This window comes from Oryza glaberrima, chromosome 11 (assembly GCF_000147395.1).
Source record: "Oryza glaberrima chromosome 11, OglaRS2, whole genome shotgun sequence".
Taxonomy (NCBI): Eukaryota; Viridiplantae; Streptophyta; class Magnoliopsida; order Poales; family Poaceae; genus Oryza; species Oryza glaberrima.
The window spans coordinates 5,834,481-5,894,095 of record NC_068336.1 but is presented as its reverse complement, the minus strand read 5'-3'; the positions used below and the strand labels follow the sequence as shown (position 1 = coordinate 5,894,095).

At 39.7% G+C, this 59,615-nt stretch overlaps 4 protein-coding genes and 2 long non-coding RNA genes across 9 annotated transcripts; 5 read left to right on the top strand and 1 right to left on the bottom strand.

Annotated features, from left to right (window-relative positions):
* Positions 1–3,500: 3,500 nt before the first annotated feature.
* On the top strand, positions 3,501–11,760 carry LOC127754389 (serine/threonine-protein kinase-like protein At1g28390). Its single transcript, XM_052279898.1, has 15 exons — positions 3,501–3,580; positions 4,559–4,699; positions 4,960–5,215; positions 5,748–5,976; positions 6,072–6,222; positions 6,392–6,577; positions 7,462–7,629; positions 7,751–7,806; positions 8,310–8,364; positions 9,900–9,939; positions 10,036–10,358; positions 10,480–10,611; positions 10,704–10,852; positions 10,965–11,033; positions 11,423–11,760. The coding sequence occupies exons 2-15, from the start codon at positions 4,598–4,600 to the stop codon at positions 11,496–11,498; spliced, it is 1,992 nt and encodes a 663-aa protein (XP_052135858.1). The 5' UTR covers positions 3,501–3,580; positions 4,559–4,597; the 3' UTR covers positions 11,499–11,760.
* A 13,391-nt stretch (positions 11,761–25,151) lies between these two features.
* LOC127754388 (cysteine-rich receptor-like protein kinase 26) lies at positions 25,152–33,775 on the top strand. Of its 2 annotated transcripts, XM_052279896.1 has the most exons (15): positions 25,152–25,305; positions 25,986–26,128; positions 26,422–26,680; positions 27,213–27,441; positions 27,537–27,693; positions 27,892–28,077; positions 28,654–28,827; positions 28,949–29,004; positions 29,563–29,617; positions 31,739–31,778; positions 31,866–32,194; positions 32,307–32,438; positions 32,532–32,680; positions 32,798–32,866; positions 33,281–33,774. In XM_052279896.1, the coding sequence occupies exons 2-15, from the start codon at positions 26,027–26,029 to the stop codon at positions 33,354–33,356; spliced, it is 2,013 nt and encodes a 670-aa protein (XP_052135856.1). In that variant the 5' UTR covers positions 25,152–25,305; positions 25,986–26,026; the 3' UTR covers positions 33,357–33,774. The 2 variants fall into 2 exon arrangements, with proteins under 2 accessions (XP_052135856.1, XP_052135857.1); XM_052279897.1 differs by lacking the exon at positions 28,654–28,827 and having other exon boundaries at positions 33,281–33,775.
* A 5,157-nt stretch (positions 33,776–38,932) lies between these two features.
* LOC127754701 (uncharacterized) lies at positions 38,933–40,612 on the top strand. Its single transcript, XM_052280272.1, has 4 exons — positions 38,933–39,122; positions 39,887–40,092; positions 40,212–40,358; positions 40,475–40,612. Exons 1-4 carry the CDS (start codon positions 38,933–38,935, stop codon positions 40,577–40,579), a joined length of 648 nt encoding a protein of 215 aa, XP_052136232.1. The 3' UTR covers positions 40,580–40,612.
* A 114-nt stretch (positions 40,613–40,726) lies between these two features.
* LOC127754700 (uncharacterized) lies at positions 40,727–41,260 on the top strand. The gene is made up of 2 exons (XM_052280270.1): positions 40,727–40,960; positions 41,062–41,260. Exons 1-2 carry the CDS (start codon positions 40,812–40,814, stop codon positions 41,258–41,260), a joined length of 348 nt encoding a protein of 115 aa, XP_052136230.1. The 5' UTR covers positions 40,727–40,811.
* Positions 41,261–45,300: 4,040 nt separating this feature from the next.
* Positions 45,301–48,240, bottom strand: LOC127754390 (uncharacterized). Of its 3 annotated transcripts, none has more exons than XR_008012814.1 (4): positions 47,870–48,240; positions 45,968–47,694; positions 45,425–45,585; positions 45,301–45,358 (listed from the first exon to the last, which is right to left on the bottom strand). It is a non-coding gene; the product is annotated as an uncharacterized LOC127754390 (long non-coding RNA). The 3 variants fall into 3 exon arrangements; XR_008012815.1 differs by having other exon boundaries at positions 45,301–45,585; positions 45,968–46,052; positions 47,611–47,694; XR_008012813.1 differs by having other exon boundaries at positions 45,301–45,585.
* A 3,397-nt stretch (positions 48,241–51,637) lies between these two features.
* LOC127754391 (uncharacterized) lies at positions 51,638–54,123 on the top strand. Its single transcript, XR_008012816.1, has 6 exons — positions 51,638–51,710; positions 51,952–52,022; positions 52,112–52,193; positions 53,093–53,215; positions 53,360–53,420; positions 53,765–54,123. It is a non-coding gene; the product is annotated as an uncharacterized LOC127754391 (long non-coding RNA).
* Positions 54,124–59,615: the final 5,492 nt, after the last annotated feature.

Genomic DNA, 59,615 nt, shown 5'->3' with positions numbered 1-59,615 from the left:
AATAAAGGTTTTTTGAATTTGTATACCTTTTCATTACGAGAAAAAGGATCTTAGAGTGTCTATCTAAGACTATCCAGGCGGCTGTAACAGCCCTCCCTCCAGAACCATGTAGCCAGCCCATTCGACGGACGGGCCCACTTACACATACCACTCCACTTACATTTTCGTCCTCGCTTCGTGTAAAATGGTTAACCCGAGAGTGGCATGGTTGGAGAGACAAGGCCTTATAAGTCGGTTCCACCCTTGCTAAACTAGCAATGTGGTACTAAACATGCGCACAAGCTCACAAGGGCCTCATCCTAATTGGGTCAGGATGTCACAGCCGCACAGGCGGCGGCGAGCGGGCGGTGGCCAGGCGCAGCTCCTCCCACCGGTGAGCAAGGAGCGCTCTACGCAGGCTAGGCAGTGGGGAGAGGGTAGGCCGCAGCGCGCGGGCATCGGCTAGGCGGTGGCGAGCGGGCGGTGGCCAGGCGCAGCTCCTCCCACCGGTGAGCAGGGAGTGCTCTACGCAGGCTAGGCAGCGGGGAGAGGGTAGGCCGCAGCGCGCGGGCATCGGCTAGGCGGTGGCGAGCGGGCGGTGGCCAGGCGCAGCTCCTCCCACCGGTGAGCAGGGAGTGCTCTACACAGGCTAGGCAGCGGGGAGAGGATAGGCCGCAGCGCGCGGGCATCGGCTAGGCGGTGGCGGCGAGCAAGTGGCGGCCAGGCGCAGCTCCTCCCGCCGGGGAGCAGGGAGCGCTGTATACGGGCTAGGCGGCGGGGAGAGGGGTAGGCGGCAGCGCGCGGGCATCGGCTAGGCGGCGGCGGCGAGCAGGTGGCGGCCAGGCGCAACTTCTCCCGCCGGGGAGCAGGGAGCGCTGTATGCGGGCTAGGCGGCGGGGAGAGGGGTAGGCGGCAGTACGTGGGCATCGGCTAGGCGGCAGCGGCGAGCAGGTGGCGGCCAGGCGCAGCTCCTCCCATCGGCGAGCAGAGCGCGCTTTGCGTGGGCTAGGTGGCGAGGAGAGGGATAGGCGGCGGTGAGCGGGAGTCGGCAAGCGGGCGCCGACCAGTGGCAACCCCTTCCGTCGGCGAGCAGGCCGTGACCAGGTGCAGCCCCTCCCGCTGGCGAGCAGGAGGCGTGCGCTAGGCGGCGGCGAGGAGAGGGGTAGGCGACGGCGTTGAGGGCAGGGGGCTTGGAGGAGGTGGCCGAGATTGTGTAAAATGTTCTTGAAATTTTTTCAAAGTTTGTTCAATTTCTGTCAAAATGCTGCTGAAATTTTGTCAAAATTCCATCAAATTTAGAATCTGTCCAAATTGTTATTTTAGTCAATATAGGTCATTTAATTTTAAACATATTCACAAAAATAAATTTTCAAAGCCATGCATAAAATAGAGAAAAACACAATTCATGAATAGGGATAGGAGAGGGTATAAATATCTTTTTGCCATGTAGTTAATACCGTGAACTTCTCTATTCAAAACAGGGGTAAAAATATTGTTCGGTTAAAAAAAGTATGGGCAAAAAGGAAAACCCTAAAAAGTAAGGGTAAAATCAATATTGGACATTAAAGTGGGGTAGAAAAAAATTGCCCTAATTTAATTCGTATTAGTACAACTACCTAAGATATTTAAAATTTGATGCAACCCATGAGATACGAAGCAACATGTTACTTTAACCGATGAGAATTAATTACGGAATGATGAATTTTTAGTTGTCCTTGTCCCTGAGCTCTTTGTCTAGGTGATGACAAAAATAGAATGAAGGTAGTACATATGTACGATGCTCAAATACAAAAAGTGATCAAAGATTACAACTATTTTTTTTTTCTGAGAATCATATTTACAAGCTGGAAGTCAACTGTGATGCTTCCAACTAAGTTAGATCCATCCAATTAATACAGTGTGCATGCTTGCTCGCCATGCTATATGTTTGGTCAGCCGTCTTCTTGGACCGTCCAGTGGAGAATTGTGATTTTCTATACACATGCTAGAATTGTCGGTGGCACCAAATAATGGATCCTTAGAGGGTCAAGAGTGCATGCGGCGTGTATAATCCTAAACAATGTATAGGCTTATTTAGATCTAAAAAAATTTGGCCAAAAACATCACATTAAATGTTTGAATGTATGCATGGGGTATTAAATGTGGGAAAAAAACCAATTGCACAGTTTGTATGTAAATTGCGAGACGAATATTTTGAGCCTAATTACGCCATGATTTAACAATGTGATGCTACATTAAACATTTGTTAATGACGGATTAATTAGGCTTAATAAATTCGTCTCACAGTTTACAGGTGGAATCTGTAATTTATTTTATTATTAATTTATGTTTAATATTTCAAATGTGCATACGTATACTTTTCAGTTTCAACAACTAGTACCTTAGTTCAAGGATATGAGCTGTTTTACCCGTATGCTATATCGACTTGCTTTCTATAACATAGGGACGTACATTGGAAAAAAAAAGGTGTATAGATACAACCATAAACTTTCAATAATAATAAATTTATCGTCTAAAAGTTATTAATAACCAAAGTTGAAACATTGATGGTTAAAAATTTATGGTTAAAAGTGATAATAAATAAATTAAAGAGAACTGGGGAGTATATGTTTTTTCTTAAAATTGGTGGATATATATCAGGATAAATCTAGGATTTCAACCGTAATGAACATGGTTATCATATATAAATGCACCTAGCCATCTGGTCACACATGCCTACTGTATCCCCTTCGGCACTTCGGATTTTCTTGATCAGTACTACTATTCCGTAGCAAGCAGGCCCTTAGTAAGCAAAACGGTATATTTATAAACGAAAAATAATTTACGAATAAACATACATGTTCTTAATGATATAAAAACAAAGGTTAAAAAATAAACTTCAATGAAAACCCTCCAAAATCAACTTCAAATTTAAGGTTTAAAATTTAAATTTTGGCTAATAAGTATAAGTGAAAAGATGAGACTATATGCATATTTAGACAAGCTAACTGCACTGTATACACGTGCCATAAATGTGTCAACTTGATCACAAGGTACTTTCAGTCAGTCATGCCTGGTTTAGTTTTCCAAAATTTTTTTTCCTAAAAACATCGTATCGAATCTTTGAACATATGCATGAAGTATTGAATATAGCTAAAAATAAAAACTAATTGCACATTTTACATGGAAATCGCGAGGAGAATCTTCTGGGCTGAGCCTAATTAGTTCATGATTAGCCATAAATGCTACCATAACCCATATATACTAATGATGGCTTAATTAGGCTCAAAAGATTCGTCTAGTGGTTTTCAGTGATTTATGAAATTAGTTTTTTTATTTGTGTCTAAAATCCCTTTCAACATCTAATCAAACATCCGATGTCCGATATGACACCTAAAAATTTTTCTTTTCGCGAACTGAACACACCCTCAGTCAAGCAATCCTGCAGCAAATCTGCGTTACAGCTGGCTCCTCCTCGTCGTCTACGGCGCCGGCCTGAGTGCGGTTTATATAATCATCTCATCCTCCTCTCGTCTCCTGCGATAGATTGAGCCTGATCTCTCCTCCTCTCTAGCCTCTCGAGAAGCTAGGCGATCGTCAAATATATCTCCAGGTGGACCAGGTTAGTGCTAATTAATCATCAATTGATTAGTTACTGCTTCCAGTGAAAGGCATGCAATTTGTTCAATTGCTCCTAGCTTGGGTTTTTTTTATCTAGATTTAGGAGCCTAATTAAGTTAAGTCGTATGCTTCACGATCGATGAACTTGGCCATTAATTCTCATGGTTACTGATGGTATTCTCAATTGATGGATAGACAAGCTTGATCTATTGGTCTTTTCTTTTTCTTTTTGAGTCTTTATATACGGTGCTCTCTACTATAGTAGTAGAAACGATCTACACCGTTAATTTGTGAGGGTATGATAGTACTTCCCATATCATCGTTCATTAGTTATTTTTCTCCTTTCTAAAACAGAGTCCATCACAACCGAATCGATCTCACATTTGCAAGCCTCGTATGATACGTCCATCATTGCTCCATTGGCACATTCACATACAACCCTTCCGTTGGCCCATAGAGAGCACTGTAGAGACTGTTTTTTTTCCCTTTCATTTTGCCTTTTAATACAAAGCCTAAGATTTTCTCCACTAGTATACTCACTCGAATTTTCACACACGGCCTTGGCTATGAGTTCAGATGAAAGTTGTTGGGGTAACAAAACTAGGTAAAAACTCATTCAATTTTTCTCCAAATGATGCACATCTGAGGGCTTGTTTTGAATTCTCTCTGTATTATTTTCATTCACATTTAGTCTATACCCTAATCCAGGATTTGAGAAATTTCAGTTAAGATTTAATGTGCTACTATTAACTCCAGTCTTTCTTATAGAACGAGTAAATTATTAGGGAAATTTTATAGCACTTGACAAACTATCTGTAAGTACCAAAGTTTTGTTATTTTGAGATACCTCATAGGTGTAGGTATCAAGTTTTATACTATAAAATGTGGCACCTCCTGATACCTTCTCAAGGATGCTAAACTTGTCTAATTATTAGTCTTTATTCTAAAAAACTTATTACTATTTATTCTCATCATACAGAAGAGAGATTGGTAACACGGACAAGTTACAAATTCACCTATGAATCCAACTAATGTACCATACCAATTGTTAAAAGAAATTACAGATGGATTCTCTGAGGAGCGAAAGCTTGGTAAAGGTGGATATGGAACAGTTTATAAGGTAAGTTAAAGTCAACTTTGGTATGTAAACCAACTTATTGTAATAATTGGAGAAACCAATGTAGTGGGTTCTAATTTCTAAATAAGAATAAGCCTGCACTGCATGTTTTGCACATATAACACTGAGGTGAGCAATCAACCATGCACCACTTTTTATTGTTGCAAATAAAACTTACTTCTAGTAAAAGTCTAACGACAAAGCAAACAGAACCCTGCACCACTTTTATGATGTTTTGAGTACTGACCCTAGATACTTAACAGGGAGAGCATAAAAATGGAGATAAAATTGCGGTGAAGATTCTTCACACGGAAGGGTTTGACGATAATAAATTCAATAATGAGTTTGGGAACCTTATGATGGCCAACCATACAAACATTATACGGTTAGTTGGATACTGCTATGAAATAAAATATACAACTGGACTGGCTAAAGGAAGACTAGCTTTGATTGCAACCATAGATAGAGCACTTTGCTTTGAGTATATGCCTCGGGGGAGCCTTGAAAACTATCTTTCTGGTAAGACATTGCTCTCAGTCCTAGTACTCCCCCAATTCCATAATATTTGTTGTTTTGGATAAGGCTAAGTTTAAATTATTTGAACTTTGACTATGAATGAATTTTAAAATGTTTATTTTAGAAGCCTGGAAACTAAATGTATAAATTAATGTTGAAAGACACTGTAATGAAATCATATATTTATTGTACTTTCTCCGTTCCATATTATAAGTCACTTTGACTAAGTCAAAATTTTCTGAGTTTGATAAAGTTTATAGAATAATATAACAACATTTACAATATCAAATTAGTTTCATTAAATCTAACATTGAATATATATTTTATAGTATGTTTTATGTTGTAGATATTGCTATATTTTTTCTATAAACTTGATCAAACTTAAAAACTTTGGTTTAGAAAAAAAATGTGTTTCTAAGACTATGTTATTATCCAAAACGACATGTACTATGGAACTGGAGGGAGTACATCTTCAGCTTGGAAGAAAATTAGTCATATGCATTTGCATTCTGTTGATATATCTTTACCTTTGCAGATGAAGATGATGGTCTTGACTGGCCCATACGGTACAAAATTATTAAAGGGACATGCGAGGGTTTAAAACATCTCCATGTGGAAATGAACCCACCTATTTACCATTTGGACCTAAAGCCTGCCAATATTTTGCTAGACAACAATATGGTGCCAAAAATTGCAGATTTTGGTTTGTCTAGGTTCATCACTGAAGAAAAAACAATGATCACAAAAAATCTTGTTGGGACTCTGTAAGCTGAATATATAACTCATTTGAATGAATCTTTTTCTAACAATAAGAAATGTGATTTATATGAAATTCATTGTATTATTTGTCCCTTTGCAGCCCATACATGCCACGAGAATACATAGAGAGGAAAGAAATATCAAACAAGTTAGACATATTCAGCTTGGGCGCTGTAATGCTAGATATAATTGCAGGACCTACAGGACGCTTCAGAAGCACGAAAATGCCTTCCCTAGAATTTACCAATCAAGTAATCAGGAGTTCAGAACCAACGTTTATTTCTAACTAAACAACTCTGTTTTTTTTGTGACGCTAGTTAGTTAAAAATGAACTATCCAATGCCAAACATTTCAAAACGAAGGGAGTATTCTATTTCGTTTGAATAGTTCTTCATCTTTATATATATTCTAATCTCACAGGTACAAGGGAAATGGAAAAACAGGTTACAGACAAGAAGGAATGGTCCCTTACTGGAAGCATATTGCCAGCAAGTAAAGACATGCACTGAGATAGCACTGAAATGCCTGGAAATTGATAGGGAAAATAGGCCTAATATATTGGAAATCATCAATCAAATTAATGAGAAAGAAGATATAATTGGTGAGGTAATTAATCATTACTAGCATGTGTTTTGTTTATAAATAGGTAACAGTGCAATGTCCTTCATAAACGAATACAGTGGAATAATTTTACTTGCGTCGATGCGGCAGTATCGTATTCATCATCTATTTGATAATATAATGATTTACTCAAAAAAAATTATGATGTATCAAGGGATGAGTTTACACTCATTTTCATAGTATATTCCTTGTTTATTAGGGATTGCCACAAATCAACATCCTCTGTTTCACTATTTCCCCTGCATCTTGGAATTACATTTTTATCACAGTAATCAATCTAGGGGACCAAACGTGTAATGACCAGTTCCAGTTTTCTACCATCAAACCTGCTTCATATCATGCTGAGTGCACAATTTCATAGCTAGGTATCGCAAAAACATGTATTTGCATTTTTTTTCTGAAAGGAAAACATGCATATATATGTTGAACTCATATTTATTCACCGACTGTAGCATTTCTATTAGAGTAAATTTCATCAAACTCTATCTAATATGGTCTAAATTTCACAAAACCACATAAAATTTGACACGTGGCATATAACCACAGGAATTATGGTCCTAAAGTTTCACAAAACCATACCGTTTATCATTTTGATATATTGCTACATCAAAATAGTAAAGGCGGTTGTAACATTTATATGATGGATAAAATGCTCATAATTTTGAGATGTGATTGTAGAATTCAAAAGTGTGGTAGATCAAAGTCAAAATGGTTAGTAATGTGGTTTTGTGAAACGTTAAGACCATAACACCTGAGGTTATGTGCCATGTGCCAAAGTTCATCTGGTTTTGTGAAACTTGGACCATAATAGGTAGGGTTTTATGAAATTTACTCTTTATATTAACTTCATTAATTTTGACCTTATTTAGCTGCCGATAGACCATGCCTTGGAGAAGCTACCCTCATACAACAACGAGTCTATCAACCTTGAGAGCAAATTGGCAAGCCATTTGAACTTAAATGAGACCAGAGAAAACCAAGATCACCATAACGAATCATGTTCCAAAGAGAAAGAGGAGGACCAGGAGGAAGATCAGGTGAAATTAATTTTAGCTGTTTTTTTACACTGAAACCATGCCGGTTGCATACTTTTATCATATTTGAAAAACCATTCATTTTATTATTTCGTTAACTTCAGTTGTTGTTTCATTTGATCAGATCATCCCAATGGAACATCCTGATTTTCCAAGAGATGTGCATCCATCAGAGCCATGGTATGTGAATAGTCTTTCTTTTTTGGGGTCTGAGAGGAGATAAACTGCATATGTTCTAGTCTTTCTCCATAATAACAAACGAAACCAAGATTTGTGTGTATATCCAAAAGAAAAGGAAAAAATGTTTGTGTATTAGTTCACTACTTTGATGGTAAATACACTTGACAACTGGCATGATCCCTTATTATTTTAGAGCTAAAAACAAAAATAAAAATTATGGGGAAATATACTGATGTGTAAATTTTCATTTAACAATTGTTATGTTTTTTTTATTTGAAAAAGTGAAGTAGAGGACAAATGACTTAAACAATGGTTATGTTTCTCATTATATTCCTTATGAAAGTTCTTTTACTCGGTTATGCGCTTATGCTACAATAATAGTTAGGGTACACAAAATCAGGTTAGACCTGTTTCTCTTTTACTATCTTTGAACACTACTATATTTCCTTCTTGAAGCAGCTGTAAAACATCTGCTATAAGTAAAGTTCTTCTTATGTACACAGGATCTTGACGAGCAATATGTTTGGCTCAGTTGACATCTTGAACTGTAATACGCAGGTATAAGTTTAGTCTCGGTAAGCTGCATATGCTACTTTAGTGTTAATTTGTGCTACCGCTATACTAGGAAAATACCAAGTAGTACATGTTAAAACAAAATGGCTGGTGTGGTATCTCACAGAATATCCTTAAGGATCAGAAAAAAGACCTCATTTCATTCACTACTAAAAAACTACTTTTGTGGGTGCCATCCTCGTTATTTCATATTAAGTCAGACAAACTTTATATGAAAATTATAGCTCTATACGAAATCTACATTGTAGTTGATTTTTTTTTCATTCGAGATCATATAGGGACTCAAAGATTCATTACAATATAAGGTCTCATACTTATTTATTAACCGCATATAAAAATGGAAACAACCCTATCCCAACGAAAAAAAATCATAACTTTTTATATGAAGTCGGATGACAACAACATTCTTTTTATGAAAAGTTTATCTATAAACGATATAGTTGAATGTTTTTTCATTCCATATCGTTTAGGGGCTCAAACACTTGTTACAATGTCTCAAATCTATTTATTTAATCACATGTAAAAAGTGGAAACGACCCTATTCCAAAAAAAAAAATCACAACTTTTTCATATGAAGTTGGATTAGAACAAACTTTATATGAAAATTATGACTCTCGGTGAGATAGCTATGTACTTTAATGTTTTTATTTTCATTTGAGGTCTTTTAAGGGCTCAAACATTTGTAACAAGCCTCCATATCCTTTTTTTATTATTTGTTTACTTATTCTTTGAAAATGCTTGATCTTTACAAATTCTTAGAAAAATCATTTTAATTCTGATTGAGGTCAACCAAAGTTATTTGGGATTCCTACAATATTTCCTTTAATGTTATGAGGTCAATATTTCCTTTAATATAGTTATTCACTAATATCTAGTTGCATAATATGTCAACTCACATAGAGGTAACTTGACAAAACTGAATAACCATACTAATAGAAATATTGTAAGCAAAACGAGGTGATTCATAGTACATGGGATAGTAAGGTGGCTATGTATGGAGTGTGAGGTCCTAGGTTTCTCAATAACTTGTTTTTTTATTCAAATATTTAGATACATGTTTTCTCGAGGGACTGATATTTGGTTATATTTCTGATAAAGAAGCCAGGGATGTAAAAAAGAAACATCTTTTGTTATTTAAAAATATACTTTCTCCGTTTCATACTATAAGTCATTTGACTTTTTTCTTAATCAAAGTTTTTAAGGTTTGATCATGTTTATAGAAAAAAATAGCAACATCCACAACACCAAATTAGTTTCATTAAATTTAACATTGAATATATTTTGATACAATGTTTGTTTTGTATTGAAAATACTACTATATTTTTCTATAAATTTGATCAAACTTAAAGAAGTTTGACTAAGAAAAAAGTGAAACAACTAATATGAAACGGAGGGAGTATATACTACACACTGTAAATAGAATTCATCATAAGTTACCTCATGCTTAAAATTTTAGCAAGTTGAAATATGCTTTTGTATGTTCAAGAACTAAGATTTTTTTCCCATATATTTGTCCACAGGAAACAGTGAACCTGATTCAAGGCTCATATGGACCACTAGGCATGCTTCATGACTTGCTACTAATCATGCATAGTCTTTAACCTAGTGTCACAAATCACAACAATGCTAACTTATTTACAAACTCCATCTCTACAGTTACCGCGGCCAAGTTTATCGCACGAAAGCAATGGTTTGTGGTTGGACATCATGATGGTTTCATAAGAGTTTACACATATGAGTCCCCAGTAAAGCAAGTGAAGAGATTCAAAGCACATGTATGGAACATCACAACTTTGGATGTCCATCCAACTGAGCCTTACCTACTGTCAGTAGGCTCACAAGACCAGATCAAGCTGTGGGACTGGAACAAGGGCTGGGAGTGCATTAAGACATTTGACCTCCATGGCCTAGCATATCAAATAAAATTTAACCCAAAAGATACACATAAATTTGCTATTGCGAGCTTGAAGGATGCACAGGTACAATGAATTTTTATTTCTTATTTTGGTTTAGCTCCAGTCAATTTGATAAGCACAATTTTAGAGTGTAGGTTATTAACACGAACATATGTATACTTTTGCTAATGAAAAAAAAATACAGGTTTGGAATATCCGTTCTTCCCGTCATGAATTCACATTGTCTGGGCACGGATATATAGTGAGTTGCTTGGATTACTTTACTCGAGGCAATCAACTGTACATGATAACTGGTTCCTGGGACAAAACAGCCAAGGTAAGGCATCTTCACTAAAGAAGAATATTTTCATAGGAGTTGATCATTTTTTTGGAAATATCATTGCAATGCAATTCATCTTGTTATGTCAGATCTGGGATTGCCAGAGAAGGACTTGTGTTCAAACACTTGAAGGACATACGGATTGTATTACCTGTGTTTGTTCCCATCCAGATCTTCCAATACTACTTACAGGTTCAAATGATGAGACAGTTCGTCTGTGGAACTCCATAACCTTTAAGTAAGTACATCTACTGCTCCCAACACATAACTTCTAGGATTTAGATGTAATCTTGCCATGTTTTTTCTGTCCGAAAGTTTCAGAGATGACATTGTTTTTCATAATCTTCTAGGCTTGAGGGTGTACTGGACTTTGAGCTCGGACAAGTTACTGCTATAGTTTGTTTGAAGGGCTCAAAACGGTGAGTAATTAAAAGGGTATTCATCTTGATGTTAGATTGTTGGGAATATTACTGCTTCCCTGATAATACTTCTGCAAGTTTAATTGTGTAAATCAAAATAAACTTGACTGAAAACATCAATTTTGATAGAAATTAAAATTTATCTTTTCCTCAAATTTGTTAACTCAGTTCTTGAGTTTTAAAGTAGAAGATCTGCCTTTGCTGCAATTGTCTATTTGTGTAAAACTGTCATCACACCTTACCATATGAACTCTTTTTAACATTTGTAGCTGGCATGTTTTTGTCTTCTTCTGTGACTACAAAGATGTATGATGCACTATGCATTAAGGATGTGCTCTGCATTCTTTATTTAATTCAGAGTTCTTTTTGAAACGATCTTACTGTTGCAGAGTTGTGATTGGACATGATGCTGGATTAGTGATTACTGAAATTCGTCATGAAAAGCCTGGTCCCAGCAACAGATAAGGATATTCAAACTGTTGTAGTGTTGGTGTCAAGCTAGGCAAACTGGATTGGAGACAGATAATGGTACTGCGCTTAATTAACTCATTCATAAGACTAAATGAGCAACGTGGAGAGAAGACTTGGATAACCAAAGTTTTGTAATCTGATGTAGTGGATATTACCTGTATTAAGAAAACAAACTTTGTTTTTTCTCATTCCTTTTGCATTCCAGTGCTTTTTTTTTCTTTTTTGAATGAATTAACAGTCCCAGCATATTCTGAAAATATTTCGGTCGAGCAAAAATAAAACAGAGTTTATAGTTTCAAAACTTATATAATCAGATCTAGCCAATACAAGATCACGTAAATTCTAATTCTTATGCGGAATTTTGTCGTAAAACTAACCGGATATTGAAATCTCACAATTGGACCACACAACCCGCTCGCTCTAGCAGTTAACTGTAAATTTCCTTTAGATTGTACAAGGCATATTTGTTCTCTATGGTCCTTTTTGTGTATTGGACCTACTGTATCTTATGGATCGCGTCGAGACATACATTAATTTCAGTTGAGAGTATTAGAGTAGGCCACACCACCAATGGAGCCAAAGGCCCATCTTTAATGCCCTTGGTATCTTAGTCGGTACAACTTCAATTCAGCATGGGCCCATAAAAGCCGAGGACCAACTGACTTTAATTTCTTGCCAGCCATGGCAGCGAAAAGTTTGGGCTTATGTTGATTCTTGTTATCCCAACTCCATATAAATTGTGGGTATTGTGCGGATAAAGCTAGGTAGACACCACGGAGTTATCTGGTATTCAAATATGCTGTTCTCTCAGTTAAAGGGATATGTCTATGGGTGAATTCAGATTACCAGCATAAGTAGAATCTTGATGGAATGTTGTCATCAATTAGCCAAAATCCAATATGGGGCCTAGAAACTTCCAATTTCCATCATTTTTACGGTGTTTGTTGATGACAACACGATTAAAGTTTACAAACAAATTGATAATAATTGACTTTGAATCCAAAAAGGTTAGTTTGAGCTCCTAAATGTGATTACAGACATGTGAAGTGAAACTCATATGCACGTATTTATGAGAAATGTCAGAGCTCCTCCTATCTCTTTGCATTCGTGAGGTGTGTTGTGTGTAACATGATATACCAATTGGAAACCAACACACACAACTTTATATTCTTTATGCTAATGAAAAAATTATCAAATTAAATCTTGATACCAGTTAAAAAAACTCAAATCTGATACCAATTCAGAAAACCAAATTGTCGATACCAAATGAAAATATCAAATGAAAAGACAAGGCACGTGGTCTATTCATGCATTGGTTGTGCACACAATACGAGAAGGAGAGGACGGATGTGCTACGCGGGCGGTGGGAGAAGGGATGAAAGAAAGATTGGAATTATAGGGTTTTGTTTTTTTAATCTAGTTTTTTTTGTTGATTTTCGTGTGCAAATATGGTTGCTTTTTTGGATGAGGTGGTTTTTTTAGATGGTTTTTTTATTTGGGGAACTACGATGATTGGGAAGGATGAAAACGACTCCACTTTTTAATAGTATAGAAAACATTGTCATTTTCTTTATGAGGTGGTTTCTTTGAGATGGTTTTTTATTCAGGGAAGTACGATTGTGGGGAAGGAAGAAGACAACTCTATTTTTGAAGTTGTAGTTTTTGGATGAGGTGGTTTTTTGAGATGGTTTTTTATTTGGGAAACTAAGATGGTTGGGAAGGAGGACAACGACTCCGTTTTTAAAGGAGTAGAGAAAATACTTTTTTTTTAAGATGCGATGTTTTTTAGCAAGTTTTTTATTTGCAAAAGTACGATGTTGGGGAAGGAGGAAGACGACTCCGCATAGTATACTATCAACATGCCCCTACGTTGTAACGGGCCAGGTCCATATAAGTGTGGTTGTGAATAAAACATTAGATCTAATGGCTATGTATATACACACGCGTGCATGCGCGCGGTGGAAGGATATGACGGAAGGATGATGACTCCATTTTTAAGTAGATATATAGAGAGATATATATTTTCCATCAGATTGGTGATGAAGGATAATTTCCATCATCGGTATGTACAATGATGTTTATTGACAATCACTCTCCGTTGCCATGCAAATAAATTTGGTAACATAGAAGAGAGAAGAAAACAAAGAGAAATATCATTGCTATGTATAATCATGGCTTCCAATTGACTCTTAGCATATATTAAATGAAACATTGTTAGGGTGGAGAAAAGGAGAAGAGTAATAAAAGATTATATTGGTGCATTAATGGTTATAAAAGGTTTTGTTGTCTCAACTATTGTAGAATGATATTCTCTACATGAGCATTAACTAAAAGTCCATATCATTTGTACATACCCTAAAGCAAAATAAGCATTGATGTGATTGCGCATGGAAAAATGAAACAAACGGTGCTTTGATTTCCATAGTCGATCGGGAGAGAGAGAAAGAAAAAACCTGGCGCTTATTGGGCCTTGTGTGTCTCGCCACTCCAGTGAGCCGTACCGTCCCGGCCCAGAGAGAGATATATATATATATAGAGAGAGAGAGAGCGTCCCTTGCTTTTGCTCGGCATCTCCCACCCACTCTCCCGCGTCAAGATTTCGAAAACTCTCTTTCCCTAACCCCCTCACCGTCCTTCATCCCCATCCACGAAACCCTAGAATGAAAGAGGAGATCGGTGGCGCAGATGCGAGTAGCGACAGAGAGACCAAGTCAGAGGAGGTGCTCACTGCCACCTACATCCCCCGTGATCTGGAAGACTTGCACAAAGCCATGGCGTTGGAGTGGGTCATGGACAAGGAGGAGGATGAGGAGATCACCGATGATCTGCTCGACGCACTGCCGGTGTTCTTCATCTAGTATCAAGGTAGTACTAGTTTCCTTGATTTTATATATCATCAGGTTCCTCTCTACGGTTTTATTTTATTTGTTTTAGAACTTCTTTTTTACAGAGATATGGTGTATTTCTGGGTGCCCGTGCGTTGCAACGGAAAAATAATGTATCTATCAACAGCGCGTCCATTGGCCCTCCTGTTAGTTAGCTCATATGTGTATGTAAAAATTGTACTTCAGTAGAGCATTGTTTCTGTATCTATCAACAGAATTGATTTTTGTGGACGAGGCCCACTACAGGTTCAAACAAAATATGTGACTTGTAGAATTTTACAAAACTCTACCGAAATGGACAAAATATGTCATCTATTAAAATAGGCGTAACTTTCTCATACGGACTCGGAATCAGTCAAATAATATATACACGGACATCTACAGAAAAAGTTACATCCGATTTTCCCCGCTTTGCCGGGTTCGGCAATATTAAAACCTCCAAATTCCGCTTGCAAGATTGTGTTTTCGAGGAGAGAAGTTTTTCGGTAGAGCTTTGGAAAATTCCACATGCCACATATTTCGTCCGTTTGAGTTTATTTTTTATATGGTTGGTTCCTGTGAGTTCCTAAGTGTGAAAAAAATATCAAAAAATAAAATAAAAATAAAAAAGTTGCACATCTCTCTCCTCTGCACTAGTTCGGAGAGAGAGGAGAGGAGAGGAGAGGAAAAATTTTACAGGTCATATATTACGTCTATTTGAGTTCAATTTTTCTATGGTTGGTTCTTGTGTGTCCCTAAGCGTGAAAAAAATATCAAACAAATAAAACAAAAATAAAAAATTTCGGGGGAGGGGGCCAGCCACTCTGGCGCACTCCCCCTAGCCACCTCAGCATCGCCCCGCCACGTCGGCAGGGGACCATTTTTGGGATAAGTTTTTCTAGGGGTCTATTTGTGAAATAAGTTTTTCAAAAGGACCAAAATGTGAAAAATCCAGCTGTAATGGTTGTCCACATGCAATAATCAGTTACCCGGGGTGGGTCAAGGCACGCTTACTAAAATGTGGTCATCTTATGAGACCATACGTAAAAATAAAGCTATTTTCGCAAGTGGGCCTCATAAGGAGCCATATGTAAGAATCTGATTTTTGCAAGCGCCTCCTTAAGGGGCCCGCTGGATCCGATGGGGAGCTCAACGGCGGTGGATCAGGCATTGGGACCTCAATGATGTGGACGACCTCGACGACGATAGATCCGATGCGGGGAGCTGCGGTGACAACGGTGGCGCCTGCGACAACGACGTCAACTTTGGGAGCTAGGGTTTCCACCGCCCCTGGCTCTGGGAGGGGCATTGACTGCTGCGGTGATGACGAGGATCCGAGAAAAATATTCAACCATTGGATTGTTCAGGACTCACCACCACCATTGCAGTTTTTTTTAGTAGCAGAGATTCTGATATACATCCGTATGATAGTCAAATATAAAAATGATCACAGATTACAGCAAAATTTCTTCCTCAAAATCATAATATTTAAGGAAAAGGCATGGGAAAATGAACCTGGGGTCGAGTTCTTTGATTTGGGTTACGAATGGTATTCGGACATTCCACTTTCTTAACTTTTTTTATTGGGATAAGTCCATTTTACCCCCCCTCAACTCTTCGCTTTGTATAAAATACACCCTCAAACTTCAAAACCGTATATTTAACACCCTTAAACTTTCAATACCGTTCATTTTTCATCCCTAAATGGTTTGTAGGGCAGTATTGGTACAGTAGGATGCCACGGGGTTGGCGGCGAGCTCGACGCGGTCTAGATCTAGGGGCTAGAGGCATCAATGGCGTGGGAGAGGTTGAAAGAATGGGAGCTGGGCTGCAGTGGAAGACGAGCGGATGGTAGTGGAGGTCCGCGTGTCCGTCGAGGCGGAGTTCGAGCTTACCTGACCTGCCCCATGTTGAGCATGCGATGGAACTCGAGGAGACAACGGCGACGGTCGAATTTTTTCCTTGCTGCTACCATGGATCAATCTTTCCTCCATTGGACAAAGTTGTTTTTTCTTTCTGCGAGCTAGTAGAATGGATCAATTGGTTCAGAATCGATTTTTCCCTTTGTGCAGGCATTGATGGACTGGTAAGCGACTCACTTCCATTGTTTTGGTGAGCAATCGAGTCGAAGAAGCAGATCATCTGTCTCATGCATTCCTACCTGAATGCGGCAAGGGAAGAGGACACGCAGCTGTAGCTCAGAGCTCGAGCTCCAGGCAAGGACAGCCACGAGACAGAGTTTGGCACATGCCGACAGAGGTGGTGCTCCACATGCGCGGCAGAGGCCAATGAGGAACACTCGGCACGGATCTCAAGCTCGAGCTCACCTGTGCCGAGATGCCAAAGGAAGGGCTCGGTAATGTGCCGCTCAACCTCGACCTTGCCTGCGCCAAGCTGCCGGAGACTGAGGCGTAGACGCGTAGTTCGTTGTGCTCCAAGAGAGAGAAGGAAAAAGGGAAAATGACAGGTGGGTCCTATGTTGACTGGATTGCTTCCTAAGCAAAAACCAGAGCAGTTTGGATAAGGGGTATAAATTGCATGGTTTTAAGAGTTGAGGGGTGTCTAATACCTGGTTTTAAAGTTAAGGGTGTATTTTAGACAAGTATAATAGTTGAGGGGTGTTAAATGGACTTATCCCTTTTTTATTCGACAAGTAGCCATACTATTAGTTGCAGCTGCTGGTGACCGTTTTCTTGAGCTTACCTTTGTGTCTCTTGTAGTAAGCCATTACAAGCCCTTCAATCAGTGAAAGAAGTTATCCCGTGAGGTAAATAGGAAGTCAACAGATACTTCCAACTACTCCCTCCGTCTCATTTTAAACATAGCTATGAGTTTCCGTATTCAATTTTAATTGTTCGTCTTATTTAATTTTTTAAAAAAATTAAATAACATAAGTCACAGATAAAGTATTATTCATGTTTTATCATCTAATAACAACAAAAATACTAAAAAATTTCAAATAAAACGAACGATCAAACTTAGACACGGAAACTCATGGCTGCCCTTAAAATAAGACGGAGGGAGTAAGTAATAGGCCCAACCCATCCAATTAATACAAGGGCTGATCGGTTTAGCTGTCTGCGGCGTTTTGGGCTGCAGCTGTCCAGCCCAGCCAATCGGCTGCAGCTAGGGGTGGAAAAAAAGCTCGGGCTCGTGAGCTCAGCTCGGGCTTGGCTCAAGCTTGGTTGGCTTGGCTCGGCTCATAAGCCAAATGAGCCAAACCCAAGTCTCCTTTTCAACTCGTTGCTAAAATGAGCCGAGCCGAGCTAGCTCGCGAGCCTAGGCAATTGTGTGCTTACATCGATTATTTTACTTTATATGACGTTATTATTTGTCAACTTGAAATTTATCATTAATATTTTGAAGAATTGAATATATATACTTATTTAAATTTTACATGTTGATGATTTGTTCTTACTTTTTTTAATAATTACAAAATATATATGAAGATGTGTTTCAACAGGAAGGCTTGCAAGCCAGCTCGAGCTGGCTCGAGCCTAGAAACGAGCCAAGCCAAGCTCAAGTTTTAGCTTGTTTCCCTAACCAAGCCGAGCCAAGCCAAGCCTAGTTTGTTGCGAGTCACTGCAAGCCGAGCCGAGCCGAGGCTCGGCTCGTTTCCACCCCTAGCTGTAGCCTAAAATCGGCTCGGCTCGGCTCGTTTCCACCCCTAGCTGTAGCCTAAAATCCTACAGCAGCGGTTATATTTTGAAGGAAAAAGTACACCGAAGGTCCCTCAACTTGTCATCGAGTTACAGAATCGTTTCCCAACCACAAAACCAGATAGTGGGCGTCCCTCAACTAACAAAACCGTTCACTTGAGGTCCTTCAGTGGTTTTGACTCTGGTTTTGTCCGACGTGGTGGCTGAGTCAACATGGGACCCACATCGGCCCCACATGTCAGCGTGGCCACATCAGCATCCTGTCTCTTTTCCTCTCTTTTCTCTCTTCCACATATCTCTCTCCATTCTCTACGGTGACGGCAGCTATGGGCGACACGGCGGCGGTGGGGGAAGGAGCTGCGGGCGGGCGGCGGGGGAGGGGCGGTGCGTGGGCGGTGGGGGACGAGCGGCGCGCAAGCTCCCCCGCCAACTGCCGGCACACTACACTCCACGTGAGCGCCAGGCAACTAGTCAGGCACGAGGAAGAAGCGAGCAGACGACAACGACGACGAGCAGTGAGTAGGTGCGTGGGCGGCGCCTCCCACCCCGTCTGATCTGGTTGCTAGCCACAGCTCTCAAGATCTCGCGTGTTGGGGGATTGCGGCTACGGGCCTGCGGCGTCGTGATCCGGTGATTGGGATGAGAGAAGGGCGGCGGTGGCGATGAGTGGGTCGGCGGCGACGCTGGGGATGTGGTGCGGGAGCTACGGCTCCCTCGCGTCGACTGGCGGCAGGAGGAAGGCTGGGGGCAGGGGGTGGGTGTCACACCCCAAAGTTCTTTCCCAAGCCTAAATTGGAGTTTTAAATGGTCTCAAGAAAATACCTGTGTCAAGCAAGAGTAAACCTTAATAAATTAATACAAATAATAATCGGAATTGGCATGTGGAATTTTTCTTCAGTTTTACATGCCGAAATACGCTAACAAGATTTTTAGTGGAATTTACAGAGCTCTTGAAATAATTTTAACCAATTAAAATTGAGCACATGCAATTTTAATCCCAGGAAAAATCCTTTTTCCTTCTTTTTCCTTTTTCTTTCTTTTCTTTTCTTTTTTTTCCTTTGAATGGGCCGCCGGCCCATTCCTCCTTTTTCTCCCCCTCCTCCCGCTGGGCCGGCCGAAGGCCGAGGCCCAGCTAAGCCGCGCGGGCCGGCCGCCCGCCTCCCCTCTCTCCCCGGGACGCCGACAGGTGGGCCCCACCTGTCGGGGTCGTCCCCTTCCTCCGGCCGCCCGTCCCCACGTCGCCACCACCGCCGAAACTGCCGCCGCGCCCACGTCCTGCCCCCTCCAGGCCACGTCGGCCGCCCCGGTCGTGCGCCGCGTCTCCCGCGCCCACTTCCCCGTCTCTCCTGCTCGCCCGCGCTCCCGAGACGGCCGGGATTCGATTTTCGAATCCCGCCTCTCTCTCCTCTCCCACTCACCCACGTCGGCCGGCGATTCCCGCCTTTCCCGGCCACGTCCGGCCCCCTCTCTCCCTATTTAAGCTCCGCCGCCACCCCCTCTCTCTTTTTCCCCATTTCGCCGAACTCTCCCGAGCTCTCCATCGCTCCTGCACCGTGCATCCACCCGCCGCCGCCTTTCCCGCCACTCCGGCCGCCTCTAGCCGCCGCTAGGCTCGCCGCCGCACCGCGCCATCGCCGCCGTTGGGTTCGAGTGGCCGAGATCCACCCCGTCCACCCCTCCTCCGTCGAGGTTTGCCGCCGGAGCATCATTCCCGCCGTGCGACGGTGAGAGCCGCCATGTCCGCCGCCTTCGGCCATGGTTTCCGATCGCCGTGGTCCATCTCTCTCCCCCTAATCTCTCTCTTTTCCTCTCTTAGGGCCTCCCGGAGCTCGTCCGCCCGCCGCCGTTGTCCTCCCGTGGCTCGCCATCGCCGTTCACCGTCGTTCTCCTCCGCGCCGGCCACTCTCGGTGAGGCATCCCTCCTCCTCTATTCCCCTCCCTCTCCCTCCTAGCCGCGCCGGGTCGAGCCGCCGCCCCGGTCGTGCGCCGCCGCCTTTGCGCCGCCGCCTCCCGCCGCCGGTTGCCGTCGCCGGCAACACGCGCGCGCGCTGCCGCCCTTGCCATGGCCGGCCAGCCGGCTTTGTGCCGAGCCGAGCCGAGCCAGCCCGCCACCGCACCATCCGATCGGCCCCGGGACGATCCGGGCCGTCGATCCCGTGGACCGGCGGTGGACCACCCGCGTGGTCCCGGTCCACGGTAGACCGGGCCCGTGCGCCACTGACATACGGGCCCCGCCTGTCGGCACCGCTCCCCCCTTGATGATGTCAGCCCTGGGATTTATTGCGCAATAATGATTTAAGGACTTTTGTTATAGTAATAAATACAGTGAATCTTCTAAAATTCATAACTAATTCATCCGTGCTCCGTTTAAGCCCATTCAAGTCTCAGTAAATCAAGAAAAATGTGTAGAATCCATTAAAAATGGTTTTGTTCTCTGTTTCAATAGTCTTATAGCCTGTTTGTATTGTTTGCTTTGTGTGTCGCTTAGATTCCGGTTCTTCCGACGCTTCGTTGTATTTCGAAATAGTCGCCGAGGTTCCTCCAGCAGCAGAGCAAGGCAAGTCATGCTTGTCACTTGAACATGTTGATCCTATATTGCAAATGCTCTATTGTTTTTCTTCAAATACTGCATCGTTTTATAATGTTACTACGGGATGTTTACCTATTGTCATAGCCATGCTATTGTTGTACCATGTTCCTTTGTTAGCTTGGGTTATAACATGACTAGAGATTGGACTAGGGATTGCTTAGCCATGCTTAGTTCAACTAGTACACAATGGGGAAAATCCTATTAATGTTTAGACTGTTGGTTCTAATGGTATTGTTGGATTAGTGCCACCGCTTTGGTGTTGGTTAATTAAAATGAATCACATGGTGGGCTGTGGGTGCATGGTTTTGCTGGTCGCACCCATGGTAGCTAAGGACCGGTTCGCGGGATGCCCTGGAAGAACTTATCGTACTTATCACAAGCCAGCGTGGGCAACGGCTGGGTTTGTAGTGTAGCTTTCCTCTAGCTGACGCATCCAGGCAAGGGTGGGCGTGATGGAGTGGGGCGGGCCCTGTGACGGCCTCTGTCGCTTCCGGATTCACCTAGGCACGAGAGGGGACTGCCCGCTGTCTTGCGAGGAGTGGGGGTGAAACCTGAGGTGTGGTATGCTTGGTTAGAGGGGGTTATGCGAAGGGTCCTGTCACGGCCTCTTTCCGGTATGTCGTGGTGGCATGTCGGCGCACGGAAACGTGTCGTGGGGCTGTGTCTTGTGGGTACAGTTGTACACCTCTGATCAGAGTAAAACTATTCGAATAGCCGTGCCCGCGGTTATGGGCGGTCAACCAGATTCACCGTGATTAGTCTCACCCTAGTTTAGTCTAATGAAATTGGATAGTATAGGTGGATGGTTGGGCCTGTCACAACGTGGTATAGCGTTGGACAGTGGATGAATAATATTGATTAATTATCACAACTGTTTTCTTCTTTAAACTTCTGTTTATAAATGCTCGCTTTATGCAAATGAACCACTCTAGCTCTCCTTTGATAAATCCCTGCATCATACCCCTATTCCGGTATGACTTGCTGAGTACAGTGGGTAGTACTCAGTCTTGCTCTATTTTCCCCAACACCAGAGTATGAGTATGTGTCCGATGGTGGTTTCTCTGAGGAGTAGGCTTCGTCCGTGCCGTCGAGGATGCCTGTGAAGTGGTGTTCCCGCTGCAGATCAAGTCAAGGCTTAGCTCCAGTTATCTTTCCTTTTTCTGCTGCATTTATGTAAGACTTTTATGATGTTTGTAAGACGTGGATCTGAATGTCAACATTGTCGTTTGTGTACCCCGGCCGGTCCTGGACGGGGATTTTAATGCACATTCTGCTTGGAATTCTATTCGGGAATTTCTGGGCGTGACAGTGGGGTTGGCGAGGCGGCGGGGAGAAGGAGCGGCTGTAGCTACTCCACTGCGTGCTGCGGCTGGTGACGGCCGTCCTCGCCTTCACCCTCCTAACTGCGGTCCACAGCTCCGACGACCCGCTGCGGGTATATGCAGCCATGGCGATGGCGCCACCGCAGCCGTGCTTGGAGGCTCTGGCCCTCGACCTGTGTGCTCGTCGTCAGCTGCCGCCCTTCGACGCGAGCACCTCCTTCCCCTCCGCCCCGAGCACCGCCATCGCCACCACCCACCGCGGCTGGCGGCGATAACGAGGGATTCATCTTGCCCTTCCCCATTTCTCTTCCAAGCTTCTCGCTTCTGGTGGGCGACCCCCTCCTATGGGCCGGCGCCGGAGAGGGCGAGCGGCGTGGCCGGGCTCGGCCGGCGAGGGTGCCGGGACTCGGCCGGCGATGACGAGCAGCACGGCCGGGATGCGGCCAGCGGCGCTCCCGCGCGATGGACCTGCGGTTGCCGCTGCCGTCAGACCTCCTCTCCCACCGATCTCCTTCCCACCCGTCGCACGCCATGCCAAGAGAGAAGAGAGAGAGAGAGACGAGGAAGGGAGAGAAGAGGGAAAGTGAAAGCTGACGTGGACAGTCTGACATGTGGGGCCCACGTAGGTCCCGCGTTGACTCAGCCGCCACATCGGATAAAACCGGTGTCAAAACCACTGATGGACCTAGAGTGAACGGTTTTGTAAGTTGAGGGATGCCACATATCTGGTTTTGTGGTTGGGGGACGATTTTGTATCTCGACGATAAGTTGAGGGACCTTCGGTGTACTTTTTCCTATTTTGAATGTGGACACTGCTATAGAGAGCAGCTGCTTGTTGGTTGCTGCTGCAGCCGCTGTTATGTTAGGCCGGCCGTCTTCTTGGACCGTCCAATCCAAGTCCTGCAGCCCACACGCTTTGCTCAACGTCGACGGTCAACTTCCACTAGCTACTAGTAGCACCGATCCAACCATTTGTGATATGCCCTTTCTTAATTTCTTTGTAGTATCAGAGGCGGGCACATAACTTTTGATAGTGAGTATTCAAACTTTACACTAATATCTTATCGATGGAAAATTTAATAAGATATATTTTTTCAATTTAAGGCTTAAACCGTGAGGTATTTCTAAAATCATGATCTCCTCTATACCCGTCCCTGATAGTAGTACCGTCCTTTTTCAGCACAGAGTAAATTAGGCTTGCCATATATTCAGGAGTGAAGCTAGGTAGAAGAGGGTGCCTATAAACCTGGTCAAGAAAATATTTTTAGCTACAATTCGTCTATTTTCATCATATGTGCACCACCTCGATCCAAACTTAAGCTTTCATACCAGTCTAAACATAGTCTAAAGTAGAGTAAAGTGAGTGTTACCCTTCACCATTTCGTTCTAGCTCCGCTCCTGTATATATCACAACTCATGAGCCATGCATAATTGTTGATAATTATTAAAAGGGAGTGTTGCCCATGCAATGTTAGGCAGTGGGTAATTATTTTCTCTAGACACGCTAAGAGCCTAGTGTTGATCAAAAGTCATCGGTTTTTACTCGAAAATTCTTATCATCATACGTCCGGGGAAGGACAAAAAATCGGACACCCTAACGGAGTAGTGGCGTAGGCACATGGCAGGTGCATGCAGCCAATGTACATGCAAGTCACATGGATTCAAAATTTAAATGATATTTTCTGTTGAACTATTTATCCGAACTATGAACTAATTATACCATTAGATTTGTTACAATTAACTCTTTATAATGAGATCTCACATGACTATGTTCCGATGATTTTTTTCATATAATATAATTCCAATGTTTTAATAAGTATTTATTGTTGTTTCACTGATTCATTTATAATGTTGCACATGGTCTTTTTATATGTTTCAGTAAATATATTTTTTATGTTTAAAAGATTTCAACAAAATAAAGTATTTACAAATAAGTTGTATCATATTTTTTATGTTTCTCTAGTTGGGTCTAATGTTTCATGCAATGGTGGTTCTGGTCGCAGTCTGTAATTTTTATATAGTTATTGTTGCACGCTATATTTCTATATGTTTCAACAAATATTTTTTTATGTTTCAAAAATTACAAGTTGACGTTTCAATAGTGATATAACTTTTTTACAAAATCAATGTTTGCAAATATATTGTATCATACCTTTTTTTATGTTTCACTAGTTGAGACCTAATGTGTCATGTTATTATTGTTGCAGTTTGTAATTTTTATAAGTTAAACCTCTAGAACATTTTATAAAGTGGGCTGAAAAATTCGCATCTATGAATGGTGCAACAAAAGGATGATATTTCTAAAACACATATATTTTCTTAATCAAAATATATCGTGTGAGATCTTGTTATAAAGATTTAATTACAATAAATAAAATGGTATAATCAAATTATAGATTAGATACATTTTTTAGTTGAAAATTTTGTTTAAAATTTGATTAAACATAAAGAAAAGGGATAGAATATGGAGTCAAACATGCATGTGATGATGTGCCAAACCTACGCCACCCCTACCACTCGTTGCACCCCTACTCCTCGCTGCAGGCCTACACACATGCAGTATGCCATGCAAATAGATAGATGCGGCAGACTTAGCAGCGTCCGATATTTGAAGAAATATCGGACGTCCGATTTCTAGCTTTCTCCGTTTTTACTGCTTCTATCAGACGTCGGTATGTTTCCGGCAAACTTGTCAGGGGTGGTTTTTATTTCTAAAACGAAAAGGTAAACCTGGTAACAAATCTATGATTCCATAGAGAACAGAATTATCCCCACCTAGCCATCTCGTCCTTTGGCACTACGGATGACCAATGACCACTAATGATCCGTTTTAAATGTAGTTGTGGGTTTATGTGTGCAACGTTTGACCGTTCATCTTATTTGAATTTTTTTATGATTTGTATCTTTCTTATTTGAATTTTTTTATGATTACTATCTTTATTGTTATTAGATGATAAAATATGAATAGTACTTTATACATAACTTTTTTTTAAAAAAAAAATAGATAAGATGGACGATCAAACGTTATATACATAAATCCACAACTGCATTTAAAACGTGACAGTAGCGAGTAGCCAGCTAGAGTAAAGCATGCAGGTTTGGACAAGCTAACTGTACTGTATACGCGTGCCCTAAATGTCCTTAGTTTCAACTTTGCTCGATCGTGGTCCATGAACTGATTATCAGAAGGTACAATCGGTCAGTCAAGCAAACCTGCGTTACAGCTGGCTCGTCGTCTTCGTCGTCTACGGCGCCGGCATAAACTGCAGTTTATAATCATCTCCTCCTCTCCAGCCTGATCCCGTCTCTACTTCTCCTCTCCAGCCTCTCAAAAAGCTAGGTCGATCTTCAGTTCTGTGTCTCCAGGTTAGTGCTAATTAATTAATTACTGCTTCCAATTCAGGCAGTACTGTTTGTTCAATTGCTACTAGCTTCAGTTTTTACATTTCATTCATGACTGACATTGGTCTGATGGAATGTTGGTTACTGATGGTGTTCTCTGTAGTTCAATTGCAAGCTTGGCCTGTTGGTCTTTCTTTTTCTTTCCTTTTTTTTTTCATTTTAATACAAGGCTAGGATTTTCTCCACTAGTACTCACTCAAATTCTTACCCATTGCCGTACGTGCTATGAGTTCCGAATTGAATGGTTGGGAGAAAACTAGTCGAAACTCACTCGATTTTTCTCCAAATGATGCATATCTCAGGGCTCGTTTTGAAATTTTCTCTCTGTAATCCCTTCATTTTACATTTAGTCAATGCCATAAACCAGGCTTTGAGGAATTTCAGTTCAAGATTTAGAGTGCTACTGTTAACTCCAGTCTTTCTCTTCTCATAAAACGAGTAAATTATTAAGGAAATTTTACAGTACTTAAGAAAGTATTTGTATATATCAAAATTTTAGTATCTTGAGATATACAGTAGCTGGAGATATAAAGTTTTACACTAGAAAATATAGCATCTCCCGGTATCTTATCAAGCATAGAAAAATTACCCAAATATTACTCTTTATTCTCAAAAACTTATTACTCTATATTCTCATCATACAGAGAGGAGAGATTGGTAAAACGGACAAGTTACAAATTCAGCTATGAATCCAACTAATGTAACATACGAATTGTTAGAAGAAATTACAGATGGATTCTCTGAGGAGCGAAAGCTTGGTGAAGGTGGATATGGAACAGTTTACAAGGTAAGTTAAAGGCAACTTTGGTATGTAAACACCAATTTATTGTGAATAATTGGCGAAACCATTGCAGTGGGTTCAAATTTCTAAATAATAATAAGTCTTCAATACTTCAATACATGCACATATAACACTGAGGTGAGCAATCAACCCTGCACCACATTTTATTGTTGCATGAAACTTAGTTCTAGTAAAAGTGTGATGACAAAACAAACAGAGCCTGATGCTTTCATTTTTGGCTTGTCAAATGTTATCACAAACTTATCATGTTTTGAGTACTGACCCTAGATGTTTAATAGGGAGAGCATAAAAATGGAGATAAAATTGCAGTGAAGATTCTTCATGATACGCAAGATTTTGACGGCAAGAAATTACAAAATGAGTTTGGGAACCTTATGATAGTCAGCCATCCAAACATTGTACAGTTAGTTGGATACTGCTATGAAATAAAACATACACACGGACAAGTCAAAGGAAGACCAGTTTTGGTTGCAACAATACATAGAGCACTCTGCTTCGAGTATATGCCTCGGGGGAGCCTTGAAAATTATCTTTCTGGTATGATATTGCTCAAAGTCCTACTACTCCCCTAATTCCATAATATCTGTCATTTTGGATAAGGCTGAGGTTAAAATGTTTTGAACTTTGACTATGAATAAATTTTAAAATATTTACTTAAGAAGCATGGAAAATATATGTATAGATTAATCTTGAAAGATACTTCAATGAAATTATATATTTATTATAATCCATCCGTTCTATATTATAAGCCACTTTGACTTTTTCATAAGTCAAACTTTTCTGAGGTTGATCAAGTTTATAGAAAAATATAGCAACATTTACATCATCAAATTAGTTTTATTAAATCTAACATTGAATATATTTTGATAGGATGTTTTGTGTTGGAAATATTGCTATATTTCTTGGTCAAACTTAATAAGTTTGACTTAGAAATTTTTTTAAACCACATCCTTGTCCAAAACGATAACTTGACAAGTATTATGAAACTAGTTGGAGTACATCTTCAGCTCGGAAGAAAATTAGTCGTGTATTTGCATTCTATTGATATATCTTTTGTTTACCTTTGCAGATAAAGTTGATGGTCTTGACTGGCCTATACGGTACAAAATTATTAAAGGGACATGTGAGGGTTTAAAACATCTTCATGTGGAAATGAGGCCACCTATTTACCATTTGGACCTAAAGCCTGCCAATATTTTGCTAGACAACAACATGGTGCCGAAAATTGCAGATTTTGGTTTGTCTAGGTTCATCACTGAAGACAAAACCATGACTACAAAAACTCTTGTTGGGACAATGTAAGCTGAATATATAACTCGTTTGAATGAATTCTTTTCTAATAATAAGAAATTTGATTTATACGAAATCCATCATATTATTTGTCCCCGTGCAGCACATACCTACCACGAGAGTACATAGAGAGGAAAGAAATATCAAACAAGTTAGACATATTCAGCTTGGGCGTTGTAATGCTAGAGATAATTGCTGGACCTGGACCTACAGGGCGCTTCAGAAGCACCGAAATTCCTTCTCAAGAATTTACCGATCAAGTAATCATGAGTTCAGAACCGATGTTTATTTCTAACTAAACTACTCCCAGTTTATTTCTAACTAAACTTCTCAATCTGTTTATTTTTTTTATGGCGTTTGTTAGTTAAAAATGAACTAACCAGCATCAAACATTTTAGAACAGAGGAAATATTTTATTTCGTTTGAATAGTACTTCATCTTTTATTCTGATTTCACAGGTACTAGGGAATTGGAAAACTAGGTTAGAGGCAGGAAGGAATGGTCCCCTACTGGAAGCATATTGCCAGCAAGTGAAGACATGCACCGAGATAGCACTGAAATGCATGGAGACTGATAGGGAAAATAGGCCTAATATAGTGGAAATCATCAATCAAATTAACGAGAAAGAAGCTATCATTGGTGAGGTAATTAATTATTACTATCGTGTGTTTTGTTTATAAAAGACTACAGTGCAATGTTCTTCCTGGAGGAATATAATGCAGTGGAATCATTTTGCTTATGTCGATGTGGCATTATCATATTTGTCATCTATTCGATAAGAAAAACTATAATGTATCAAGGGATGAGTTTACATTCATTTTCACAATATATTCCTTGTTTCATTAGTGATTTCCATGAATCAACAACCTCTGTTTCACTATTTCCCCTACATCTTGGAACTGCATTTTGATGAGAGTAATCCTTTTAGGGAATCAAAAGTGTAATGACCAATTCCAGTTTTGTACCATCTAACCTGCTCTAAATCATGTGAAGTACGCTCTATTTAATAATTTAATATGCGTTATCGAGGTCGAACCTTGTTAACTATTGCTCATTCTTCATGCCTGCGACGCTGAGTGCGCAATTTTATAACTATATACTACAAAACAATTATTTACATTTTTTTCTCAGAAAGGAAAACATGCATATATATTTGAAAGTCATATTTATTCACCAATGATAGAATTTCTATTAACTTCATTAATTTGGACCTCATTTAGCTGCCGATAGACCATGCCTTGGAGAAGCTACCCTCACACAACAACGAGTCTGTTACTCTTGAGAGCAAATTGGCAAGCCATTTGAACTTAAATGAGACCAAAGAAAATCATGAAGCCGATCACCATAACAGTTCTTGTTCCAAAGAGAAAGAGGAGGACCGAGAGGAAGATCTGGTGAAATAAATTTTAGTTGTTTTTTATCACCAAAACCATGCATGTTGCGTACTTTTATCACATTTGAAAACCCATTCATTTTATTATTTCGTTAACTTCAGTTGATGTGTCATTTGATCAGATCATCCCAATGGAACATCCTGATGTTCCAATAGATGTGCATCCATCGGAACCATGGTATGTGAATAGTCTTTCTTTTCTGGTTCTAAGAGGAGATAAACTGCATAGTATGTTCTAGTTTTTTTTCCATAATACCAAATGAAACAAAAATTTGTGTTTATATCCAAAAGAAAAGGACAAATTGTTCGTGTATCAGTTCACTACTTTCATGTTAACTACATTTGGCAATTGGCATGATCCCATATTATTTTAGAGCTAAAAACAAAAATAAAAATTTGTGGGGACATACGCTGATACGTAAATTTTGATTTAACAATGGTTATGTTTAATCCTAAAAAAGAATGGTTATTTTTTTTTATTTTGAAAAAGGGAAGTAGAGGAGAAATGACTAAAACAACGGTCATGTTTTCTCATTATCTTTTTCCTTATGGAAGTTCTTTTACTTGGTTATGCGCTTATTCTATAATAAAGTTAGGGTCGACAAAATCAGGGCCAGATATCTGTTTATCTTTTAATTTCTTTGAACACTACTACATTTCTATCTTTTTTGAAGCAGCTGTAAAATGTTTGTTACTATAGCTTTTACTATAAGTAAATTTCTTCTTATGTACACAGGATCTTGACGAGCAATATGTTTGGCTCAGTTGACATCTTGAACTATAATACGCATGTAAGTTATTACTCTTGGTAAGCTGCATATGCTACTTTACTGTTAATTTGTGCTACCGCTATACTAGGAAAATACCAAAGGCACATATAAAAATAAAATGGTATGGTATCTCACAGAACCTCCTTAAGGATCATATAAGAAAAAACCCATTTCACTCACTACTTTAAAAAAATATTTTCGTGGGCACCCTTTCTTTATTTTATAGGTGGAATAATGGCAAGAAGCCTGGCCTTATAGTTTAAAACTGCCTGTTAAAACACATTTCCACATATGATTCCTTAAGAAAACCGTCTATGAAAATTAGGTGACTTTATGAGGTAGCACACCAATTTATTTCAATTTGTGGCTTTCTTAAGAAACCGCCTGTAAAAATTTATTTTCATGGACTGATCTCTTAAGAAACTGACTGTAAAAATGTAAACAACTCTATTTTAATAAAAAAATCATTTTTTTCATATTAAGTTAAATGAGAACAAACTTTATATGAAAATTATAGCTCCCAACGAGATCTACATTGTAGTTGAATGTTTTTTTTTCATTTGAGATTGTGTAGTAGCTCAAACATTCATTACAAGGTCCCGGATATATTTATTAACTGCCTATAAAAAGGAAATGACTCTTTTTCTGTAAACAAAATCACAATCTTTTCATATGAAGTCGGATCAGAACAATCTTTTCATATGAAAAGTTTAGCTCTTGACAATATGCACAAATTTTTAATTGCCTTAATTTGATATTGTTAGGGACTCAACCATTCGTCATAAGGTCTCAGATCTATTTGTTAACCGCCTGTAAAAATGGCAAGGGTCCTATTTAAAAAATCACATTTTTTCTTATGAAGTGGATGAGAACAAACTTTATATTATAACTATATCTCTTTACGGAAAATACAATTTTGTAGTTTGATTTTTTTTCATTTGAGATCTTTTAATGTCTCAAACATTCGTTACAAGCCCTCATATCCTTTTTTTTTCTTATTCTTTTGAAGTGGCCAAACTTTAAATATTCACAGAAAAATCATTTTAAATCTGATTGATGTGAACCAAAGTTATTTGAGATCCCTACAGTATTTCCTTTAATAAGATGTGGTCAATATTTCCTTGGATATAGTCATTCACTAATATTAAAATATATAACATGTCAACTCACATAGAGGTAACTTGAAATAAGTAAGCAACCATATTAAAATACTTTTGACCTGATCATATTAAAGGAAATATTAAGTATCATAGAGAGCTTTGGGTCACTTTAGTTGGACTTAAAATATATTTTCTATTAATTTTCAAAATCGAGTCATTTTCAAATAATAAGGGAAAAAATTTCACATGTGGTTTTCTTTGGAAATAACCTGTCAAAATATTTTCATAAGCGATTCTCTTAAGAAGCCACCCATAAAGTTCGATTTTCATCGGCGATTCTCTTAAGGAATGGCCACATTTCAATAAAAAATTACAGCTTTTAATATTCCGTCAGATGAAAAGAAAATTTGTACGAAAATCATAGCTCTCGATGAGATCTTAAACTTTCTAGTTAAATGTTTATTTTTATTCGAACTCATCTAGGGAATCAAATATTCTTTACGAGCTCTTAGATCTATTTAAAAAACAATTTTATTCATTTTTTTTCAAATACTGTTGATGGAGACATGCTCTCAAAGTTGTACAGTACTATCAAATACTCACTACAAGTTTTGGAGAGGTGAAGTCAAATGGACAACATTTATCTCGTTGTCATGAGGTGCTTCATATGTGAGAAAGTTAGGTGGCTACACATGGAGTGAGTTCCTAGCAGGCGTGCAAAAAATTGTGTAACTTTTTTTTGAATTCAAATATTTAGACGCGGCTAGTTACATGTTCGTTTGGTGGGACAGGTATTTGTGTATATTTCTGATATAGAAGCCAGTGATGTAAAAAAAAAGAAACATATTCTGTTGTCTAAAAGCATATATACTACCCGCTATAAATTTAGAAAACTGCCAATGACAACAAAAAAGTTATAAGTTGTAAAGTTTGCCTATGTGAGTGAAATTCATTATAAGTTATCTACAATTTTAGCATGTTGAAATATGCTTTTGGATGTTCAAGGACTAAGATTTGCCCATATATATATATTTGTCCACAGGAAACAATGAACCTGATTCAAGGCTCATATGGACCAATAGGCATGCTTCTGATTCACTACTAACCATGCATAGACTTGTACATGTGCCACAGCAATGCTAACTGATTTACTCACTCCAACACTACAGTTACTGCAGCCAAGTTCATCGCGCGAAAGCAATGGTTCGTGGTTGGACATCACGATGGTTTCATAAGAGTTTACACATATGAGTCCCCGGTAAAGCAAGTGAAGAGATTCAAAGCTCATGCTTGGAGTTGGACCATCACAACTTTGGATGTCCATCCAACTGAGCCTTACCTACTGTCAGTAGGCTCACAAGACCAGATCAAGCTGTGGGACTGGAACAAGGACTGGGAGTGTATCAGGACATTTGACCCCCATGGCGTAGCATATCAAATCAAATTTAACCCAAAAGATACACATAAATTTGCTGTTGCAAGCTTGATGGATGCTCAGGTACCCTGATGTTTTTCGGTTTACCTCCTGTCAATTTGATAAACAAAACTTGAGAATTTAGGTCATTAACACAAACATATGTATGCTTTTGTCAATGGAAAAAAAAATACAGGTTTGGAATATACGTTCTTCGCGTCATGAATTCACACTGTCTGGGCATGGATCTATAGTGGATTGTTTTGATTTCTTTACTCGAGGCAATCAGCTGTACATGATAACTGGTTCATGGGACAAAACAGCCAAGGTAAGACAGGTTCATTGAAGAACAATATATGTGGTATCTCTTGATCGTTTTTTGCGGAAGTAACATTCTAATGCATTTCATGTTGCTGATCAGATCTGGGACTGTCAGAGAAGGACTTGTGTTCAAACACTTGAAGGACATACGGATTGTATCACCTGTGTTTGTTCCCATCCAGATCTGCCAATCCTACTTACAGGTTCAAATGATGAGACAGTTCGTCTGTGGAATGCCACTACCTTCAAGTAAGTTCCTAATTTGCGGTACATATTAACACAACTTCATAAGGTTGAGATGTGATCTTGCCATGTTTTCATGTCCAAAAAGTTTCAGAAATGACACTGTTTTCCATAATCTTCTAGGCTGGAAGGTGTACTGGACTTTGAGCTCGGCAAAGTTACTGCTATAGTTTGCTTAAAGGGTTCAAAACGGTGAGTGATTAAAAGGATCCTACTATTTATCTTGATGTTATGTTGTTGACAATGTTACTGCTTCCCTGCAACTTCTGCAAGTGTAAAATTAAAATAAACTTGACTGAGAACATGAATTTCGGTAAATTTGTTGAAATTAAAATTTATCCATTCCTCAAAGATCTTACTTTAGATCAGAACAACTCATTTTTTGAGTTATGAAGTAGATGATCTGTCTTTTCTGCAATTGTCTATTTGTGTAAAAACTGTCATCACACCTTTCCTTATGAACTCCTTTTAACATTTGTAACTGGCATGTTTTTCATCTTCTTCTATGTGGCATGTGAACTCTATCGGTACGTTGTATGCATTACGGATGTGCTCTGCATTCTTTATTAATTCAGAGTTCTTTTTGAAACGACCTTACTGTTGCAGAGTTGCGATTGGACATGATGCTGGATTAGTGATTACTGAAATTCGTCATGGAAAGCCTGCTCCCAGCAACAGATAAGGATATTCAAACTGTTGGTGTCAAGTAGGCAAACTGGAGTGGAGACAGATAATGGTAGTGCGCTTAATTAGCTCATTCAGAACACCGGTTGAACAATGTTTTGACACTTTGATAACCAAGATCTGAAATTCGGAGGTAACATGGGAAAAATAAATTTGTAATCTGATGTAGTGGATATTACCTACATTAAGCATACAAAGTTTGTTTTTTTTTTCTCATCCCTTTTGCAGTCCAGTGTTTTTGTTATGAATTAACAGTCCCAGTGTATTCTGAAAATATTTCTGTCCAGAAAAAGTAAAATAGAGTTTATAGTTCCAAAACTTATATAATCAGATCCTTAGCCAATTCATGATTATGTAAATTCTAATTCTTATACGGAATTAATTTGGTGGTAAAACTGGCCGGATATTGAAATCTTGCAATTGGACCCACAAGCCGCTCACTTTTAATGCCCTTCTACATATTGGTTCTCTATGGTCCTTTCTGTGTATTGGTCTTATGGTCCTTTTGATGTATTATTGGATCTACTGTATCTTAGGATCGTCAAGACATGTATTAATTTGAATTGAGAATATCAGAGTGGGCCACGCCACATCTTTAATGCCTTTGGTATCTCGTATTGACGAATCGTTGAGGTTAGTCGTGTGTAACTTCAATTCGGTGTGGGCCTGCAAGGCCAACGGGCCAACACGACCTTAATTACTTACTCCATTTCAAAATATAGGGTACAACTATTTTTTAAAGTTGGTTTATAATACAAGTCATACATGTATGTATGCAATTAATTAGCATCTCCTCTGACCTAAATTATTATTTTTTTAAATCCTATACTCATAAGATCTTTAATTCTATTGGGTGCATGTATGGTATTAATTGGGGTGATTCAAACAAAGAGATGATAATAATTGTTTCTTAGTTTTTAGGTTAAGGGTGGTTATGTCTTATATTTTGGAAAGGAGGGAGTACCAGCCATGATAGAGCAAATTTGGGCTTGTGTTCATTCTTGTTATCCTAATTCCGTATAATTTATGGGTATCGTGTTGGTAAAGCTAGGCACACGCTACATAGTTGTTTGTTGGTATTCAAATACACCATTCTCTCGGTTAAAGGAGATATATCTATGGAAGAATCTAGATTATCGGCATAAGTAGAATCTTGATGGAATGTTTTTATCAATTAGCCAAAATCCACTGGAGGGCCTAGATGCATTTTAAATCTTCACCTTTTTGCATCATTGATTGATGATGAAACGATTAAGGCTTATGAATAGATTGATAATAACTTACTTTCCAAAGGGTGAGTTTGAGCTCCCTTAAATGTGTGCATACTAACATGTGAGGTCAAACTCATATGTACATATTTGTAAGAAATGTGAGAGCTCCCCCTATCTTTTGCATTTGTGGGGTGTGCTGTGTGTATATGATATACCAATTTGAAACCGACACGCACAACTTCAAATTCTTGATAGTAATTGAAAATTTTATCAAATTAAATCTTGCTACCTGTTGGGGAAGTATCTCCGGATCAGGAGACGCTAGCCTCCGAAGGGCTGCAGCGCTCCGGAGAACCTTCCTCCCCGGGAGATGACCATGAATCAGGGCCATGTCGGTCCGCGGATGGCCCCCTCGCTCCGGAGGCCTCCGGAGATCCAGGAGAATCGGATCTCATTGGGGGCGAGAGGAATGAGACCTAAGCAGGCTCCGGATGGTGGCTGATCGGCTCCGGAGGAGCTCCGGGAGGTCACAGCGCCATGGGCTCCGGTGCCACTCCAAATGACCGAGCTCCAAAGCCCGGAGGGGAACCCGGAGCCCGGAAGGGGAGCTCCGGAGGGAACCTAAGGGCTACGGGCCTCCGAGGGGTCTGAAGAGCTCGGTGTGCCGGCCGGAGTGAATCATGCCTCGATATGCCCCCGCATGCCAAGTCAAGAATCAAGTGCTAGCGGGCACGAATAAATGCGCACTATGCGCCCCAACTAACTCTGACACTGTTGATGGCTGCCAGGCGGAGCACGCTATTACCCGGAGGATGCCTTTACCTAGGTAATAGTAAGGCCCCTCGGGAACAGCGGTGCCCCCATACCGGGGCAGCTCTCCTGTCCTCCACCAAGTTACCACTAGGACCAAGGCTAGCCCACCGGCCAGTCGCATAGGCATATCGTAAGGATAGGGGCACCGAGGCATTTTCCTCTTGTATATTCATGTATATAAATGTGTAAATATCGCCCATAGAGGGCAGAGAATAGAGGGAAGGGAAATTGATACACTTGTTGAGTTCTTGCAACAACACTACCAATTGGAAAACTCAAATCCGGCACCAATTGAAAATTAATTCTGGATATATACCAAATAAAAATATCAATTCAAAATACAATGCATGTGTTCTATTCGTGCATTGGTTGCGCCTGCAGTACGAGAAGGAGAGGATGGATGCGACAGTGGCATAAGGGCCAGAAGAGAGATATGAATTATAAGGTTTAATTTTTTCTATCCTTTTCTGGTTGATTATTGCGTGGAAATATTGTTGTTTTTTTTTTTTGGATGAGATGGTTTTTTTCGAGACGTTTCTTTGTGTGGGAGAACTACAATGATGGTAAAGGATGGGGGCTCCTAATGCGCGCGCGCCGGAAGATCAAGTCGCGAGCGCGTGGAGCAGAGGAATCGGTGATTTGTCGTTACCCTTTTGGCGATTTTCCCGTTCTTGTTAGCGACAAAAATAAAAATCCTCCGATCAACCCGCATAAGCTGCCCCTCTCTACTAATGCTAATAATGTGATTAGCGTTAATGACATGATTAACGCTAATAAATACTCCCTCCATCTACTTTTGATAGTCATATTTCATCTTGGCACACAGATCAAGGATAAGTAATTCTACTTATCATCCATTTAAACATGCTACTAGTCATGCCTCGTAAACAAGCGATTCATTAATATTTATATTTCCCAATGCCCATGTAGCCAATTATGTGTGGAAGAATGGAGAGTCATGCATTGAATCCGAGAAAGTCATTAAAATGATAGGTTGTTGGATTGAAATATGGCTATCAAAAATAAATTTTTCAGATTTAGAAATATGACTATCAAAAATAGATGGAGGGAGTACTATCTAACATGAAGATTTAAATTTTAGATTCGGAGTTGAAACTTTTGAAATTAAGAACTAAAAGATTTGAATTTTAGACTTGAAAGTTCTAGAATTGGAATTGATTTTTTTTTGAATTTTGGAGTTGACAGTTTTCAATTTTGATTTGAAAGTTTTAAAATTTGGATTTGAAAGTTTTGAAATTTCGGATGAAAATTTTTAATTTTCAGTTGAAAGTTTTTGAAAATATAAATTGAAAGTTATAAATAATTGAGTTGAAATTTTCAAATTCGAGTTCAAAATTTGCGTTGAAAGATTTTAATTTTGACTTGAAAGTTTTAAAATATGGATTTGAAAGTTTTAAAAATTCAGTTGAAAATTTTGAATTTTCAGTTGAAAGTTTTCAAAAATTTGGGTTGAAAGTTTCAAAATTTATGTTGAAAGTTTCAAAATTTTGAGTTGAAATTTTTATATTTGAGTTGGAAGTTTTAAAAACAGGTTGAAAATTTTCAGGTATGAGTGCTCATATTAATCACGTCACCTAATTAAAAATTAAAACTAATAATGAAGAATTATAGCGGTAATCACGTTGTAAATTGATTTGCCTCACTTGCCCAACTGCCCCTTTGTGTTAATTCCTATCTATACTAGCACGTGCATATGCTGGCGCCGTCGGACGAAAAAACATAAAGTCAAAAGTGTGCTTGGGCCTTTGGCCTTGCTAATGATATGCCAAAACTGAAACGCGCGTTAGTTATTTATCTAGCGCGTATGCGCCAATTAGCAATTTCGGGTAAAGGATTACACATTTAAATTAAAGTAGTAGAGATGGTGGAGATAGAGATGTTTTTCCATCAGATGGGGGATAACGGATAATTTGTCATACTAAGGCTGTATTCTTTTGCAGTGGATAGAGAGGAGAAATACTTTGTTCTTCGCACGCGCATTTTACAAACTAATCATATTAATAGAAAAGTTGTTTTAAAAAATCGTATTAATACATTTTCAAGTTTAGATTAATTAATATACAACTAAACTAATTAGTAATGACTCAGCTCGATTTTCATCTCTCTCAATCTTCTATTTTCTTCAGCTCTCGAACAAAGGAAAACGGTGCTTTTGATTGCGCCGGTCAAAAGAAAATAGTACTTGTATAGCTGACTACTGCGTTCGGCAGCTAAGATTGAGAGGAGATTTGTTTTGTTCTCCGCATGTATTTTTTTAAAAAAACATTTCTATAGGAAAGTTGTTTTTAAAAATGTTATATTAATCTATTTTTAAAATTTAAAATAGTTAATATTCAATTATTCATGCACTATTTTGTATTTCTCGATCTTCTCTTTTCATCTGACATCTCCTCTCAAAGCAGGGAGAGAGAGACATGGTGCTTACTGGGTCTTGTGTGTCTCGCCACGTCAGTGAGCTGCCCGGCCTAGAGAGAGCGTCCTCTGCTTTTGCTCCGCGTCTCGAGAAATTAGACATTATGCCACTTTCAAGAGTGGGTTTCACCGCAATGCCATTCCGTGGAATGGCGTCGTTAAAATACCACTTTCAACCGATACCAAGCCGTTGCTTTGCCATATTCACCATTCCTTGCACTTCAACTGACCAAAATACCCCTCTCTCCTACAGTTTCTTTCTCTTCTCCGGCGAACATGTGGGATGAGGAGAAGACCACGACGGCAGGGGTGGCGCTAACCTCAGGCTCGGCGGAGCTCGGCTCCTCCTCTTGCTCTACAAATTCAAGAACACAATCTTTGAGCTCAAACCACACACAATCCGGAGAGCTAGCGAGGGCGAGCGCGAGGGCTTCGGCTCACCTCCCGCCGCCTTGGTCACCGGCTCGTTGATCTCCATCCCCACCACAGTCACCGTGCCGACCGAGCCCAAGACAGCGACGCAGGTCCCGTCCTGCCACGAGCTCCTCCTGGAGCTAGCCTTCTTGGGCCATGGTGGCGTGCAGCCTGCGGCACGTGGTGGAGACGACGGCAGAGGAGATGGTGGCGAGCGGCGCACGGTGGTTAGCGGGAGAGGAGCGGCGCGGTGGCCGGTGGGCGCGACGACGGAGGAGATTGTGGCACGCGACGCAGTGGCCGGCTTAGGGTTTCCTTCTCTTTCTCCGATGTGCGGGCAGCAGGCTTCGGCCATGGGGGCGGGACGTCATCGGCGGTGAGCTTGGGCGGTGCGGGCGCCGGCGGCACGAACAACTCGCTTGTGACAGCCGGAGGGGTATTTTAGTCAGCCCGGGTGGAAAATTAGGTGGACATGGAGAGAATTGGCTCAAATGGCAAAAACAAATGTTTGGCATCTGTTGTGAGTGGCATTTTAACGACGCCATTCCGTGGAATAGCATTGTGACGAAACCCACTATTGGCAGTGGCCTAATGTCCAACGTCTCCCACTCTCCCCGCATCAAAGATTTCAAAAAAAAAAAACCTCCCCGCGTTTCGCGCCCCGCAATCCATCCACGAAACTCTATAATGGAAGAGGAGATCCATGGTGGTAGATGCGAGTAGCAATGGAGAGACCAAGTCATCAGAGGTGCCCATCACTGCCACCTACATCCCCCGTGATGTGGAATACCTGCGCGAAGCCATGGCGTTGGAGTGGGTCGCCGACAAGGAGGATGAGGAGACTACCGCTGATCTGCTCGACGCACCGCCGGTGTTCTTGATCGACTATCCAGGTAGTACGAATTTCCTCTCTACGGTTGGGGATATATGTTATATGTATGCTTGGTTCAATGTTTTGCCTTTTTGCTGGATCCTGATTCAATCCATCTAGAGAAGAGATTTTTATTTTAGTTTTTTGGAATTTTTTTCTTCTTGACAGAGATATGATGTATTTTTGGGTCTATAATTTGGAGAGTACCGTGTACTTTACTCCTTTCCTCCCAAGATATAAGTTACAACCATCACTAACATAAGAAACAAAAAATAATTACTATTATCTTTCTCGTTTGAATCATATCAAGTACATTGTATGCACTTAACGGGATTAGAGATGTTGAGAGCAAATGATAAAAAAAATGAATTTAGGGGAGAGGGGAGGCGTTAGTTAATTATATACATGCATACATTGTACTATGAAACATTAAAAAAATAAAAAAATAGTTGTGTCCTACTCCCTCCGTCCCACTCACTAAGACATACACATATTTTAAAATTCAACTATGTAAATATTTGACCAATAAATATTTTAATATAAATTTAATTTCATTTGATAAAAATAATATCATTCGATTGTTATTTAAATTTATTTTTATATGATTATGATTTTGTTGCTACAAACATTGTTATTATAATTTTAAAGTCAAATATTATTTTTGAAGACTGTACGAAGTTTGATCGCGCCTTAACAAGTGGGACAGATGAAGTATATTTTAGGATGGACGGAGTAATTTTTAGAGTACAGTATTACTGAGTAATTTTTTTTTAATCTCTACTCAAGATCTTTTCGAGAGAGGATGGGGATGGGAAAGGTTGTTTCCGTACCATTCTAGTTCTGTTGAGTGGCCACAATTCAAGAAATACCTCGAGGAGTATTCCAGCCACAATGCTGGCCAAGTTGCCACTCTCTGCTCCCAGCTCAGGTCTGTCCAGGGACAAGGCATTCCTCCTGCTGGATGTGGTGTCCTCCATGATGCAGCCAACCTGGTAATGTCTTCCTGCCTCTGCAAACGCATACTTACTGTGGCGACCTTACTTGTTTCATTGATTCAGTTCCTAATTAATAAACTTCATTGCACCATTGCAAAACAACCAAACGTTTCTAGTGTATCAAGATTGAGAACAAGTTGCTTAGGAGCTGTCATAGTGCACTCACGGTTGAAGAGATCATCCTGAGCTCCAAGATCAAGGAGTGTGCAAGCCATATGATTCAGTCAGAGGGCGAATCTTCTGCTGCAGCTGAAGGCTTGGTGGTACGCATGCATGCCTGACTACCTAATTCAAGTGCTAGTAAACAGTAATTATCATTTTATGATGTTTACTAACCTTTTTTTTTCTGGCATCAATTATTGCAAATGGTGGTTTCAAGTGTATCACGATGGAGGCTGAGTTGATATGCATTTCATTGGAACATGAGTTGGATCCCACCGAGACGATCAGCTTCAGCAATGAGGTCTCCGGCAGTCTGCCTTAAATCTTATGCTCTGTAAAGTGAATGAATCGGATGCTGCCATTGCCGCTGCTGCTTTGGTTGTATATGTGACTTCCCCTACCTGAACAAGCTGCCACTCAGTGTATTATTTTTTGGTACTTATTCTTTTTTTTGCTGACAAACCTTGTGCTGCTAATTTCAAAACTATGTTCTGAAGGGGATCGCAAAGGAGGCTAGGAAACTATCTTACTTGTTGAGTGAAGATGACCCTGACATGTGCCTGAAGTATGATATGTGTGAGTATATCCGGGCATATGCAGCAAAAGTTTTAACCAAGCTTGAGAAAGAATTTTCTTGCAATACAGCTGGTCATGCTGCTGAAAATGGCATTACTGCTAGTGACAAATCAGAGAAGCCTATAGGGTATGGTCTGAATAATGAAATGATATTTTGTTTTTCTTGTTCCGAATATTAATAATGTTGCATCAGATGAGTGACATTTGGTTTTTCTATACTATCGGTAGGGTCAGTACTGTTGGAGATCTGAATTGTGAACAACCTGATTCGATGGGCAAGAATGAACGCGATCTTAAGGACAGTAACGTGAAGTGGAATTCGAACATGAAGAAGCTGAAGAAGGCGCGGAAGAAGAGGTTGAAGAGGGCGGAGAAGAGGCTGAAGAGGGAGGAGAAGAGGAAGTCGGAGGATCAGACTGAAGGTTGAAGTGTGAAAGAAGACCAAATCATTTAGTTCTTGATTTAATCTTTTACTAGCTAAATGTCCGCAGTCTGTAATAGATAAAAAATATTAAATATAATATTGTCTAAAACAAATAAATATATATCTTGAAATATATTACCTATTTTTATAGTGAACATTCACCTTATTTGATTTTTATATGTGGCAGTCTATTTATATTTGATTTTTTTTACTTATGAAAAGTGTAAGGGGTAATATACAAAAATTTAGAATGGGGTTGGTGGGGTGATAGATTTGATTGTTTGTATTATCAAAAAGTTTAAGAGGGGTAACGTACAAAAATTTACAATGGGATTGGTGGGGTGGCAGAATCATTGCCAACACCATTATAGATTTGATTGTTTTTATTATAAAAAAGTTTAAGGGGTAATCTACAAAAATTTGCAATGGGGTTTGCGGGGTGGCAGATTTACTGCCATCACCATTACCTACTTTTAAAATTTTTAAAGTAGTGTAGATGTTTCTTGTGCACAAGTCATCACTGGCATGTATTATTTGTTTGTTGAAGCTCAAGCCTTGACAATTATGAAGGACAAGCTCCTGGAAGGGAAGTCTCAGCAGACATCTGAGCTAACGAAGGCAGATGAGAATGTTTTCAAATTAGGAAGTCTTGCATACCGCAGTGCTTTTGAAATGGGAAGAATACAAGTTATGGAATCCTGATTATTTGGGGTCTTTGGGAAACCAGAGCTTAATGCTCAGTCCTACTTGTATGCAATCGGTATATTGCTCACCTTTTTAGTCATGGTAGATGCTTTCAACTTGCATCGTTAATTAAGTTTACTTTTCATGAATATATGCTTCTGATTAGCAAATGTTTGGTGTTGTTTGACATAAGCGTAATTATCTTGTTTTTAATTGTTGGTTTTTTCTCTTGTTTTTTCTGACATGATTTCACAGTAATGTGTTACAGTAATTAATGATCAAACAGAAGAAGTCCAAACAGTGGATGATGCACCAGCAGTAACTAAATTTTGTCTTGTTAGCTTGATGGATGCACATGTACAGTTAAGGAGGTTTCCTATATATAATAATACCACCTGTTATTTTGGTAAACATAATTTTAGAATTATGGTCCATATTAACGCACAGATATACTTTTTGTTAATGGAAAATACAGGGGTTCTGATGTCCGTTCTTCGTGTCATCATTTTATACTTTACTAGCTCGTGGCAATTTGCATTGGCTTCAATTTACATCTTCTTCTTTATATGAAAACCTAGTATATTGCTATGGACGGACATTGACAACATTCTTGATATTGTTTCCTAGTCGGAGGCTTCGCCTAGTAATTCCTACTCCTTGGTGGGTTTGTTTGTATGTTCTGGCTCGTCTTAGGAAGTCGGAGTTGCTCGATGTCTTGAGTCATGCCTTAGTAGTCCTGTCGCCATAGGTTGTTTCTCTTTTGCCCTCTGTGTAGGTTTTGATGGTTTTCTTAATTTATTGTTTGGTTGTATGGTTTTTGGGTTTGGTCTCCCTCGTAGACTAGGCCCATTCTTCTTAATATAGGGCATGTTCGGCTGGTATTTGTTTTGCAGCCGTACAACACAAGCGCTGCTGCCGCAGGAATGGCGGCCGAATTGGCCCATATCTAGCAGGAGGATGGTGTTTCAAAAAGAAAAAAAAAACTTCACTTGTGGCAATTAGCTATATATGATAACTGGTTCTTGGGACAAAAGGCCAAGGTAAGGCATCATTTCACTAAAAAGAAGAATATTGTCCTAGCAGTTGATCATTTTGACAGAAATATTGTTATAAAACAATTCATCTTGTTGAGTCAGATTTGGGACTGCCAGAGCAGGAGTTGTGTTTAAACACTCACAGGGCATAAGGATTGTATTACCTGATGATTACTGAAATTCGTCACGAAAAGCCTGGTTCCAGCAACACATTTTTTTTAATAATGGATTTTCATTAATCCTGCCTCTATATCCACAAATAATATACACAGCTAAAAAAATACAAGAGCACTTAGACTCACATCTCCTCTCAAGAAAGAGAAGAACATAGAACCAAAAAATTCAGCGAGTGTGAGTCGTCTAGTCGCCGCCACACCTAGTGCGTCGTCGTTGCGAATCTCCGCTGATGCCATCTTCCTCCGCTTCAGGTGAGTTGACGCCACACGTCGCTAGTTTAGCCCACCTTCATCCGTCGCCGTCCAGCTAAAACTAGCCAACCAAACGCGAGCAAACAAGATCCACTCATGATACACCTCCGCTTCGCTAGATTCCTACGCCTCTACTGCCTCTAGGGCCACCGCCATCTTCGTGAACCTCCTCCCCTCCTGGATTCCCAGCTCATCGCCGCCCCTAGGGCCGTTGGCTCTACCGGAGACCTTTGCAACCTCCATCGAGGAAAACCTCTTCCACCCGATTCACAGGCATCTGCCGCCCCTAAGGCGGCCGCTGCCACCGGGATCCGCCTCCTCCTCACTGCGAACCTTGCACTGGCACTCAGGCCGCCGCTGTCTCGGACCGGCGCTGCCCCTAGGGCCTTAGCCGTCGCCGCCGGAGAAGTCTTCCGCCTGGACTCCCACGCCGCTGCGAACGAGTCCACCTCCACCCAAACCCGCCGTTTCCCTGCTAAGGATACGCCGGCGACGCTTAGGCTGCCGTTGTCCTCCGCCGCCCGAAGGGATGCTGTCGTCGACACCTGCCAACCACCTCCACCACTGACACCAGCTCGCGCGGCCATACGTAGGCCCGACCACCTCCGGCCGCCACCGCAACGCCTCCGCCGCCCACCTTCTTGCCGCACTACGTCAAAACCCACATTCTGTAACACATTTTTGTAACTCATTCGACCATGCGTTACAGGATAAAGCTTTAGCAACAGAACGCTATGTGTTGCAAGCTCGTTTGTAACACATATATAATATGTTACTGTAGGATTATACATTGTAACAGAAATGTATGTGTTACTAGTGCCTATAGTAACATAATACTATGATACACAAACAAAACAATAAATTTAGTTTTGAACACTATATATTAGTGCAGCGAGTTCATTAGAGATTTACTTAAAATAGTTATTTATAACATTAAATGTGTATAATCATATAAGATGAAGTATAGCATAGTAATTATTTGATATGCAAACTTTGTTTTAAACAATATATTGTTGCTGTTAGGTTTTATTATAGTTTTTTTTTTCAAACAGTGATTTAGCATTATTATCTCGCATAAAGATGAAGTGTAGTTGGCTCGTAGGAAAAAAATATATTAAAGTGCATAGGAAGGGAGTTGAACCCAGAACCTTCCATAAAAGACCAATCCCCAATAACCAACTAGTCAAGCATGTATTTATCTTTGTACTTGCAAACTATTTTACTTATTTGTGTTTTGTTAACCAATATTTGAGAAATCATATAATTTTGTTATTTTCACGAACACATGGTTTAGCTAGTGAACTAAATGAAAAAAAAGAATAGGTGCACTATCCAATATTTTTTTTACGATGATAAAAAAAGAATAGGCATATATGCGTGCTACAAATACCATAACACAGTGGAGGCACAAATTTGTTTAGATGAGGTTATGGGAAAAGCATCTTTGAAATATATTCACATACAAAATTGCTTGCAACATACTCGTAGCTAACAATTCAAAATGACAAGGCCCAATTATTTGTGCGGAACCTTGCCCCCGGTACAGTGTTCTTAAAAAAAAAAAACAAAGGACCCTTGCTACTCTGCTTTTGATTCCCGCTACAGCATGTACTTTTGATTTTTTTTTTCTCATATCATGTGTACTCAAGGATCTCAGATAATTGTCCATAAACAGTGGACTTAATTCTAGTTATACACTCTTTATCACTAGTAGAGTAGCAAAACAACAAGGAACAATATCTGTTGATCAATACAAAATACATTCACCATGGTAAATACAGGGTAGAAAAGTTGACATGATTACATAATTATCAATTTGGTTTTACAAAATCAAAAGCGCCGGCTATGAAGAATATATATCTTCGTGTGCTACCAAGAGACCTGAACAAATTAATCTAAACAAAATCTACAAGCCTTCACTTATATTTGCCACCTCGACAAAACCAAAGAATGACCTGAAAATAAACAGAGGGATATCAAACAGATGAATATATGTATCTTTTGTACTGACAATTTTACACCTAAATATCTTCCTGCAACAATGGGTGTTGTGTTTGGAAAGCCAAGCTGTGGCTGTGGCTGCAGCAGCCACAACACATTTGCTGCTTGCGGCACTATTGCTAGCTGTTGGCTGTGCCTGTAGCCACGGCTGCCGAACAGATCCAATATTGATACTCCCTCTCTGTTCCATATTGATCATCATATAACCAAAAGTCAGAAATATTTCATAAAGTCATTGTGCTATATTTACTTGGCAGATTGTAAAAGAAAGCTAATGAAGTATACTTAGATAGAGAGATGCAAGCTTGGTAACAGCTATAGGCCATGTTCGACGAAACAATTATACCATCATCTAAAAAGACTGTATTTAAACATGGTATTCATGAAAAATATCATCGGGTTCTTTAATAATCATCGTTTGCATCCAAATGTCAGCGATGAGCTAAAGCAATGAAACTTGAGCTTTAGTAAGAAAAAGTTCATACAAGCAAACAGGGGTAAATGAAAGCAGAGATCAAATTTTGAAGTAAACAAAATTTATGGATACACATAAGGCACCTTACCAAGACGTGTTTTTCCATGAAGCTCTGACCTTGTATATCTCTCATGAACTCTTCTGCTTTTTGTCTGAAGGGTCCTGTGTGGTGTCTTTTTATATATGTCATGTCATGGAAAGATAGAAGATCATGTTTGCTTATTTACTCAATAGGACTAGAAAATATAGCCTGAAAACATTTCAAACATCTCATGCTGCACGCTTTTTCATTGGTTGTATAGATATATAGCTCGTGAATAAATACATATTACTATATTATCATAGTTGGTGACTATTCAGGAAGACATGCCAAAATACCATAGTGTCTACAATGGGACAATATGAAATTCATGTATCATGTCCCTAACTCCATGTGGATCTGCAAATGGTTTTTTTATGCTCTGGCAATAGAAGTACTTTGTGCACATTCCACTAGCTTGAAATTAATTGACAATATTACCGACAGAAAGAAAACCAATAAGCTAGCTGCAAACTTACATATTTCAGAAATAACCTTGTTACTAGAGAAAGACAACTCAATTCCCATATTGAAGGTAAAAAATAGTGGAGAGCTCCATAAATATAGATAAGCGTGCATGATCCAAAATGAAAAGGTAAATAACACTGATTATTATGAAGGAATAAAATATGCACCACATAGATCTATCTCATCATGTGGTCATCAAGGTGTTATACTTCTCAGTTGGGAAAAAAAATCAAGAGTTAATAAACCAATCTGATGGGAAAGGATTGCTAAACTGTGAGAGACACAACCCGGCCAAGAAAATAGATGTGCTGTTCATGAATGTTGATCTCATCCAACAGCAGACGGTGATAGACTATCGGTGGATAGGCTGTTGATGAGAATAGAAGTGTCTATACTTTATTCCACATTTTCTGATAAAAAAATGCCAGATTTTACACTATACGAAACATAACTCAAATCAGCACTATGACAGAATTAAAAATAAGCATCTTGGTTAGCCATTTAACACCACTGGTTCCCTTTTTAAACGCTTCCATTGTTCCTGTCTAGCCCATTCACCTCATTTTTTTAGCCCAGTAATATAGTTCTTTATTCATCCGAAAGTATGTAGTAACGTGTACAGTCAAACAAATGAGTTTTAAACAATGAAGGAAGAGCATAGTTCTTTAAATTACTAATGCATGAAACTAGATTTAGTGTAAGCAATGACATGCAAAAGTATGTGCGTGTCCTTAATCTCAACCTGGCTTTGCACACTTAACAAGGACAGTACTTTTTCTTGTGGTGGAAGATCACATAATATGAATTATAGGAATTGAAATAATCCCTGCTTGATGTTCAGCAGTAGTTCATAGGCTTATTTATCCCATCCCTTTCATTTATAACTGAAACTCGGAAAAAGAATTGAGGTATTAGAACTGTAGGATGAATCAATGTTTTTTTGTTGTACTGATTAATACTATGTTTGGCATTTGAGTTATTGTTTGTCGGATCAGATGCTATCAATTTACAGCACTTTGAAATAATGGTCTACTTTTATCTCGAATACTCTGGGCCATTATTCTATATACAATGAACTAGAGGGTAACTAATAGCGAATACAAAAAATGTAGTTTAACATATCATTTATGTTTCCCATTAAAAAAATCATCTCCCTTTTGTACCAGATCAGATAGTGTTCTCACCAGTCCCTGCAAATGTTCATGTCCACATCGCATCTGCTAGTGCCAGTAGATGCAATTAACCTTCCTGTGATTAGCTAATTGGACCTGCATATATCCACAGAAGTCACCTTGGATGTGAAACAACAAGATACAACCTAGACAACTAGAACATGATTGCATTGGTGTTTTAAAAAAACCAAACACTTGATTTTGCACTGACAACACAAGTGCTTGTGTGAACAAGGAACGAACGGAGATAAAAAAAAAAAGAAGTGCTAACCTGCCGTCGTCTGCAGTTGATTACATCGGGGGCTTGATCTGCTCATCGTCAGGAACAAAATCACCAAGGAAATCGATGGTGAGGCGACTACTGCTGCTGCTGTGCGCGCATAGGGGATCCACACCATGGACGTATACGTTGCGACGCGCACACCGCGTGGGCGGACTGGATCTGGGGTTCTGGCGACAAGCGACCAGGGCTGAGGAACTGCCACACCGGGTATGGTCGGCCAAGGCTGCAGGGGTCCGTGCCGGGGGAGCCGGCCGGCTGCCGTCCACGGTGAAGCTGCCGGCGAAAGATACTGGAGAGATTGGAAGAGGCGTACTGGGAAGGAGATGGGATTTATTGTCTGGTACGATAAGGATATTATTAACCGCTCCCGAAACAGGAGAAGAAAACCCGCGGGGAAATTGAGGGAGAAAACGAGGGAAGATGATATTTTTGGAGCGAACAAGCGGCAGAGATTTTTTTTTTTCAGGAAGGAGAAAAATTGATGAAATGGAAGTCTGACAGGATGGAACCATAATTAAAAATTAAATTAGTTTTTTAGATAAAAGAAATGAATTAGTTATGACTATTTGAGAGTGGAATGCACTATGAGTTTTTTAGCATGTTATCAATAAATTCCTTAATACATGTAAAATTAAAAAGAAAAATCGTACTTTCAAATGATAGTTCATTTTATTTTCTACTAAATCAAATCATAACCTATTGCATATTAATTTCTTGAGTAAATTGCACATTGGTCTAGTTATATTTACCAAAGTTCTAGTTTGGACCATCCTATAGACAATGTTTTCACTTTAGGCTAGGTCTTACAGCAAAAAATTTCAGTTTGGACCAGTGGCTCACTTGTCAGCGAGATTAGGAGATAAATGGGCAAGCTGGGAGCCTCCTCTCTCCTTCCAACTCTGGAGCACAGCTTCTCCACCGTTTGCTATGCCCTGCCCCTAATTCAACTGGATATGTCAATCACACGCGAAACAAGCTTCATGTCAATCCCATGCTAGAGCTGGGGAAGAAGAACAAGCACTTGTCCCCTAATGTTGTTTCATTGACCTTGATTCTGCCACCGTTAGCTTCATGGCCATGGCCGTCGTCCCCAACTCTAACGCCTTTCCTTCCAATAACCACTCCGCCACTCACTTCGCCGGCGCGCTTAATCTCTATTCTCTAGCCAATCTCGTCAGCCCCTTGAGCTACTGGACAGCAAGGGAAAACAACAACAGAGCAGTGCCTGCTGCATCGCCCTTCTCCTTGGCTAACCCCCATCGTGTCCCCTTGCGCTCAACTCCCAACCAGCGACAGAAGTGGCGGCGGCGAGGTTGCGCATGCCCTTGTGGGAGGGAGATGTCTGCTCATCCAGATGGGCTCAAATCCTGGAGCCTAGCCCAAAGTGCAACTCTTGGCAAATATATATGGTGTTAAGTGAAAATTTTGACCTAACCCTAGCGCAATGTAAAACATTGGTAAGAAAAGGCAGACCATTGTGAAATTTACTCTAATTTCTTTAAAATTAATGCTATTTATAATTTTATCAAGATTTTCCGTACTACTAACTTATAATAAAACCATATCATGATGTATCAACAAAAGTACATAAGCTTTTATTTGAAATACACAAAAAAATTATTATTTTCCAAGGAGAATTTAGAGAGTGGTAACATAACTATGTGACTAAATATTCTAGCTTATCCAAATTAGACATGATATATTTGGTTTTGGCGTTGATAGCGGAGTTATTGGAGTTGTAGGCTACCTACTACCTTAGCATGTTCGGGTCTAATAAAAGTTGTTCCGGATAAATTACGCATGAGACATGTGAGAGTAGGACAAATATGAGGATGACTTATTAGAACGTACTACCTCCGTTCAGGTTATAAGACTTTCTAGCATTGCCCACATTCATATAGATGTTATGTGTCTAGAATTCATTAACATTTATATGAATGTGAGCATGTGTGTCTAGATTCATTAATATCTATATAAATGTGGCCAATGCTAGAAAGTGTTATAATATGAAACGGAGGAAGTACGTATAATGGACAAATATGATACGATACATGGGAACATGAGGAGATCGATTAATGTGGCACGTAAGCATACAGGGGAGCAGATCATAACAATATGTGAATTAAGCGAGCATAATCATTCACTCCCTTTAATCGTTGGAACTTGAAATGTTCATGGTTTGGATTAAAAATGCCTAAACTTTACAAATTTAATTGAATTTTAATACAGTTTGATCATATAAAGATGATATTTCTATTGTCTTGCAAATGTAATATCATAATCTCATAGATGTATTAGATTTGGTGAACTTATTTTAATAATTATGGTGAAACTCACACTAAAGACAACCACGAGGAAATCAATCATCTTTTTTTCACGGGATGGTGTCTCACATTACATATATGAAAATTAATCGTGGACACCATTTTTTTTTTTAAAAAAAACAATATGTGATGTCTTATTTCTTTTCCAAAAGTATCGTGTCAATCTCAAAAAAAAAAATATCTTACCAGTTTCTTAAATAAAAAAATATAATGGATTTTTTTAAGAGGGAACAATCTTCGCAATTTTTACCGCACAATTCGGCTGCATATACTACGCGCCAATATCTAAAAGAAAAACCCCCCGCCAATCTCCAATTTTTTCCCTCCAAATATTACCCAAGCAGTAAATCTCATATCTAACTAACCTTCTAATCTCTCTCTACAAGAACTGCCCCCATAACCCGAATTCCTCTTTTCTCGTGGACGAGCAGGACGCCGCGCCTGGGTTCCCCATCACCTCCGAGCTCCCTTCCCATCTCCTCCAATCTCGAATTTGCAACTGCCCAAGCATATCAAGCGATGGTTATCCCCATAACCCGGCATCTCCCCTTTATCAAGACCCCAGATTGCATTCGCAGACGCGAAGATCCAGACCCTCTTTGATTGCTGCATCCTTGTTGCGTGCCCATGGTGAGCTTGCTTGAAGTTTCAATAGGTTTGTGCCTCTTATCACGAAATCTTTCATGCTTATTTCTCAGTGTCTGAAGAACTAGGGTTTAATTGGATGGATTGATCTGCTCTTTGGTGTACAAATTTCCTATGACCTCATGTATTTGATGAATTTTCTGTTCTGTGCCAGCTACTGTGCCACCGCCGCCGAGCCGTCTCCTCCCCATCCCGGCGGCGCCTTCTCCATATCACAGAGCCCCGGGACTGTGTCCGCTCTGCCCCTGCCGCCTCCTCTACTTCGACCGCATCCCCGTACTTCTTTATTTTATTCGCTTATTTTGTTGCTTAACCATGTCGGTGGCTTTTGTGTTCCTCCCCATCTCGGTGTTGCAGATGCTCGACCGTGTCCTCGATCTCACCAAGAAATTAGGCAGCTCGAAATCTCTCTCATTTTTTCCCCTTCCACATCGATGGATTGATTTCGTTCTCTAGGGCGGAAAAGATTCCATCTTGGGCTAAATTGACGGGTTTATAGATTATTCAGGGAAGGGAAGATGTTGGTTACTTGATTAGTGGATTGTGTTTTGTTAATTGCATTGCAGTAATGATTCCTGATTTACAGAGTAAACCGATTACTGATGAGCAGTTCAAGTTACGGCTGGAAATAATGCAAATTCTTAAGGAGGCTAGTGCACTGTCAACATAGGCAATTTGTTTACCCTTCTCCTCCTCTCTCCCCTAGGATTCAGTGACTTTGGTGTAGTTGTTCTTAAAACCATTTTTTGTTCTCCCCTATATCTGATTCTGTAGCTGCTTGTGCTGCAGGCCCTCAACGTTCGCTCAGGCCGCAAAACTCAAGCATCTGGCCGCTGCTACAGAAAAGGAACTAGCAAAATGTAAGAGTTGAACTTTTGGTGTGTTTGTTCCTGTGGTTTGTTTTCTGTAGCATCATGGAAGTCTCTCCTCCTATGTCACCTAATCCTTGAAGCACAGCTGATTTTTATTGAGAGAATAAGAACATATCAGTGTTGATACCATTTAGTATTTCATTAGATTGCTATAAGACACCATAATCTGCATGAAGGTGCAACTACAATCAGCTACATTGAAATTACTCTTTTTCTTATGTCCATACAGGCCAACAGCAGGACAACAAAGGGAAGCAGTCTTTATAAAACCAATTTGGACGAGTTCTGTTGTTTACCTAGGTGCTTCATGATGGACTTTGTTTTTGTTCTTGTTTTATATTAATCATGTACACTTTCAGTAGTGGCTCATTAAATCCATCTGATGATAGATTCTAATCTACGGTTTGCTCATTCTATGGTTTTGGAGTGCTCATGTGACTACTGATCCCAAACATCTTCTGCAGCCTTTTGGTATGTTAATTCTTCTAGTTATTATCTATTCATGATTCGCTTGTTACAAAGCCTTGCTAGTTGCCTAATGTTGTATGGTATATTGCACTTCACCAACATTTTATCTATCAGGAAAAATGTGGTGCTTACTTTGTAATGGCATTTGCTAACAAGTTTCTGTTAAAAACATAAATATATCTTAGAATTTTATGTTAAAAACATAAATATAAGCTTCTGTTAAAAACATATGCATACATACATATCTATCTATCTTAGAAGTTAATGTTAAAAACACATATATATCTTAGGAAGATGGGTCTGTTATCCCCTTCCCACAAGGCCGCAACATAATGCACGCTCCTTTCTAATCATATCATTGCCCTTTTTTCTTGATAAACTATGGACATTTGCAACTTTATTCTGGAGGGTATTCGGTTACTGTTTGTGGTTTAATTCTGCAGTTTATTTTGTCTTCTTTGACTGAACAGATTTTATTTATGGTGCCACATGTTTCATCGTTGGCAATATGCTTGCAATTGAATTACTCCCTCTGTTTCACAATGTAAGTCATTCTAGCATTTCCCACATTCATATTAATTTTAATGAATCTAGACATATATATCTATCTAGATTCATTAATATCAATATAAATGTGGCAAATGCTAGAATGACTTACATTGTGAAACGGAGGAAGTAAGTGATAATGATAAAAAAATACTGACTGAATTTCTGTTGGCGTTTATTAGGAATCATTGGTGGTACCTGACAAAACATTTGTTGAGCAGATTTTTAAATTCTGGGATTATTGTTAAACTCTGATAAACACACTTTTATTTGCCTAACTATCTTTGCATATATGAAGTACATCTACATGAGTTAAGAGCACCCAGTTCTCTGGCAAGCTAATTCGCTCCTTTCAGGAAGAAGAAAAGAGGGTACTCTTGAGGAGATCCTCTGCCTCTAACAGCATACCTGATAAATAAGAGATGGTGGTGGTCAGGCAAGATGCATTTTGTGTGCAGAAAGCACTCTGTCCAAAATTGGTACTGACCATTGTATGACAATGTATTAATTCTTTTTACTATGTTAGATAGTTTAGAAAATGTGGTTTGAATTAGAATATGTCAAAGGATTTTATTTTTTAGCACAACACCTGTAAGGCACTAAATTATTCTATATGTTCATAGCTGCGAATTAAAAAGGATGGCAATAGAAGATGGCGAAATCTTCAAGAACTTCATTTCAAGGGTATGGTTTGTCTTTCTGTTATAATCCATTGTATCACATTTGTACCAGTACCCAACGTTTGTGTGTTAAACACCCTGATCAGTAACAATATATAAATACAAATGCAGAGAAAATTTGGGGTTTATCGCTCTTCTCAGTTACTTCACATAATTGGAACGATCATGATCAAGAACAGTAGAAAAAATGAACAACTACAGAATTTACAGGAACTTTAGAGACCAAACAATCTGATCCATTTTAATTAAAGTGAGATATTGATGTTTTTTATTTGACATTTATCGTAATTGTGAAAGATGATGGATATTTTATCTTCATGTTTTGGTACACCATTATATTCCCTGCAGGTACTCCAATGTAAAAGAAAGAAGCAAGTGATTCAGGAGTTGCTTCATATTGACAAGTCCATATCCAAAATGTGGCCACGATTGCACGTTCCTCGAAGCAATCTGACACATATGTATTGCTCATGGGATGCATAAAACAAAGCCAAGCAGCAAACATTAATGGTTTATGAAGGATAACAGGAAATTTATTGTTCAAGCTCTAAATACTAATGGTTGAATTATCACGTCTTTGATATCTGATCGAGAGACAAGGACTTGATGAAGACAAAAAGCAAGGATAACAGGACAAGAATTCCATATATTTGCTAGTAGGAAGTTTAAATGTTTTCTTCTTTTTACAAGACATGCCTATGAATTTGTTTGTTTTGGATGTAATGGGAATGATGTAAACGGTATTAATGTAAATCTCTATTGCAATGAAATATATTATAATCAGTTTAGTCAACTCATGATTATTTTCTCTGTTGTGTATTTATTTATGCCTTTTCCCTTTTTCTGTAGTTTTGAAACATCATATATCAATCTCTCTAAATTTATTGATATTGTATGAAATGCACTATACCAGCTCCCATAGAATTCCATATAATCATATGTTGCAATATAGGAAAAAAGATGTTACAAGTATGTTACCAAAATTAGAAAAGGATGTTACTAATAGTGTTGGTACAATGAGAAAAAGGTGTTGCTATGGTCTATGGTAACACATAAATGCATGTTGCTATAGCTTTGCTGTAACTCCTTTTTTTACTTACAGGAACATTGTGAGGTGTTACAATAGCCTGTACTGTAGTAACATAGCCTATAGTAACAGTTCATCAATGTGTTACTGTAGATCCTTGTAACACATTATTTGACATCCAGTAACACAAAATGGTGTTACTAAAACCCTGTCCTGGCGTAGTGCCGCTTCCTGCACCGCCCCCGACGCCCCTTCGATACGGAGCCAGATCCCTGCCGAGGAAGCCCCACTGCCGCATTCCTCACAGCCGCTTGGCACGCCGGTGGCCTGCTCGGGCGGCGGCAAGGCCATCGAAGACGAGGGGTTGGTAGACGAGAGGTCCAGACGAGTGGTCGCTTCTATCGGTCCAAGCAACACATGAGGATATTCAAACTCTTGTCACAGAACAGTTTGGACTGCCTAATTGAGAAGACCAATTGAGCAATGTGGAGAGGAAACTTTTGGCAATCAACACCTGAAATTCGGAGGCCGGCCATGGGGAAAAAAATGTAATTTGATGTAGTGGATCGATATCTATGTACTATCATCATACACACCCTTACCACTATGTTCGACGTACTCATATTTTTCATCCTTTTTCCTTTCGAACTTGTCAATCTAATTTGGACCGGCTGATGCAATCAACACTGTAGCATTTACTCATACTGCGTTTTGTACCTTTGTTCACCTAATTTGGTGCACTGTTCTTGTTCCCTCCCGTTGTAAGTACTTCCCCTGTCTTATACTCCCTCCGTTTCAGAATGTATCTATCTAGATTCATTAACATCAATATAAATGCGAAAAATACTAGAATGACTTACATTGTAAAACGGAGTAAGTAAAAAAACTAACATAAACTATGATGTGATGTACGTTTTCTAGTATAATAAATCTGGATATGTTTCTACCATATTCATTGTATTAAAAAATATCATATCTTATCCTAAATTCATTTATTCTGGAACGGAGGGAGTGAGTGCCTATTGACGTTGATGCACATATATAAGCTCGGTATGTTTTACGTAGTTTTTTTGGAAATAAATTAAAGACAGGCGCTCAGGTAAAGATGTACATACTTCTATAAATACAAACATGCATGCACATCTCATTCTCATTCTTATGAGTACCTTTAAAAACTATATCAGTATATCTTAAGATTCACGAAGTCATGATATGTGTCATTTTACATAGTTTCTGTTCTACATGAGTATAATGTTGTACAGTATCCTCACACTATGGCGCACGCCATCTCATAATTTGTTTTACAAGCTAAAACGTGATCAGTCAACAATGGCGCCGCAACTTGCTCAAATCATATCACCTGCAAACCAGCAAACAGTGAATTGTCTGCAGATGTATGATGTTCTAATGCAAGAGATTTTCAGAAACCATATTTTAAAGATGCAGTTAAATTAATCCTGGAGGAAGTCAACTGATGGAAATATATGCTTCAAATTTCCAACTTATGTGTAAATGACGCATCAAAATGCCCAATTCAGTGGGCATATATGCAGCTGGCCGCCATTGGTTTCGTCAATGTTAGAAGCTGGCCGTCCACGATATTTGCTGAATTTCGACGGTTCCGATGATGAATCACCCATTTCCTACTTGAGTTAGCATTGAAAAACTTGTGCAAACCGTAACCGTTATTCTAGCGCCGTTCTTGTTAGTAGCAGCAAAAAATTAGGCTGGCATGCATAATCCTCACAAGCCGTTATTATTCTTGAAAATGCTGTGAAGTCCTTTACTTGCATAACATTTGTTATTATCAAGTAGTAGCCTCTATTTTAAATAGTAGAAAATTTACTCATATGATTTTTATTAGTTTAATTTAATTCCTCCAAACAACAAATAGGTTTACTTTAAAGCAACTTTTTTATATTAAGGAAAAGGGACTACCTAGCTGTATGTTGACATATTTTAGAGCCATATATCACACGGAAATCTAATTCTTTTTTTTTTTAGTAAACTCCTATACTAACAAACACTGATGTGCCATGCTGTAGAAGTACATATAAATTTTCTACAGCTCCTATCTAGTTAAATCAATTGATTGAGATCAATAATGTTAATACTCCTCCTGTTTTCTAATATATGCGTCGTTGACTTGTTGACCAACGTTTGATTATTCATCTTATTCAAAATTTTTATACAAATATAAAAATAATTATATCATGCTTAAAAAACATTTGATAATAAATCAAGTCACAGCAAAATAAATGATTACATAATTTTTTTAATAAGACGGATGGTCAAATGTATCTCAAAAGATCAACGGTGTCATATATTACAAACGGAGGGAGTAGAAGTCTAATAGTTTAGTACGTGTAACCGTGCTCTTATATCAATCCTTAGAAATTGTACTTGAGGAGCTCTGCCAAGCTTTGGACAAACAAACTGTACTGTATACGCGATTAACGCATGCACGGCATGTCTGCACAATTACAACTTGCTCGGTTTTGTCAACACTGTCTTCATCATCATCGCAAGCAATCCTGCCTTCTTCACACCCGTTTATAATCTCCAGTGATTGAGCTCCATCCATCCTCTGGTTGATGTCCTCTCTCCGGCTTCTCGAGAAGGGTCTTCAGTTAATCTCCAGGTTAGTGCTAATTACGTGTCAACTGGGGCAGTATTTGGTCCTTTTAACTTTAAGTTTGATTTAGGAGCTACCCTATGTTTTTCTCCACACCTCAAAGGCCCAAAATCATACAACCATGGAAATCACCAATAGTATGGTGGTAGATTCGTAGGTGTACGAATCTACCTATCAGAGTTCAAAATCTTAGTGTCTAAGAATATTACGCACATACATATAGACTTTCAATAAGACTTTAGTGAGATCAGTGATATGTCGCTGGTTTCCGTCTCTTAAAGTATATGTTAGGGGACACATTCATAAGGTGTGAGTATAGTGTTGCGTGTGTAGTGGTGTGTGCATCTAGCTACCATGTAATATAAAAAAGAAAATCACACACCCCATGACACCAACTATGGTTAAATGGTAAGGAATGCAAAGGGAAATTAAAGGAGATAATTTTTGCCTCTGACTGTATCGTCTCAATCCAATTCTTCCTCGTTAACCACAAATTAATCTTATCGAGACGGATTGTACGGAAGTAGTGGATACATACTCTACAGAGATAGTACTGTTTGATATCGCGGCGGCCTTTTTGCTCGGAATATTGGAATATTGGGAATGTTGCATTCTCGCTTTGTCAAAAAAAATAAAAAAGGCACATAAGGTGCAGTAGCACATAACCTAGCTAGCTAGCACTGGTGGACAAACCCTTTTTAGTCCCGGTTCACAGCCCCCTATAGTCCCGGTTATATAACCGGGACTACGAATCCGGGACTAAAAATACCCATTTTTAGTCCCAGTTAAAATAACTGAGACTAAAGAAGGATCTTTACTCCCAGTTGGAGTTACTAACCGGGACTAAAGATCTAGTCCCGGTTAGAGTTAACAACCGGGACTAATGTTCTTTTTTTCTTTTTTGTCTCTGCTGCTTCCATGATTTCGAGCCCCACAAATCATTCATATTATCCACAAATCATTCGAACACCACAGATCATTCATAAAATCCCCAAATACATCAAGCTGCATTTTCTATCTCCAAATACATCATAAATCATTCACAAAATCACAAAATCATCTCCATAAATTCATTCACACATTACACATCACACAGATCAGAAAAAGAAATCACATCGCACAGATCGACTGCACAGATCAGAAAAAGAAATCCACATCGCACAGATCGGCCGCACACATCGCACAGATCAGGAAAAAACCACATCGCAGAGATCGGGTGCCGGCCGTCTGCCGCCTCGCCAGCCTCCCGCCCGGCCACCTCGGGCTCCGCCGCCGCCCGGGGAGCGTCGCCGCCCGCCGCCCGCCGCCTCGGCGGCCGGTGCCCGCCTGCTGCCGCCTCGGGCTCCGCTGCCCGCCCGGGGAGCGCCGCCGCCTCGCTGGCCGCCTGCTCGGCTGCCCACCGCCGGCCTCGCCGGCCGCCCGCCTCGCCTGCCTCGCGGTCCGCCGCCTCGGCCGCCTGCCCGGCCGCCCGCCGCTCCGCGCCCTCCCTACCGCCGCGCGCCGCCCGGCCTCACGTGGTAGGAGGAGGAGGAGGAGGAGGAGGAAGAGAAGAGAAGGGAGAGGAATGGGAGAGGAGAAGGGATGGAGGAGGATAAGGATGGAGAAGGGATGGATGAGGCTGTTTAATTAATGAGAGGGGAGGGGAAAGAAAGGGGGAGAGACCGAGGCAGCCGGGCGGGGGCAATGGCGCCAGCTCGGTTGATTTTTTTTGTCCCGGTTGGTATTGGGGTCTAACTCGGTCCAATAACTTTTTGAACCGGGACTAAAAATGATCTTTAGTCCCGGTTGGTAACACCAACCGGTGCTAAAGATCAAACATTTTTTAATCGGGACTAAAAATAATCTTTAGTCCCGGTTCCTATTCGAACCGGGACTATTGTGGATTTTGGGCGACCGAGCAAAGATGGTTTCTCCACCAGTGTAGGTAGGAGTATGTTTTAATAAATTTTTGTTTTGTGAGTGGGTTAACAACCCCTAGCTTCCTTGTCAACAAACTAGCTAAATGCTTCGTGCATCGTAACGGAATTTGAAGTGAGAAGGGACTCATTAATTAAGTCATTAATTATATACCTTTTAAAAGGGGAGAATAGCTATTGTAGTCCCTAAAGTTTCTCTGTATGATTAGTTTAGTCTCTAATCTTTTAAATAGTCTAAAGAAATCCTTAAACTTTATCAAAAAGCCTAGAATAATCCTTGGTCCACCAAAACCGTCATATGGATATACCATGTCATCATTCATACAAAATCTATGATGAATTTTCCAGTTTACCTTTACGTATATCATAGAAAAATAAATGTAAGGGTGAATTAAACATAACCACAGGAAAAAATACTTTTCCTTTTTTTTCACCTTTTTGATGTATATTTTTTCACTTACATGTACCATATTTTTTAAAACTTTTTTCTTTTGTTTTTTATTTTCCTATGATATATGTAAGGGTAAATTGAAGAAATCATATAGATTTTGCATAGGAGGGTGACATGGCATGTCCATGTGGTGAATTTGGTGGGACCAAGGACTATATCAGCCCATGTGA

Coding starts and splice junctions, on each gene's coding strand:
- LOC127754700 (XM_052280270.1), top strand. CDS start 40,812: ATGTGCCTGAAGTATGATATGTGTGAGTATATCCGGGCATATGCAGCA. Junction 40,961..41,061: donor AAATCAGAGAAGCCTATAGG/GTATGGTCTGAA, acceptor TACTATCGGTAG/GGTCAGTACTGTTGGAGATC.
- LOC127754389 (XM_052279898.1), top strand. CDS start 4,598: ATGAATCCAACTAATGTACCATACCAATTGTTAAAAGAAATTACAGAT. Junction 9,940..10,035: donor AGGCTCATATGGACCACTAG/GCATGCTTCATG, acceptor CCATCTCTACAG/TTACCGCGGCCAAGTTTATC. Junction 11,034..11,422: donor TGTTTGAAGGGCTCAAAACG/GTGAGTAATTAA, acceptor TTACTGTTGCAG/AGTTGTGATTGGACATGATG.
- LOC127754388 (XM_052279896.1), top strand. CDS start 26,027: ATGAATCCAACTAATGTAACATACGAATTGTTAGAAGAAATTACAGAT. Junction 29,005..29,562: donor GTGCATCCATCGGAACCATG/GTATGTGAATAG, acceptor TTATGTACACAG/GATCTTGACGAGCAATATGT. Junction 32,681..32,797: donor TGGAATGCCACTACCTTCAA/GTAAGTTCCTAA, acceptor ATAATCTTCTAG/GCTGGAAGGTGTACTGGACT.
- LOC127754701 (XM_052280272.1), top strand. CDS start 38,933: ATGGTGGTAGATGCGAGTAGCAATGGAGAGACCAAGTCATCAGAGGTG. Junction 39,123..39,886: donor GTTCTTGATCGACTATCCAG/GTAGTACGAATT, acceptor TCTCTACTCAAG/ATCTTTTCGAGAGAGGATGG. Junction 40,359..40,474: donor CTGCAGCTGAAGGCTTGGTG/GTACGCATGCAT, acceptor GGTGGTTTCAAG/TGTATCACGATGGAGGCTGA.